This window comes from Muntiacus reevesi, chromosome 3 (assembly GCF_963930625.1).
Source record: "Muntiacus reevesi chromosome 3, mMunRee1.1, whole genome shotgun sequence".
Lineage (NCBI taxonomy): Eukaryota > Metazoa > Chordata > Mammalia > Artiodactyla > Cervidae > Muntiacus > Muntiacus reevesi.
This window is the reverse complement of record NC_089251.1, coordinates 101,545,562-101,617,650: the sequence shown is the minus strand read 5'-3', so window position 1 is coordinate 101,617,650 and position 72,089 is coordinate 101,545,562. Positions and strand designations below refer to the sequence as shown.

The following is a 72,089-nucleotide window of genomic DNA, read 5'->3' as shown; positions in this document are numbered from 1 at the left end:
TAAAAATCTTAATTTATTAAATACACATGTCCCAATGAAAAAAAAGGAAATGTTATGCCTAGAAATGGGTGGGTTTATGGGATTGATTACATACAAACAATACATACTCAGAGGGATGGAAAAAATCATGGACTAGTGTAGTAACAGACTTTCATATCATTTTACATCCAGTGCCTACCATATTCTCCTGTGCCAATATTTTATAATCAGTTCAGTTCAGTCACTCAGTCATGTCTGACTCTTTGCAGCCCCATGGACTGCAGCACACCAGGCTTTCCTGTCCATCACCAACTCCCAGAGCTTGCTCAAACTCGTCCATTGATTCGGTGATGCCATCCAACCGTCTCATCCTCTGTTGTAAACTTCTCCTCCTGCCTTCAATCTTACCCAGCATCAGGGTCTTTTCCAATGAGTCAGTTCTTCACATCAGGTGGTCAATATATTGGAGTTTCAGCTTCAGCATCAGTCCTTCCAATGAATATTCAGGATTGATTTCCTTTAGGACAGGTTGGTTTGATCTCCTTGCTGTCCAAGAGACTCTTAAGAGTCTTCTCCAACACCAAAGTTCAAAAGCACCAATTCTTAAGCACTCAGCTTTCTCTATAGTCTAACTCTCATATCCATACAAAAGTACTGGAAAAACCATAGTTTTGACTAGCTGGACCTTTGTCAGCAAAGTAACATATCTGCTTTTTAGTATGCTGTCTAGTTTGGTCACAGCTTTTATTTCATATTTTTATAATGTATTATAACACCTCCCTTTTATTCTTTTAAATGAATAAGGGAAAGGATAATCTTATTGTAATGATTAAAATTTCATGGCTTACTTTCTTTGTGTTTTAAGATCCTTGCCCATGTTCATAGAGTGCAAAGATATTTGTTCCCTTGTGTAACATTTGAAAGTGAATAACTTTATCATTTTCTAGAGTTGTTTGCAATTTGAAGGAAGACGATGTGCATTACAAGTTTGTTGAAGAGAAATTCATTTGTCAAGAGAGAAGAAGATGTAAAAAGACAAATTTTTATCTACTTTTCCTGTTATTGTCTGTTTTATACATTTAAAACAACGTGTTAGAGGTACGGGTGGGATTCAGAAAGGAAGGAATGCAATAGGAATAATAATCTTGTAGATTTCATTTCAATGAATAACATTTCAGTTCATATTTTTTTTCTTTTATTTTTTTATTTTTTTTACTCTTTTTTTTTCTTTTTTTTTTAAAAATTTTATTTTATTAGTTGGAGGCCAATTACTTCACAAAATTTCAGTGGATTTTGTCATACATTGACACGAATCAGCCATAGAGTTACACGTATTCCCCATCCCGATCCCCCCTCCCACCTCCCTCTCCACCCGACTCCTCTGGGTCCTCCCAGCCCACCAGGTCCGAGCACTCGTCTCATGCATCTCACCTGGGCTAGTGATCTGTTTCACCATAGATAATATACATGCTGTTCTTTTGAAACATCCCACCCTCACCTTCTCCCACAGAGTTCAAAAGTCTATATGCAAAACAGAAAAAGAGACACAGAAGTACAGAACAGACTTTTTTTTTTTCTTTTAAAAGGGTCCCTTTTAACATCATCTTCACACACAAAGAAAGAAATCTAAAATTTTGATCATGAATTTGCCCACGATAAAATATCTTTCTACATTTGAAAATGGAATCTTAGTTAAAAAAATGACAAAGTTTAATAATAATCAACTCTGCAGGACCAAACATAATTGAACGAAGATGTCAAACACTGATTAGCTACTATATCTCTTCTAGAAGATCTCATCTCTCCATTTTCTGTTTCTCTGTTCTGTTCTGTGAATGGAGGCTTTTCCAAGATCAGAATAATTTAGTAAACTCTACTGGGAACATAAACATGGTCTGATCCTACACCAGTTTTCTAGTGACACAGATTTCTAAAAAAAAAAACAAAAAAAAAACCTAGGTCTAGGAGGTTTAAACTAAAAACTCAAATTGTGAAAACATGAACTACTGAATAACAATTCACTATTTTTTAACTGGAAATGTAATTTCAGAGGCACTTAGCGTTCTAAGGAATTCTGTTCAGGAATGGAGAATGAAAAATAGAAATGAGGAAGTCCTGAGGATATACCAAATATGAAAAAGACATTCATTTCTGTTCATTAGTATTTGTCAACTACTAATTATGACAAAAACCTTAAAGTTTACAACACATTATTTAAATGCTATAAGTGTTTCCTATTTGTCTTTTCAAGGTGTAATCAAGGGAGCAAGTATGCCATGAAGAGACAGATCATTATACAGGTATAAATAACACAACTTTCTAATATGTGCATAAACCTATGTGGCATATAAATATAAGTATAAAATTAAGACATTACCTATGGGGTAAAAAGTGCTGTACAACCTTGTATTTATATCATAAACCCCCAAGAGATATCAAATGTTTCCTAAATGCAGAGTAACATATCAGCAAAACAAGGGACACACATTTCATTAAATATAAAAATATTAATCATATGCAACAACTTGGATAAACCTGGACATTAAGCCAAGTGAAATAAGCCAGATATAGAAGGACAAATTTCTGATGATTCCATTTGTAAGAGGTTTTCACAATAGTCAAATTGATAGAAACGGACAATAGAAAGGTGGTTGCCAAAGACAAGAGTAAAGTTTTAATTATGCAAGATGAGTAAGTTTCAGAGAGAGTGCAAATCATTGTGACTATAGTTAACAAACTGTGTGGTGTAACTTCAAGTTTGTTAAGAGAGTGTGTCTCATGTTAAGTGTTCTTATTACAATAAAAATTATATAAAATAAATAAATATCCTTAAAATTATCTTCCTCAAAAAATAAAGTACCAAAATATAAAATGATATACAGATGACAAGTCACAAAAAGCCAATCAGTGTTAAATGCCATTAAAGAATTGAAACTAAAACAACAAGAAGATGCCATTATACACCTATAAAAAGTCAAATCCAAAATACTGACAACATTAACTGCTCACAAGGATGCACAGCAACAGGAACTCTCATGCACTACCTATTGGGATACACATGAAAGACACTTTTGTGTCATTTTACACAACCAACCTAGTCTTCCTACAAAACCCAACAATCACACAACATGGAATTTACCCAAAGGAGCTGACAATTTATGTCTATGCAACAACCTGCACACAAATATTTATTGCAGCTTTAACTCATATTTACAAATGATAAACCAAGATATTCTTCAGTATATGAAAAGGTGAATAAACTGTGCAATATCCACAATATTGGAATCAATCAAGATAGTCTTCAATATGTGAAAAAGTGAATAAACTGAAATATCCACAATGGAATATTTTTGAGCACAGAATCCCACTGTCTAGCCATGAAAAGACACAAAGTTATTTTAAATGCATAATACGGAAATAAAAGAAGATAATCTGAAAAAGTTATTTACTATGTGGTTCCAACTATGTAAAATTTCTGTAAAAGACATAAAAACAAAAAGAGAAAATAAAGTAATCAGTGGTTGGCAAGGGTTGGAGAGAGGGAAGAGTTAATCTAAATAATAAAATGGCCAGTTATTTTTTACCAGTAAAAGAGATTTATTCAGGAACAAGGATGAGTAACTGTGATGAATCACATATAAATCTGGTAAAGCAAAGGAGAGGAAATTCTCTTATCACAAAGAGGAAGTTAGAAGCTGTTTATAAACAAAAAGTCCACTGGAGGAAACTGAGAGCTTGAACTACAGTGATTTTCTTTACCTGAGTTGTCACAGTCTCTTGTGGCCAAGGTATTGTCAACCAAAGAGAAAATCTTTCTTCCTTCTGATGATGACAGGAGTTTCACATCCTGCCCGAGTTGTAAGTACAAATCTTTCAGTTGGGATCCTTACTGACTGAATATGCCTGAGACCTCCCCCTTTTGATTTACTGACACCATTTTAATGAGGTTTCCCTTCATTAACTTTCACAAGCAAGATGAGTAGGCAGAACACAAAGATTAATTAAGGCACTAAAAGAACTGTACTCTTCTGTAATAATGGGCTCCCCTTATGGCTCAGCTGATAAACAATCTGCCTGCAATGTGGGAGACCAGAGTTCGATCCCTGGGTTGGGAAGATCCCCTGGAGAAGGGAACAGCTACCCACTCCAGTATTCCGGCCTGGAAAATTCCATGGACTGTATGGTCCATGGCGTTGCAAAGAGTTAAACACAACTGAGCAACTTTCACTTCACTGTAATAATAAATACCTGTCATTTTACATAGATCAAAACCCACAGAATGTACTATACCAACAGTGAGACCAAACATAACCCATGGACTTTGGATTATTATGACATGTCAAAGATGTGTAAGGTTCAATGTACCAAGAAATGTACCAGTCTAGTTCAGGGTGTTGATAGAGGGGAAGATTGTATGTGTGAGGAGTGGAAAGGTGGGTGGTATGGTGAATCTCTGTATTTTCTACTCAGACTTGCTATGAACCTAAAATGGTACATAAAAAAAGAAAGTATATTTTTAAAAGTTATGTTTACACCAAAAATTAAAAACTAAAATGTTAAGGCGAACCTCATTAAAATTAAATGAGCCTTCTCTGGAAGAGATCTAATTATGACAATGAAAGTACTAGCTACAGACTGAGAGGTATTATTTATAAAAATATATATCTGACAAAATTATTTGTATCCAACATGTACAAAGAACACTGAAGTCAAACAATAAGAAAACAAGCAATCTGATTTTTTTTATGGGCAATGATCTGAACAGATATCTCACCAAAGAAGATATACTGATGGAAAACAAGTATGCAAAAATATTCTCAACATCATATGTTATTAGGGAATTGCAAATAAAATGATGAGATACCACAAGCACACTTTATAAATTGACTACATTCAAAACATTAATAGTATCAAATGTTGGTGAAGGTGTTGAGAAAATCAGTCACTACAGTGGGAATGCAAAATGTTACAGTCACTCTGAAGATAGTTTGGCCCTTTCTTACAAAGTTAAACATAGATTCACCATGTGATCCAGCAAGGTATCACCCAAATGACTTAAAAACTTAGGTCTATATGAAAAATATGCTAGATGCTGTTCAGTAGATGACTGGATAAAGTAAATGTGAAGCACCTATGCCTTGGAATATTATTCAGTAATAAAGAGAAATGAACTATCAAACCACAAAAATCATGAAGAAACCATAAATACCTATTGCTAAATGAAAGAAATCAATCTGAAAGTCGAGGTACTATATACATCAAACTGTATTATATAGCACAGAGAAACCCATGAGTCCAGTAAAAAGATCTGTGGTTGGCAGGGGTTAGAAGAAAATAAGAGGGCCTAATTAAGAGGAGTACAGAGAATATTTAGGATAGTGAATTATTCTGTATGATATTGTAAAGTTGATTAAGTGTCATTATGTTTCTGTACAACACCAAGAGTGAATGGTGATGTAAATTATGGACTTTAGGTGATAATGATGTATCAATATAAATTCATAAATTATTTTAAAACATATTTAACTTTAATCAAGATATTAATAATAGGGGCTACTGGGGGTATTACAAAGGAACTCACTGTACTTTTCATTTTTGTTTAAAATCAACCTCTAAAAACATTACAGTATTGGTTACCTTTAGAGTTAAGCAGGAACATGTAGGAAGGTTGTCAGAAATAGATTTAATTACTGTTGACCTTTTAATTCTTAAGATGGTTGGCAAGTTTGCAAATATTTATGATATTATTTAAATAAATATAAAAACAAAAGTATAAAATGGAAAACAGTAAAATAATTTGGACATAGGTAAATTCTACAGATGAATGTTATTATACAATTGATTTCTTTCTTAGCTCTGCATTCATGTTTACTTTCTCCAACTGTTGATCAGAAGTTCCAGATCTGTACACTCAAACTCTTTTAGGGAAAAAACTGATATGGGGGGAAAAAAACCTCCAAATTGCTGATAGATACCCAACACAAACATTACAGCCTGGGGGAAATGTTTCTAAACAAGCTAGTGAGAATCATATTCTAAACTTTGTGAAACGATATCACTTAAAGCTTGTATAGTGAAAAATTGAGAAGTTGTATTGATATTTTCTCAGAGGAAATTCAGGATTCAGTTATTCAAAAAAGAAAATACTCTTGCCAGGAGGTATAAACAACTAGAGCCCACTTAATAAGCTTTTACATCATTTTTTTAAAATTAAAAAGTTAATATATTCTTTCTTTAAGCATAGTTATTGTACAATATCATATGTTCAGTTCAGTTCAGTCGCTCAGTCGTGTCCGATTCATTGTGACTCCATGAACCACAGCACTCCAGGCCTCCCTGTCCATCACCAACTCCTGGAGTTCACAAAAACTCATGTCCATTGAGTCGGTGATGCCATCCAACCATCTCATCCTCTGTCGTCCCCTTATCCTCTGTTGTCCCCTTCTCCCACCTTCAATCTTTCCCAGCATCAGGGTCTTTTCCAATGAGTCAGCTCTTTGCATCAGGTGGCCAAAGTATTGGAGTTTCAACTCCAACATCAGTCCTTCCAATGAACACCCAGGACTGATCTCCTTTAGGATGGACTGGATGGATCTCCTTGCAGTCCAAGAGACTCTCAAAAGTCTTCTCCAACACCAAAGTTCAAAAGCTTCAATTCTTTGGCGCTCAGTTTTCTTTATAGTCCAACTCTCACCTCCATTACAGGCACATAACATAGCGATTCACGGGGTTTAAAGATTATACTCCTTACAGTTATCATAAAATATTGACTATATTCTCTGTGTAGTACAATGTATTCTTGTAGCTTATTTATCTTATACATAATAGTTTGTATTTCAACCCTCTACTCTTTTCTTGCCCCTACTTCTTCCCTTCCCCATTGCTAACCAGTAGTTTGTTCTTTATATTTGTGAGTACATTTCTTTTTTGTTGTATTCATTATTAGCTTGCTTTGTTGTTTAGATTCCATATATAAGCGATATCATATAGCATTTGTCTTTCTCTGTATGTCTTATTTCACTTAGCATAATATCTTTCAGTACCATTCATTCATTGCTGTAAGTGGCACAATTTATTCTTTTATATTACTGTAGTACCTTGATAGGGAATATCTGGATCCCATATCATAGAACTTATGTTTTCAAGCACCATAGTACATTCCTTGGATTGTAGTTACTAACAACAACAACAAAAAATTATAAGGACTAGAAAATTTTGTTTCCTAATGCAGGGGTGGGTAACTTAGGGCACTGGCCCACTTTCTCTTCTACCAGTAACATAGTTTCTTCTTCCTGTTCTCCACTGCTCTGTCTTTTTCTTCTTCTTCTCTGATATCTTTTTTTTTTTTAAGACCAAGGAAAATACAATACCTACAAATCCTTGTTTGATCTGGTTCCTGAGTACAAGGTAGATTAACTTGCTGTTCTTAACAGGTTAATTGGATAAACCAAAACTGAGGTTATTACATCTGGGATGAATTTGATTGAAAAGAAACTTTAGGGAATAAACTCTCTATGATGCTAAAAACTTACATCATTAAGTCTGAAAATATTGCCCCTGGAATGCAGACAGGAACCATTGTTGCTTTGTGTGTATATTTTTTTTCCAGTATTCTTTAAGAAAGTTGGTAACAGAAATGGACAGGCAGATAATACTAATTCAGAGACTCTTCTAACAGTTAAGTGATAAATTATCTTTACATTTGTTTTCTTCCTTCCTTTTGGCTATGTAAAATTAGAGTATATTTGTCTACCTACTATACATGATAAATAGATGATCCCTATAAGTTAATAATGCCAATGTGACTTTGTAACCAACATAATGTGAAAGCAATGAGGTAAATGTTACCTTTTATGGAGTTATAGGAAATGATCAAGTTAAAAGCTCTTAATGAGCATCTACAGTTTACAAAGCATTGTGTTGGAACTGTGGAGAATGATATTCAAAGAACATGTAGTTTTCTGATATTCCAGGAAGAAAGCTAAAGTAAGCATACACATTCTTATTATAAGAAATGAGATTAATACTATAAGACAATTATAGATAAAACCTTTAAAGAGCAAAAGAGTGGATTTCCTTTCTTACTGGAAATCTCTGAAGGTCAGCTAGAGGATATTTCTCAGAAATTTTGTTTGAAGTTCCCAGAAGGTTGAAACAGCTAGAAATGGAAGGACACTCCAGGAAGAAAGAAGAGAGCAAGGTGAGCTTGGATATTCTACATCTATTTATTTTTCATCTTTGGCTGCTACATTATTTACATTATAGAGATTTCACATGATGTACCTCCTAATTTTTACATGCTCACATTGCCTCATGAATACACCCTGATCATATAAAGGCTTTGATATAATTCACTTGAGAACTATAGTCTCCATTTTGTAGGTCATGAAATATTGTAGATTACAAAATAGGTTAAAATCCCCTCTTTCAGGATGGAAGGGGAATCACTGAAATGTACTGATGCCTGAGGATACAGTATTTTTCAAATAAATTAGTGACTAAAGTAGTTTGAATTGTTTGGAACTTAAATGTACAAAAATGGACTTCAAGGCTGTAGATCTGAGTGGACAGATTTAATGTCTTTCTGAAACTACTGATTAAATACTTGATAAGGACACATGATTATTTAAGCATACATGTTTATGATTCTTAAGTTATCTTAAATACACAAGTCCAAATGTGAAAAGAGAGATAAGCTCTTTTCATAGGAAAATATGTTTGACAACATACAAATCCAAAACTATAATACTCAAAGGAGTGACCAATGTCAGAGAATATTGACATGAAATAGACTTTTACATCACCTTGTTTCCAATGCTTAGCATATTTCCAAGTGTTAAAAATGTTGTGGTACATCACTCTTTAAAATCAGTGAAGGAAAGGAGGAGCTTATTGTAATGATTAATATATCAAGGCTCAATTTACTTATAGTTTAAGATCATGTGAGTCAAGAGATTTTTTTAATACTTGAAAATTCAAATTGAATAACTTTATTAGATCTATTCTGAAGAGTTTTTTTTTAATTTTTTTTTCAAGGAATAAGGGATATTTCAGCTCTGTTGAAGAGAAGAAAGTTCACCATGAGAGAGAAAAATATATTGAAAGGAAATCTTGGCCCTAGCTAGTCTGCCTTAATCTGCACTTTGGCTGTTCACAACTTTCAAGACATGCATTGAAAGTTAGATGGATTGAGGAGAGGCAAAATAGAATAAGTAAGTCTTCCAGATTATATTTAAATGCATTACATTTCATTTTATATTTATACTTGCATATAGTGCCACTTGCTAGCATCATCTTCATAAGAAAGAACTAAAGAAAAAATGTGTTTTTGGAAATGACCCCATGATAATATTTCTTTTTAAAATGTGAAAACAGAAATGTTCATCCAAAGAAGGGACATTTTAAGTTGAATAATTATTTGCCAGGACAGAAACAAACTGAATAAACAAGTCAGTTGTTATTTATTATGACTCTTTTGGAAAATTACATTACCCTCCCTCTTCTGCTTTCTGCTCTTCCAGCAACGTGGAGTTTTCAGGTACCTGAGAATACAATCCCTACTGGGAATATAACCATGATCAGGTCCTAGACCAACTGCCAGGTGACATTCTCCAATAAAAGAAAACCACTTCAGGTTTAACAAGCTTAGGTAAAAGCTTGAATTTTTAAAACACAAGCTATTAATTAATAAATTCTCTTTCATTTAGAAATTTAACTTCAGGAAGTCATTTTGAAATGTAACTTTAGGAAATACGAATGCATAAAATGTACTTTTCCCAGGCTGGAGAATGAAAAAATAGTAATTGGCATTTTTGAAATATTATCAAATAACAGAGATCATTCACTCTGTTCATCATATAAATCAAGGACTAAATATAAATGTACTTGGAGGCTGCAACAGATTATTTAAAGTAATATGTCTTTTCTCTTTTCAAACTAGGTTATCTAGAAGACAGTTTGTGCTACTTTTAAAATAAATATGTATAATAAATGTAAAAAGTATAAGTGTATGAGTGAAAAAGGTGCTAAAGATGATACATGACATTATGTCATAAACCACCAAGGGCAATCAAACATACTCTAAATAATGAGTGATGCACAATACTTGGGATTCTGAATATATTGAATATGGCCAAAAAATGACAAAGGGAATAATAAAATGGAGCCATATATTAAATATATTCATGAAATTAATCATAATTATATCAAGTCTAACAAGGGATTGTATTTAAAGAGTCTTATTGGAAAGTTTAACATTCACAAGATTGCAGATAATCCATTTCACATTCATCCCTAATCTCATTCATGAAATCATGAAGCTGAACAATAAGGTGGCTGAGTTCCTTCCACTTGGGTTATCACAGGATCCTGTTAGGAAGAAAATAGTGTTTGTCACATTCTTGTTTTTATATCTGGGGAGATTACTAGGTAGTTTCCTGATTATTTCCACCATCAAGACCAGCAGGACACTTGGGAGTCCAATGTACTTCTTTCTTTTCCATTTATCTTTATCTGACATCTTCCTCTCAATTTCCATAGGCCCTAGAGTGATTGCCGATGCCCTTAGGGGAAAAAGCACAATCTCCTTCAATGAGTGCATGACCCAAGTCTTTGCATCACATTTTTTTGGTTGCTCAGGAGGGTCGAGAGGAGCTACTCCATGTTCAAGGTCAGCAAGGGTGCCGTGAGGAGATACCCTCGTCCAAGGTAAGGAGCAGTGGCTGCACTTTGCTGGAGCAGCCGTAAAGAGATACCCCACATCCAAGGTAAGAGAAACCCAAGTGAGAAGGTAGGTATTGCGAGGGGGCATCAGAGGGCAGAAACACTGAAACCATAATCACAGAAAACTAGCCAATCTGACCACATGGACCACAGTCTTGTCTAACTCAATGAAACTAAGCCATGCCGTGTGGGGCCACCCAAGAACAGGTCATGGTAGAGAGGTCTGAAAGCATGTGGTACACTGGAGAAGGGAATGGCAAACCACTTCAGTATTCTTGCCTTGAGAACCCCATATACAGTATGAAAAGGCAAAATGATAGGATACTGAAAGAGGAACTCCCCAGGTCGGTAGGTGCCCAATATGCTACTAGAGATCAGTGGCAAAATAACTCCAGAAAGAATGAAGGGATGGAGCCAAAGCAAAAATAACACCTGGTTGTGGATGGGACTGGTGATAGAAGCAAGGTCCGATGCTGTAAAGAGCAGTATTGCATAGGAACCTGGAATGTTAGCTCCATGAATCAACGTAAATTGGAAGTGGTCAAACAGGAGATGGCAAGAGTGAATGTCAACATTCTAGGAATCGGTGAACTAAAATGGACTGGAATGGGTGAATTTAACTCAGATGACCATTATATATACTACTGTGGGCAGGAATCCCTTAGAAGAAATGGAGTAACCATCATGGTCAACAAAAGAGTCCGAAATGCAGTAACTGGATGCAATCTCAAAAATGACAGAATGATCTCTGTTTGTTTCCAAGGCAAACCATTCAATATCATGGTAATTCAAGTCTATGCCCCAACCAGTAATGTTGAAGAAGCTGAAGTTGCATAGTTCTATGAAGAACTATAAGACCTTTTAGAACTAACACCCAAAAAAGATGTCCTTTTCATTATAGGGGACTGGAATGAAAAAGTAAGAAATCAAGAAACACCTGGAGTAACAGACAAATCTAGCCTTGGAGTACGGAATGCAGCAGGGCAAAGGCTAATAGTCATAGCAAACAAACTCTTCCAACAACACAAGAGAAGACTCTACACATGGACATCACCAGATTGTCAACACCAAAATCAGATTGATTATATTCTTTGCAGCCAAAGATGGAGAAGCTCTATACAGTCAACAAAAACAAGACCAGGAGCTGACTGTGGCTCAGATCATGAACTACTTATTGCCAAATTCAGACAAACTGAAGAAAGAAGAGAAAACCACTAGACCATTCAGGTATGACCTAAATCAAATCCCTTATGACTATATGGTGGAAGTGAGAAATAGGTTAAAAGGACTAGATCTGAGAGAGAGAGTCCCTGATGAATTATAGACTGAGGTTCATGACATTGTATAGGAGACAGGGATCAAGACCATCCCCATGGAAAAGAAATGCAAAAAGGCAAAATGGTTGTCTGAGGAGGCCTTACAAATAGCTGTGAAAAGAAGAGAAGTGAAAAGCAAAGGAGGAAAGGAAAGATATTCCCATTTGAATGCAGAGTTCCAAAGAATATCAAGGAGAGATAAGAAAACCTTCCTCAGTGACCGATGCAAAGAAATAGAGGAAAACAACAGAATCCTGAAGATTCTGAAGAATCCTGAAGAATCTCAAGAAAATTAGAGATACCAAGGGAATATTTCATGCAAACATGGGTTTGATAAAGGACGGAAATGTTATTGACATAACAGAAGAAAAAGATATTAAGAAGAGGTGGCAAGAATACACAGAACTCCTCTACAAAAAAGATCTTCATGACCCAGATAATTACGATGGTGTGATCACTCACCTAGAGCCAGACATCCTGGAATATGAAGACAAGTGGGCCTTAGAAAACATTACTATGAACGAAGCTAGTGGAGGTGATGGAATTCCAGTTGACCTATATCAAATCTTAAAAGATAATGCTGTGAAAGTGCTGCACTCAATATGCCAGCAAATTTGGAAAACTCAGCAGTGGCCACAGGACTGGAAAATGTCCGTTTTCATTCCAACCCCAAAGAAAGATAATCCCTAAGAATGCTCAAACTACCGCACAATTGCACTCATCTCACACACTAGTAAAGTAATGCTCAAAATTCTCCAAGCCAGGCTTCAGCAATACATGAACCATGAACTTCCAGATGTTCAAGCTGGTTTTAGAAAAGGCAGAGGAACCAGAGATCAAATTGCTAACATCCGCTGGATCATCAAAAAAGCAAGAGAGTTCCAGAAAAACATCTGTTTCTGCTTTATTGACTATGCCAAAGCCTTTGACTGTGTGGTTCACACTAAACTGTGGAAAATTCTGAAAAAGATGGGGATGCCAGACCACCAGACCTGCTTCTTGAGAAACCTGTATGCAGGTCAGGAAGCAACAGTTGGAACTGGACATGGAACAGCAGACTGGTTCCAAATAGGAAAAGGAGGATATCAAGGCTGTATATTGTTTAACTTATATACAGAGTACATTATGAGAAATGCTGGGCTGGAGGAAGCACAAGCTGGAATCAAGATTGCCGGGAGAAACATCAATGACCTCAGATATGCAGATGACACCACCCTTATGGCAGAAAGTGAAGAACTAAAAAACCTCTTGATGAAAGTGAAAGAGGAGAGTGAAAAAATTGGCTTAAAGCTCAACATTCAGAAAACTAAGATCATGGCATTTGGTCCCATTACTTCATGGGAAATAGACAGGGAAACAGCGGAAACAGTGTCAGCCCTTATTTTGGGTGGCTCCAAAATCACTGTAGATGGTGATTGTGCCATGAAATCAAAAGACGCTTACTCCTTGGAAGGAAAGTTATGACCAAACTAGATAGCATATTAAAAAGCAGAGACAGTACTTTGCCAACAAAGGTCCATCTAGTCAAGGTTATGGTTTTTCCAGTGGTAATGTATGGATGTGAGAGTTGGACTATAAAGAAAGCTGAGTGCCGAAAAACTGATGCTTTTGATCTGTGGTGTTGGAGAAGACTCTTGAGAGTCCCTTGGCCTGCAAGGAGATCCAACCAGTCCATCTCAAAGGAGATCAGTCCTGGGTGTTCATTGGAAGGACTGATGCTGAAGCTGAAACTCCAGCACTTTGGCTACCTCATGTGAAGAGCTGACTCATTGGAAAGACCCTGATGCTGGGAGGGATTGGGGGCAGGAGGAGAAGGGGATGACAGGGGATGAGATGGCTGGATGGCATCACCAACTCGATGGACATGAGTTTGAGTAAACCCGGGAGTTTGTGATGGACAGGGAGGCCTGGCATGCTGTGATTCACGGGGTCACAAAGAGTCAGACACGACTGAATGACTGAACTGAACTGAACTGAGAGATTTTCATTCTTATTCTCATGGCTGTTGACCGCTATGTGGCCATCTGCAAGCCCCTTCGATATATGACCCTCATGAGCCATCAAGTCTGTGGTGTGTTGGTGACTGTGACCTGGATGGGGTCTTGTCTTCATTCTTCAGCTCAGATTCTTCTAACCTTGAGTCTGCCTTTTTGAGGTTCCGGTGTGATAGATCACTATTTTTGTGACTTGCAGCCTTTGTTGAAACTTGCCTGTACAGACACTTATGCAACCAACCTACCCTTGGTGTCCAACAGTGGGGCCATCTGTAACAGTGAGTTTTGTCATGCTGATGTTCTCCTATGCTATCATGTAGCATTCTCTGAAAAACCACAGTGCTGAAGGGAGGAAGAAAGCCCTCTCCACCTGCATCTCCCACATCATCATGGTCATCTTGTTCTTTGGCCCTTGCATACTTATATACACATGCCCTGCAACTACCTTTCCCATGGATAAGATGATAGCTGTGTTTTATACAGTTGGAACACTTTTGATAAACCCTCTGATTTATACACTGAGGAATACAGAAGTGAAAAATGTCATGAGAATGTTACGGGGCAGGAAACTGATTACAGGTGACAAAAGATAAATGGAAGTTTCATATCTTTGCTTCAAGTTTAGATTGAACTAGAAGTTCCCAGAAAATATCATCTTCTGTTGTAGTGTTGATATAATCCTATCATACAAAAGTAGTATTCATTTCCTTCAGGAAAGTAAGCACTGTAAAAGCAAGCAGTTATTAGTGTTAAGTCACTTTTATGTAGAGAATGACACAGCACTCATATACCAGAATGTAAGTTTCATTGCCTTAGGTGTTTTGCACTGCTGTGTCCCTGCATCTCTTGACTGACTTATATCACAGTGGTTTTAATCCAATGTTTTCCACTCCCTTTTAATTTTGACTTATGGTCTTTTCTGTGTACAGTTGCACTTAAATACTTATATTCACAGTCTGGAAGGTTTTCCGTCTTTCAAATTGTTCTGTTTATTAGACATTTTGGTCACATCTATAGACCTTCAACTGGGTTGTTCTTCCTCACTCAGCAGAAAGTAACAGATTCGAAAAATACAGAATCATAATATTGTAATGGACAGTGTATAATCTAGACAATCTCCCTTCAATTTATTGGTGTTATATTTTGAATTCATACCATGTGTTTATATTGATCCTTGTAACAATGACAGAATATGGAGACAAAATTCCACTTCTGAAGTATTTATAAGAACTTAGGAAGGAATTCAAGAACTTGACTATTGGATTTATACTTATAATGATATTCTTTTGGTAAAATATATGTTCCTAATTCATTTCCTTCTGAATTTAGGAGTGGTGTAGTTTTTCTCATGAAATATATATATATATATACATATATATATATATATATATATATACACGTTTAGTATTTTGTTCTGTATTGACATCTTGTAACTGTAATATTGATGACCCAAATTAAGGGTGATATATTTACACATTCTAGAAGGAGAGAGATAAGCAGTTGATGTAAGTGAATATTAACACATCAGTAGATTAAACAAATAATGAAATAATTCAGAGAGTTTTATGCTTTAAAATAGCAATATGTGCATTATGGACATGAATTATGAACTCCAGTTAAAAGTAACACCTTTTAACATTTACCCAAAGGACTTGAAAGCTTACATCCACATAAAAATATTCACTGATATTTATAGCAGTTTTAGTCTTGACTGTTAAGGCTTAGAAGCAATCAATATGTGCATCAATGGGTGAATAGATAAACCGGTCAGTTCAGTTGAGTTCAGTTGCTAAGTCATGTCTGACTTTGTGATTCCATGGACTGCAGTATGCCAGGCCTCCCTGTCCAGCACTAACTCCCAGAGTTTACTCAAACTCATGCCCATTGAGTCAGTGATGCCATCCAACCATCTCATCCTCTGTCGTCCCCTTCTCCTCCTGCCTTCAGTCCTTCCCAGCATCAGGGTCTTTCCAAATGAGTCAGTTCTTCACATCAGGTGGCCCAAGTATTGGAATTTCGGCATGAACATCAGTCCTTCCAATGAATATTCAGGACTGATCTCCTTTAAGATGGACTAGTTGGATCTCTTTGCAGTCCAAGGGACTCTCTAGAGTCTTCTCCAACACCACAGTTCAAAAGCATCAATTCTTCAGCACTCAGCTTTCTTTATAGTCCAACTCTCACATCGATACATGACTACTGGAAAAACCATAGCCTTGATTAGATGGACTTTGTTGGCAAAGTAACGTTTCTGCTTTTTAATATGCTGTCTAAGTTGGTCAAAATTTTTCAAGCATCTTTAAATTTCATGGTTATGGGCACCAACTACAGAGATTTTGGAGACCCCCAAAAAAATAAAGTCTACCACTATTAACACTGTTTCTCCATCTATTTGCCATGAAGTGATGGGACCAGATGCCATGATCTTAGTTTTTTGAACATTGAGTTTTAAGCCAGTTTTTTTTTTTTTTTTCACTCTCCTCTTTCACCTTCCTCAATAGGTTCTTTAGTTCCCCTTTGCTTTCTGACATAAAGGTGGTGTCATCTGCATATCTGAGGTTATTGCTATTTCACCCAGAAATCTTGATTTCGGCTTTTGCTTCATTCAACCTGGAAGTTCATATGAAGAACTCTCATATAAGTTAAGTAAATGGGCTAACAATATGCAGGCTTGATGTACTCCTTTCCCAATTTGGAACCAGTCCATTGTTCCATGTCCATTTCTAACCGTTGTTTCTTGACCTGCATACAGATTTCTCAAGAGACAAGTCAGGTGGCCTGGTATCCCTATCTCTTTTAAGAATTTTTCAATTTGTTGTGATCTACACAATCAAAGGCTTTGGCATAGTCAACAAAGCAGAAGTTTTTTTGGAACCCTCTTGCTTTCTCAATGATCCAACAGATGTTGGCAATTTGATCTCTGGTTCCTCTGCCTTTTCTAACTCCAGGTTGAACACCTGGAAGTTCTCGGTTCATGTACTGTTGAAGCCTCGCTTGGAGAATTTTGAACATTACTTTGCTAGTGTGTGGGATGAGAATCTGATTAGGTGAGTCCTTCAGACCCATGACCCCACCTGGACTGACATCCAGAGCTTTCTTAATATTTTCCTAATGGAACAAATGGTGTTTTTATTTTTGTTGCTGTTGGTTTGTTTTCAGCCCAAGAAGAAGCAGGTACAGAGAACAGAATGCAAGTCACACTATTTTCAGACCTTGGAATCAAGTGATCCAGATAACAAACCCAACTGGGACTACCGAGACAATGCAGAGGAAGCTGATCCATTATGAAAGTATGATCTTAAAGGGAATGCAGGCAGCAGGAAATAAACCTGTCATTTAGAATAAGATGAAGAAAATCAGGAGCCAACAGAAAATCCTTCAGCATTCTTAGAGCACCACAGGGAAGGCATCTGAATTTATACTGCCACTAACCCTGAGACGTTGGTAGGGAATGCAGTGACTACCTGGAGTTTAATAACCAATATATAGAGGAAGAAATGTCAGAGAAAGAAAAAGGCCCACACTCAAGTCTGCCCACTTACCGCTGCTTATAGTGTCAACTGGTCAGCACAGGAATCTACACTAATGCCCATAGAGGTTCTCAGCTCTAGTAAAGGTACCTGACCCCTGCTCCTCCTGGGGGAGAGCAAACCAGAACCCAACAGTGCACCATGCCAACAAGAGGGATACTAGGACAGAGAAAGTTCTCAAAGGGTCAGAAATGGCAGGTCCTGGCCACTACCCTCAAAAGCTGAGGTTCAAATAGATGAAAAATGATGGGCCCAGCAAGGCTTTCCCTAGTCCAATGACTAATACTTCACACTCTCAATGCAGGAGGTGTGGACTTGACCCTTGGTCAGGGGACTAGATGTCACATGCTGAATCTAAGACCTGGCAGAGCCAAAAATTAGATAAATGGGCTTCCCAGGTGGTGCTAGTAGTGAAGAACCCACCTGCTAATGTAGGAGATGTAAGAGATGTGTGTTCAGTCCCTGGTTCAGGAAGATCCCCTGGAGGAGGGCATGACAACCCACTCCAGTACTCTTGCCTGGAGAACCCCATGGACAGAGTAGCCTGGCAGGTTACAGTCTATAGGGTTCCTTAGTGGGGTGGCCTCCTTGCTTAAGAGTAGCTGCTCCCACAACTGAATATATATGTATAACTGAATCACTTTGCTATACAGCAGAAATTAACCCAACATTGTACATCATCTATACCTCAATAAATCTAAAACAAAAAAGAAAGGATGAAAACTGGATTAATTTGCTTCTGACTGCCCTTCTTTACATGTGCTTGTCCCCAAGGGATAAGTTAAAAATAAATGCATTTGAACTCCTATATTGTAGACACATTCCTCTAGCCTGAGTGAATGGACTCCCTAAATACCTTGAAATTGAACAGTTCAAGTGTGTCCTCCAGGTAAAAGAATCTGTGAAAGCTCTCACAAGACATGGTAACTAGGTGCTGCCCTGACCTGGCCCACCATCTATTCTGGCCAGAAGGCTGGAGGAGTCTAAGAACCAGGAAAAGCAGCAACCTGCAAGACCAGCTCACTCCTAGGTAGAACAACCCCACTTGGTGATCCCAACCACGCATTCCATGCTGAAGTTGCTGTGATCACTTCATGGGGTCATCGTACTCAAGTGAAGGGGGATCCTAAGCCTCAAGCTCCAGAGAAACGACCTATGACAATGGCCTCCTTGACTACCCCTGTGAACCTCTCTGACCTGAAGCTTCTTTTCCAAAAAACAACCAAAGCCTGACCAGAGACATTCAGACCCGGCCAGTGAAGCTGGACATCAGGGCATATATGCCCACAGGCAAACCTAGATACTTTTAGTCTTTCATGTGTCTGAAAAGTGTCCAATGTCCTTTTCCTCCAAAAGTTTAGAAAACTGGGGTTCATCTCATGAAGATGAATGTTTAGGACTGAAGATTGGTAACAACCAAACATACCTTATGGTGGCTGAGAGGAAATTCTGCTCCTTTGCACAGGGCTATGATGATGCCTGAAATCAGCAGGAAACAACTACAGAGACAGACTATCACCCCTCCGCATCCCTCGAGAGTAAGAAGCCAGACAGAGGAGGGATTTTTCACCAGCAAAGTCCATTAGGAAGTCCCTAGCAATAATATTAGAAGCAGGGTTTAAAAAAAAAAACAAAAAAAAACTAACCTTTCTCTTTTCCTTTGTGTTTCATCTGGTTTCACTTGCTCACGGTATACCACGTGCAGAAGCCTCCTGCTGGTGCTCCAGACCAGAATTGCTCTGCTGAAGGGCTGTGCCGGCTCTGCTCAAAGAGGTAGGCAGAAGGACCAAGCACAACTCAGAGATTCAAGATGGCGGCGGCCAGTTGCGTGCAAGCGGAGCAACACATCTGGATGTTCCCGCGAGAACTCCGCCTTCTCTACGCTGGCAGCTCAGCAGCCCTGCCCACAGCCTGTCTGTCAGGGAGATAACGTGCTCTAGCAGTGGCTCCCGACGTTTCTGGGACCAGGGAGCACCTTCATGGAAGACAGCTTTTCCATAAACAAGGGAATTGGAGACTAGCGGATGGTTTCCAAATAATTCAAGAACACTGCGCTTATTTGCACTTTATTTCTATTATTATCACATTAACTCCCTCTCAGATCTTTAGGCATTAGACCCAAGAGGCGGGGGACCACTGCTCTGAAGCCAGTTCATTCCTTACATTCTTTGCTCAAAGAACACACTTTCCATTCCTTTGCTTCTGAACTGAGTTCCTCTCATTCTATTGGCTTGAACAACAAGGACAGGGAGACCCCTGTTGGAGTCTGACTCAAGGGGTCAGTAAAAATTTATGCAAGCTTAGTCATGTCCAACTCTTAGTGACTCCTAGCCTAGCCCACCAGGCTCCTCTGTCCGTGGGATTTAACAGGCAGGAATACTGGAGTGGGTTGCCATTTCCTCCTCCAGAGGATCTTTCAGACCCAGGATCAGACCTACATCTATGTCTCCAACTTTGGCAGGTGAATTCTTTTACTACTGAGCCATCTGGGAATCCCTCAGTAACAGTATTACATGTAAAATTTTAAATAGATGAGCAGAATGTGGGAAAAGTGATATTGTATGATTCCTGAAGCTTAGGTTGAGAGACCTTGAAGATTTAGCTTTTGTGAAACAACTACTGCCCTGAAACAGCCATGGTGTGTAGATGCTGCTGGAGAATGAGAGAGAACTGACTGAAAGGCACATGAGCAAGGCCTTCTTGGAGCATCTACAACATTCAGGTCAGGAAGCATCAGTGGAAGAACCACCCAGGTGAATCCAAGGAAAACTGCAGAATTATAATCAAATAAAGTGTTTTTATTTTAAGCCTTTAAGTTGTGGTGTTACAATTTTTAAACTACTAATTTGGGGATTAAATTTTGTGGTGGTAACCCACTGATTTTTTTACTTAGCTCTGTTTGCCAACATATAGCAATAGAAAGCTTACACACACACAAGGCAGAAAGTGAAAGAAAAACACTGAAAATTTCATGGAATTCTTCCCCAGAGATTCCCTGTTGCTGATGAGGTGGCATAGTATATACCACCTCATAGTATATACTGGGTTACATGAGTGGATCTTAAATATGCTCAGAAGTTTCCCATCAAGCTCCCTCCTGCTACTATGAATGCCCCTGGTGCTCTCAGGACTCTGTTTTCTCCTACAACTACAGGAAGAGTACATGGCCAGAAATTGCAGAGAAAATGGCCCAACTGTGTGGTGAACTTTGGCTCATGCGAAAGAAAACTTGATGGCTATGTGCATCTTTCCCTGTCCTGTTTACAAATTCCTTGGGAAATGAATCCATAGTGTCTATTAAAAGCTTCAGTGAGATAAAGAAATCAGCTGCAATGGGCAGCTCATAAGTTCTCCCTAGAAGTATGAACTAGTTGCTTTTTGACATTTTATTATAAATGAAGAAGGAGGTGAGGTGAAAATAGGAAGAAGAAAGAAAGTAAAGAAAGAATGAGGGGAAAGGAAAAAGTACAAGAGAAATAAGAAAGAATATCAGTGATCAAGAGTCAAACATAACAGTTTGCAATCAAAAGGTAAGAGAATGAAAGCCTGCATAATGATTGTCCAAAAATAGGTTGGAAGTGAATTTGTTCCCACCAGTTTCTCCAGAAATCACCAGAAACTATATTAAAAAAGAAAAAGTGGTGCTAATACTATTGAATATACTATTTTCCAATCAAGTGGAACTTTTAAAAACAGGGCAATTAAAATTCAACAGAGAAATACCTCCAAAAGATGTTTTTTTTAATAAATATATTTATTTAAATATCAAGTATATCATATTATGTATATGTATATATGCGTACATACACATCATTCCACTGAACAAGATAAACTTCCATAAAATAATCTTATATCTATGTTTACTGAAATGCTTTGGAATAGTGTTATTGTTCTAAATGCACAAATTAATTGTTTTTAAATTATTTTCTATTGGAGTATAGTTGATTTACAATAGTATGTTGGTTTTTAACTTTAAGAAGTTAAAAGCTTTCAACATTTTTTTTTTTTAGAAAACTAAAAAGACATCTGGAAATTAAGGCTCACTCTTCTCTGAAGTGGTTCTGATTATAGAGGGTACTTTGGGAGAAAGGTTTTCCCCAGGGTCATTAACATTTTGTATCATTCTCTTTAAAATGACCATATAAGATGTAGAGAAAACAGCATTTGTTGCCAACAGTACTGCAAAATGGCAGATTTCAGTTGGTGAGAGACAGACCAGGAACAACAAAATTCTACCAATTTTTGAGTTTCTGGACTCAGGGATTCTCTGAAACCAATTATTCACAAAGTAATTCTTAAGGCATCACTCTTAACTTTGTTTTGAATAGTTGCACCCAAATTATCTCAGGAGTGATAGAAAAACAAAGCAAAATCCAAGCTCTGGACAATACTGGTGAGATTTTTCCATTCTAAAACTAACATTGAAGGTTTTTGAAAAAGAGAATTTTATCAAATTTCTATATTTTGAATGCTTGCAATATAATTGCAAGACAATGTTCTTAGAAATAGCAGGAGAATAAAAATTTTAAGATGATAATAAAATGATGAAGTGCATGCAAACCAGACTATGAGATGGATACTAATGACATATGAGTAGGAAAAATGCCTGACTTTCAAAATTAATGAGGTGTTAGTATGTTTGGAATGTTCAGAATGTGGAGGAATAAATTCTTTGAGGTGGATCTTGATTCTGGGAGAAAGAAGCTTTCTTCCTTGACCTTACAGGATGGACAATGGAGACAGAATCCCCAGGCTTGATTTTAAATGACCGGTTTCTTTTAGATGATAAGCAAGTCACAATGTTCACAGTTGTTAAAAACTGCTATGATTTGAGATCTCTTAAACTGAAGGACTCTCTGAGTGTAGAATAAAATGTTTTGTTTAATTCAGGACAACAAAAGGAGAGTGAGAGTGTACATGAGTTTTTGGACCCCCTATTTGATATCAAACTCTTATATCGAGAGATGCAGTATAGGAGAAAGAAAAATTATGCAAATCTGATTTTAAGATAATGATGCTGTATCTCTAGATAAATTGTTAAGCTTCATGGGGCTTCTGCTATCCCTCGTGCAAAATGAGAAAGTTTTAAGGGATGTGTTCGAGTCTGAATTGGATTGTCATTATATCTATTATGGTTTTTATCATTATTTCTACTGTAAAAGAGAAGACACACCTGGAATGACTATGCTATCAAGTCTAATTTACAGATCAGGAACAACATTGCCACAAAACATACCTTAGAGCACAGAGTTCAGTTGGAATTAACAGATCTTAGGGGGATGTGTCCTCAGGTCAACAGAATTCCTGATGATTACCTAAGACACTGTGTAATCCTATCCCAAACCAGAACTAAAGGAATCATTTATTAATACATCTGTAGCTTGGCTTGAAGAACAGCTTGAGAAAGGCTTTAATCAAAGGTATTCCCCATGCCCCTTATCTGTACATATGCTGCAGTGACCTCACAAGAGTGTCTGGCATTACACCACTAGAGAGTCATCCATTAAAAATAAATATGAAGGACTAGTGAGATTAAGGAATGAGCCATATCTATTTATTTATTGATGTTAACAGATAAATATGTAAAATACCAAAGCAATACAATTCCTGGGGAATCCTCAAACACTGAGTTTGAAGGTAAGATTTCCCTCCCCTCCATTTAAATCAAATATATCTTGATGTGCCTCCAACAGTTTCTTTTAATTTGATCCCTTTTAAGTTTGGTATAATAGAGTCATACAAAGCAACTTTTTGAGTAGGTGGCTTCTTCCACTCTACAATGTATTTTTGTGAAAATTTGTTATGTTGAGTAGCAGCTTTAGCTCACTCATTATGATTGGAAAATAGTATTCCATTGTGTGGCTTTATCACAATGTATCTACCCATCCTACTCTTTTAATGGTATAGATGAACTTATTTGCAAAGAAGAAATAGAGTGACGGATGTAGAGAATAAAGTATGAATACCAATGGGGGGGATGTAGACTGGGTTGAATTGGGAGATTGGGCTTGGCATATGTATATTGCTATGAATAAAATTGATAACTAATGATAATCCTCATGTATAGCACGAGGATCTCTAGTCAGTGCTCTGTGGTGGCCTAAATGGGAAGGGAATCCACAAAAGGGGGTTGTGTATATGTGTGTCTGGTTCACTTTACTGTACAGCAGAAATGAACACAACACTGTAAAGCAACTACTCCAGCAGTTTCTTTCATTGTTTTCTTCAGTTTCTGCCTCCTTTTCAGGTTTTTATGGCTATTCCAAGCTGAAAGAATTGTTTTTTAATTTCATAGTAGAAATAGCTCTTTATGTTATAGATGATAGTGAAATTAAAACTTTCTCATTTTGCAAGTGGGATAACAGAAGCCCCATGAAGCTTAACAATTTATCTAGAGGTACAGCTCCAATATCTCAGAATCAAATTTGCATAATTTTGCTTTCCTTTCTACTATATCGCATCACTCTTTATTATGAGAGTTTGATATCAAATATGGGAACAAAAACTCATGTATACAAATATCACAGTTCCTTAAGAAGAAGAACCTGCAACATCATCCAGTCTCAACTATTTGAACACTCATAGCAATATTCAGACAGGAAAATATGGGTGTGTATGTTTGTGTGTGTGTGTGTGTCAAAAGTAATATGAACATTTTCAGGATATAGATGTTGTCATATTTCCAAACTCAAAAATTGTTTCAAATTTCAGTTGAGTGCCTTAGACAGATTAGAAAGAAGCAGATTGTTAGAAACAGATGAAAGAATCTTTATGAAACATGAGGGAAGTGAGAGGGTTGGTTTGATGTGTGACTTAGAGGATTTATTTGATCTCTTTCAGCTTTGTGTCTAAATCTGAAAGGACTATCATTTGACATAAGATGATCAAAATATGTAGAATATGTCCTCTTCCATTTCTTTAGGTATACATGCTAAGCAGTGGTAAGTACCCATTTTTCCATTTTTATCGATTCTGGTTATTCATTTGTTTTGAGTTAAAAATAAATGTTGCTGGTCTTTGTTTTTTTTTTTTTTTTTAACTTTCAGGTAATGTAATTGTCTCTTGAGAACTTGGCCTGCTAAACTAATTCCATGGAAAAAATAAGCAATGTAACTGAATTTGTTTTCTTGGGTCTTTCTCAGAACATAGAGGTTGAAGAAGTGTGTTTTGTGGTATTTTCTTTCTTCTACATGGTGATTCTTCTGGGAAACCTTCTCATCATACTGACAGTTTGTGTGGGCAACCTTTTCAAGTCTCCTATGTATTTCTTTCTCAACTACCTGTCTTTTGTGGATATTTGTTACTCTTCGGTCACAGCTCCTAAGATGATTGTGGACCTATTAGCCAAAAGGAAAACGATCTCCTATGTGGGGTGCATGTTGCAACTCTTTGGGGTACATTTCTTTGGTTGTACTGAGATCTTCATCCTTACTGTAATGGCCTATGATCGTTACGTGGCTATTTGTAAACCCCTATGGTATATGACCATCATGGATAGAGACAGATGCAATAAAATGCTGCTGGGGACTTGGATAGGTGGGTTCTTACACTCCATCATCCAAGTGGCTCTGGTAATCCAACTACCCTTTTGTGGACCCAATGAGATTGATCATTACTTTTGCGATGTTCACCCCGTGCTAAAACTCGCCTGCACAGACACATACGTTGTTGGTGGTGTTGTGACAGCCAACAGCGGTACCATCGCTCTGGGGAGCTTTGTCATTTTGCTGATCTCCTATACCATCATCCTGGTGTCCCTGAGAAAGCAGTCAGCAGAAGGCAGGCGCAAAGCTCTCTCCACCTGTGGCTCCCACATCGCCGTGGTCATCATCTTTTTTGGGCCCTGTACTTTCATGTACATGCGTCCTGATACTACCCTTTCAGAGGATAAGATGGTGGCTGTGTTTTATACCATCATCACCCCCATGTTAAATCCCCTGATTTATACACTGAGAAATGCAGAAGTAAAAAATGCAATAAAGAAACTGTGGCGCAGGAGGGTTTTCTGGGAGGCTAATGGTAAATAGCAAAAAGTAACAATCCAAGGTGGATGATCTCAAAGTGTCTCATCTGCACAGTGAAGACAATAATAGTGATCTCACAGGGTGTCTTGAGGGAACAAATAAGAGAATAACACATTTACAGAAGCAAGTTATTATGTATCATTATGATTATATTTGTTCTAATATTTCATAATCATAATTTTCTGAAATATCTAGAACAAAGAAATCCTATCAAATTCAGCATGGTCAGACTTTCCCCTCTTTATTTTTTTCCTTTTTTCAATTTTCTTTAAAGAATGAGGTTCACCGTGATTGTATTACTACTTAAGGCTATTTTCTAGTGTTTAGATTTATGGTTCTTACATAATGAACATTTGATATGTGTATGTTGTTTGAATGAAAGGATTCAGGAAAAATGACCAAAATCTGAGCTAAGGAATTCTGGTACAAGTCCTCCAAAACAGCAAAACTAAACCTTGTAAGGTTTGGATGTGAGGGGTTGTGGCAGAATGTCAAAGAGATAAAACACAGGCTTAGAAAGCAAAAGACCTGTTATCCTCTGGTTTGGGGGAAAAGCTTTCTTTCTCTAGGACTCATTTTCCTTACTCAAACGATGTCTATTGGGAAAAAAAAATTTACCCCTAATACCCGCCTTTTAACTTTAGCATTCTCTTTATATGCTTCTGATAACTGACTCTTGTAGTCTGTAGTCAGCCATCACTATTAATGTAAAGTGATTAACAGGAAACACTTAAACTGAACAATACCAAAGACATCTGTGATGAATACAGGACTGTGTGTTAATCAAGAGGGTAAATGTAATTTACTGAAATGCATGGTTGGGAAACCATATTTCCTACAATGTTTGAACCAAACACCTTTACTGAAAACAGTGTCATTTATCACTGCTTCCTTGACTGGCAGAACCTGATTTCTAGCTGTGGATTCTAGAGAGAGTCATTCTGGACAAATAAACGTACCTTTCTTAGGTAAATGATACTTGCCCTAGTAATGCATTCCTCTTCTCTTTGCCCGACCTAAGCTTTATTTTTCCACAGCAATAAACCCATCACTGATTATCTCTCTGCCATTTATTTTCATTGTTTTTTCACAAGTCTGATTATTTAAATTACCATCAATATGTGTCTTTGTGATTGCGATTTTGGAGTGTGTGTGTGTGGTGTGCACATATTATTGATACATATGTGTATCATACAGGTACATACGTGTATCATACATACAGGTACACTGTACACTGTCAGTACCTTCCACAATGATCTCAGCTATTGGAGCACTCAGAGTTAAAGATAATAAATATCAAAAGGCAGCAAGACATTCAAAGTTATAATTGTTAAAAGTTATTAAAAGTTATAAGACCCTTTGCCTCTGACTACATGAATCCATATCTATTTCCCCAGTTTGGACATAGGCTTATTGGACCTCTATGAACCTGAGTGTTTGCTCAGCTTTAAGATGATAACTAGGTCGGTGCTCTCCAGACTTGTCTGATCATTTTAATCCTCTTGAGATGTTTTTGAAAAGATGACAGTATCTATTCTAAGAATTTGTGGTTCAGTAGACCAATGTTCAGTTCAGTTCAGTTCAGTCACTCAGTCTCTTTGCTACCCCAAAGACTGCCACACACCAGACTTCCCTGTCCATCACCAACTCCCAGAACTTGCTCAAACTCATTCCATTGAGTCGGTGATGCCAGCCAACCATCTCCACCAATGTTAGAGGGTATATATATAAAAAAAAAAAATCTGTATTTTCAACAAGCTTGTCTGGTAATTTTTATACAGGTAGTGGCACATCAAAAATTTGGAAACACTGGAACTAGATGATACTTGATCTTAGAGCACAAAAGGGTCTTTGAATCAATCAATTCCAAAGGGTCCTACCTTGGATATATATTCCCATCTGTTCTACTATTTAAAACGAAACTAAACTTGAACTGAATTTAGAAAATTGTGGAATAAATTATTGTAATTCATGTATAAATTTTTCCACGATGCTCTTTCCTTTATGTTTCTGCATCAAAGACTTGACTACTGAGAGTTATTTATATTGATGAGCTGAAGTCCTGAAGAAGATACAAGCTGACAGATTCAATACTCTCAAAGACCGAGAAGCAAACCATATTGATGTAGGAGACAGGTGGGCTCCAATTTAGATGTTTACAGCTGGTCTCCTGTTTACATTTATTGGGGTGCAAAGTGGGCTTCAGGCTGAATACTTAAAACTGTTGGCATTTTCTGTGACGCTGGATAGGTGGGCTCCAGTTAAGGCATTTACAGCTTCCTGTTTGCTCTGGAAAATGAATGTAACAACATAAACAGGGTAAATATCCAGTGTTTGTCTCTTGTAAGCATCTTAAGATAATAGTCACGGCAATAGTCAAAGAAATAGTCAAGGCAAGGACAAAGAGGGGCAAAACCTTATTTGAGTAAAAGATTAAGGGACCTCCCTCCTCCTCTTTTTGAGACAAGGGAGACATTACACATGTGCAGAAGGGCTTCATCTGAGTCAAAAGCCAAGTGGTAATGGCAGGCTATAATGAATCTTATTCTTCCCAGAAGCCTTCACTCCGAGATCCTTCTTGGCAGAGGGGTGCTTGCTCATCCAGGGGAGTGCCTGAGGGTAGGTGAAGTGTGGAAAAAGAAACCAGATAATTGGCTAAAGATAGATAAAACTTGAAAGAACTGACCTATATAAATGACTTAACGGCCTCTTTACTGCACTCCCCCTCACTCGGAGGGACACCCACACTTTTTCTCTTTGAGTGTCTGTCTCGGCCTTGCTTCCGTCTTAACAAGCAGTTTCTCTATGTACTCTTCCACTTCTTGCTGTGCTACATCTCTAGTAATAAACTTTGTTTCTTCATTTACAGTTTCTGCCTCCATGATAAATGAATTTTTCACTGGGGACAGAGATACAGGGAAAAACAGCTTCTAGACTCTAACCCAGGCTGGTTTGGTGGCTAAGATTCCTGGTTTCCCTTCAGGCTCTGTGTGTGTTTTAGTCACTTAGTCATGTCCAACTCTTTGTGACCCCATGGACTGTAGCCCACCTGGCTCCTCTGTCCATGGAATGCTGCAGGTAAGAATACTGTAGTGGGTTGTCATGTCCTTCTCCAGGGGATCTTCCCAACCCAGGGATCAAACACCGATTTCCTGCATTGCAAGCAGATTCTTTACCATCTGAGCCATCCAGGCTCCCCAGGTTCAAATCTTGGGCAGGGAATTAAGATCACTCATCATCCCACTGCTCACAGCTGCCTTGATGAGATCAATATGAAAGGGTATTCAGGTTTCCACCACTGATTTTATAAACTTCACAGAAGTTTGTCAGAGTCAGTCTCAATCAGAGGAGCTCAGGGAGACTGCCCATGGAAGTGCCTCATTTTGACAGTGTTCTGATGTGTCCAGTTCTTACATGGTAACCTGGCTTGTTTTGTGTTTTGAAGTACAATGCAACTTCATCACTTTATTAAAATCTTACAAATATTGCTTTTTCTACAAGTTTAGTGAATATATATATAAAGATCCACAAGGTAAGTGCACCACAGTATAGAGAGTGATATTCATTGCTGTACTTTCATAACAGTCAGTGGTACACTCAGATATCACACATATAGAATGCAAAATTCAGTCTCAGAAGATTTAGAGCTTCTATTTTCTTCATGAGAAAAATAAAACAACATAAGGTATATGTGAACCTACCCTGAGGTTTGGAATGAAGCTTGGTCAAGCTTGACCTAGATCAACTGAACCCCAGTTGACCCAAAGACACATGAGCAAGAATTCTTAATGCTTATTATATAATCCTTGAGTCTGGAATGGCTTTCTTATCTAACTTATCCAAGAATAGTGTGATCAAACTGGGAGTAGGGGTTTTGAGGCATATTACTGAATTAATAAATAAAAGCAATGATTACATTTAGAGTTAGCTAATTGAAAGGAGTAGTATAAAAGGCTAGCTAGAGAGAGTGGGGAGGAGATTGGTTATATAAATACAGGACAAATTCTAAAGACCTAAGTCTGCAGCAAGTCTCCTCCCTCTATTTTTCCATGAATAATATGTGGGAAGAGAAGGATATAGTGATAATCACACTTGAGTAGATTCATTTTCACCCCTCCGTTGTTGATAAATTGGAGAAGAGAGTTAACAACAGGTAATCCAAGCTATATTCAAAAAGATTCTTAAAATTTGTTGTCTTCTGGGCAAAAAAAAATCAATAGTGAATTTGTCACAATAATAAAGTGTACTTCATTACTGGAGAAAGTGGCCTAAACAACAAAGGCAATCTTATGAAAAATTAACACTTGAGTTAGCTGCCCATGCAGCTATAGATATTTCTGTTTTCCTTTACCTTCCTGAATCAGACAATACACCAGAAAGTAGTCATCACCAGGCCTACATCAAAAAGAAACCCTGACTTGCTCTGCTAGTCTTTTTTTCTCCTTTTCTAGATATTCCATTATTTGTCTGCCTCCCCTTATATTCTAAGATTCCTAAATTTTCAGGCAGAACACATGTCAGGGACTTCTTAGAAGAGAAAATACTGTTGCTGAAATCTTCAAGATATACCTAATTTCTGCATATGTATACTTCATTTTAGAGTGCAGATTCCTGTTGAACAAGGGACAATAATTCTTTAACAGTATACAGTACAATTTCTTAGTGAGGTGAAGAAGATGGAGCACCAGAAGATAAGAGGTCTGTGTCTCTCATAGTTGAGAACTTGGTGAACACACCCTCCAAGTCTTTTTTTTTCTTTCCAACATTTATGTTTGTTTTATTTTTAATTTTTTTTATTAGATGGAGGCTAAATACTTCACAACATTTCAGTGGGTTTTGTCATACACTGATATGAATCAGCCATGGAGTTACACGTATTCCCCATCCCGATCCCCCCTCCCACCTCCCTCTCCACCCGATTCCTCTGGGTCTTCCCAGTGCACCAGGCCCGAGCACGTGTCTCATGCATCCCACCTGGGCTGGTGGTCTGTTTCACCATAGATAACATACATGCTGTTCTTTTGAAACATCCCACCCTCACCTTCTCCCACAGAGTTCAAAAGTCTGTTCTGTACTTCTTTTTTGCATATAGGGTTATCGTTACCATCTTTCTAAATCTCATATATATGTGTTAGTATGCTGTAATGTTCTTTATCTTTCTGGCTTACTTCACTCTGTATAATGGGCTCCAGTTTCATCCATCTCATTAGAACTGATTCAAATGAATTCTTTTTAACGGCTGAGTAATATTCCATGGTGTATATGCACCACAGCTTCCTTATCCATTCATCTGCTGATGGGCATCTAGGTTGCTTCCATGTCCTGGCTATTATAAACAGTGCTGCTATGAACATTGGGGTGCACGTGTCTCTTTCAGATCTGGTTTCCTCGGTGTGTATGCCCAGAAGTGGTATTGCTGGGTCATTTGGCAGTTCTATTTCCAGTTTTTTCAGAAATCTCCACACTGTTTTCCATAGTGGCTGTACTAGTTTGCATTCCCACCAACAATGTAAGAGGGTTCCCTTTTCTCCACACCCTCTCCAACACTTATTGCTTGTAGACTTTTGGATAGCAGCCATCCTGACTGGTGTAACACACCCTCCATGTCTTAGATGACCCTAGACACCTAAGAGATGTCTGAGATCAGACTCCTGACCTCAGAATTCTCTTCAAAATTCATGAAGATTGAAGATTCTCATCTAAATTAAGGAAACACCTGAATGGTCCCAAAAAAGATTTTAGTTTATGCCCAGTTGTCAGCTGGCTATACCTGTTTCTTAGTCTAATCACCTTTATTTCTCCATAGAATGATAACCTCTCTGAGGGAAAATGAGACAGATTTATCTAGTTTGACTAATGGAAGACACCATCAAAATACATTATTAGCATGATGAGACTGAGGATTAACAAAATGCATCCCAGGAGCATCCATTTCTTCAGCTATATGTCTTCTTAAGCTCATGACATTTCACAGAATGGGAGATATTCCATGTTGCACATTTACAAAGAACATCAGTTTTATATACTCATGAATATTGTTTAAATAAAGTGATAAATATGGTCATAGAATTGTATTTATAAAAATGAAAAGAATTGCTCATTTTTCAAGACTTTTAATTACCTACAATAAGGTACTAAGTTTTAATTACAATTTATGTAAGTGTAGTGTAAGTAGAATAATTATATAAATTACATTGTTTTAGATGCAGGATTTGTTACTATAAAAAAAATCAAAGTATACAACACTTGCAAAACTTTTGGCACTGATTTTTTGAAATTATTGCAGTGGAAACCTAAAAAAAAAAAAAAAAAAAAAGGAAGTGTTTTAAGAAAGTTCCGTGAGAGATGTCTCAGTCAAGATTATCTGTTTCCTGAAAGAGGCCAGAAAAGCCAACCATGCAGTCTTCACAACTTTCCCTGAAAAAAAAGTGCTGAAATGCACTCGTCAAGTCAGGGAATACACAGGACAGAATGTTCCTGAGTGTCAGAGCTGGAAAGGACCCGAAGGACATCTGATCCACTCCCCTTGTTTGCAGTCTCAGTCAAGTGACAGAGGCAGAGTGGCTGAGGGGGCTTCACTCTTCAGGGTTGCAACTTTGAATGGTAGCACACGATCCTTCTGTATCTGTTGTACTTGCCAACATTAACCATTGTGTGCATAAAATAGATCCAGCAAAGAGCAGGATAGCCAGATGTTAATTTTCCCGCAGAGTGTTTATCTCGGACCCACACTTTCCTCATGGCATTCTTCATGTCTGCGTTTCTCAGCGTGTAGATGAGAGGGTTGAGCACGGGGACAATCATGGTGTAAAACAGGGCAAAGACCTTCCCATTCCTCACCGAATCAGCCGTGGGGACATAGGTGAAGATGAGCGGCAAGAAGAACATGAAGACCACAGTGATGTGTGAACCACAGGTGGAGAGGGCTTTGTGGCAGCCCTGGGTTGAGCGAGTCCTCAGGGTGGGAAGGATAATGATGTAAGAAATCACCAAAGCAACAAAGGTCAAAATGGACAACAACCCTGTGGTGGTAATGATTGCAATCACCCACAGTCTAGTGTCTATGCAGGCCAGCTTCAGCAAAGGGAATACATCACAGAAATAGTGGTCTATTTGATTGGGGCCACAGAAAGAAAGTTCAATAATAATTAATACTTGCCTGAATGAATGGCTAAAAGCTCCCATAGCAGAAGCCATTACAAAGACATAGCACAGTGTCTGTTCATGATGACCATATAGTGAAGAGGTCTGCAGATGGCGGCATAGCGGTCATAGGCCATGGCCACCAAGAAGAAGAGCTCAGTGGCTTCAAAGAAGTGGACGTAAAACATCTGGGCCATGCAGCTGTTGTAGGAGATGGTCTTCTGCTGGGCCAGCAAGTCAGTGATCAATTTGGGTGCCACCGTGGAGGTGAAGCAGACATCCATCAAGGACAAATAGCTGAGGAAAAAGTACATGGGCTGTTCACCGAGGCGCCTACCCCTGATGGTGAGAAGAATGAACAGATTCCCTTAGAGAATCGCAATATAGCAAAGTAAAAATAGCACAAAGCAGGCAACTTTCACATTCTCAGCAGTAAAAAGCCCCAGGAGGATAAATTCTGTGACATTTTCATGTCCCATTGCCTCTGTGGGTTTGATCGTTTAGAGGGGCAATTTAGTATACCTGAAACATGCAACTTTTTAAAATTATTTATGTATTTCAAAAGTCATTCATCTAGTCAATAAATATATATATTGATGTTTCCAAATGATACAAACATCTCACCCACACATAAAGTTTATTAGAGAAGACATACAGTGACAATACTAGCAAAAAATAATCGACATATTGAGGTGGAGCCAAGGACAATGCAGTCTTCATCTCCCCACCTTACAGTGGTGGGGATGTCAACGCCCAAGCAAATGGGAGGAACCTCTGAGTGACTGGAGAATGTTAACTTGAGTGAGGTCTCCTGGAGGTACACATTTCAACACCAAAACCTGCCTCTACACAACTCTCTTCAAACCCCAGTGCTGGAAACCTTGGGCCAAATAATCAGTAACACAGGAACACAGTCCCATCCAAAAAAACAAAAAACAAACAAGAAAAAGAGAGGCAAGAAAAAAATATGTTACAGACAAAGGAGCAAGGTAAAAACCTACAAAACCAAATATATGAAGAGAAAATATATTCTTATATTTTTTAAACTACATGAGAAAAGAATTTAGAGTAATGACAGTAAAGATGATCCAAAATCACACAAAATAGAGTGTAAACAAAGAATGAGAAAATACAAGAAATGTTCAATAAAAACATTGAAGGGCTAAGGAAAACATGCAGAGATGAATGGCACAATAACTGAGATGAAAAGTACATTAGAAGGAATCAATAGCAGAATAACTGAGACTTAAAAAATGAGTAATTGAGCTGGAAGATAGAATGGTGGAAATGACTACTGAGGAGCAGAACAAACACAAAATGAAAAAATTTGAAGACAATCTCAGAGAACTCTGAGACAACACCAAACACACTGACATTCAAATTTTAGGGGTCTTAGGAAGAAGAAGGAAAAAAGAAAGAGCCTGAGAAGATATTTGAAAAGATTATACTTGAAAACTTCTTTAATGTGGGAAAGGGAATGGCCACTCAAGTCTAGGAAGCTCTGACAGGTCCTCCCACACAGGATAGACTATAGGAGAAACACACCAAAACAATATTAATCAAAATAATAAAAAGCAAATGCAAAGAAAAAATATTAAAACTGAAAGGGAAAAGGAAAAAAAGCAGTGTATAAGAACCCCCAATAAGGGTATCAGCTGATTTTTCAGCAGAAACTCTGCAGGCCAGAAGGGAGTGATAGGATCTATTTAAAGTGATGAAAGAGAAAATTATACAACCAACATTACTTTGCCCATCAAGGATCTTAGTTTTACAGAGAAATCAAAAGCTTTACTGACAAGCAAAAGCTAAGAGAATTCTGCAACACCAAACTAGCTTTACAACAAATGCTAAAGGAACTTCTCTATCCAGGTGATATCCCATACTTATAACAAATTAAAGAATACAAACTTAGCATATTTCAAAGCAGAGACATTACCCTGCTAACAAAGGTCCATCTAGTGAAAGCTATGGTTTTTCCAGGAGTCATGCATGGATGTGAGAGTTGGACCATAAAGAAAGCTGAGCAATGAAGAATTGATGCTTTTGAATTGTGGTGTTAGAGAAGACTCTTGAGACTCCCTTGGACTGCAAGGAGACCCAACCAGTCAATACTAAAGGAAATCAGTCCTGAATATTCATTAGAAGAACTGATGCTGAAGTTGAAGCTCCAATACATTGGTCACCTGTTGCGAAGGACTGACTCATTAGAAAAGACCCTTATCCTTGGAAAAATTGAAGGCAAGAGGAAAAGGGGATGACAAAGAATGAGATGGTTGAATGGCATCACTGACCCAGTGGACATGAGTTTGAGTAAGCTCCAGGAGTTGGTGATGAACAGGGAAGCCTGGTGTGCTGCAGTCCATGGGATCACAAAGAGTCAGACACAACTGAGTGACTGAACTGACTGAATCATCTCAACAGAAGTAGAAAAAAAATTTTTTTTAAATTCAACACTACTAATGATAAAAACTCTTCAGAAAGTGGGCATACAAGGAAGCTACCTCAAGATAATAAAGGCCATCTATGACAAATATAGAGCAAATACCATTCTCAGTGGTGAAAGCATTCTCCTAAAATCATGAACAAGACAAGGATGTCCACTCTCACTACTATTATTCAACATAGCTTGTGAAGTCCTGGCCTTGGCAATCTGGGAAGATAAAGAAAAGAATATAAATTAGAAAAGAAAAAGTAAAACTATCTGTTTGCAGATGACATAATATTACACATAGAAAATCCTAAAGATGTCAGCAGAAAACTACAGGAGCTAATCAACAAATTTGGTAAAGTTGAAAGATATAAAAATAATTCATAGAAATCCCCTACATTCCTATACACTAACAATGAGAGAGCAGAAAGAAAAATTAAGGAGACATCCCCATTTACCACTGCAACATAAAGAATAAAATGCCTAGGAATAAACCTACCTAATGAAGCAAAAGACCTATACTCAGAAAACTATAAAACACTGAAATGAAAGAAGCTGAAGATAATACAAACAAATGGAAACATATACTATGTTCTTGGATTGGAAGAAGAAATATTGTGAAAATAAATATACTATTCAAAGCAGTCTATAAATTCAATGCAGTCCCTATCAAATTACCAATAGCGTTCTTCATAGAATTAGAACAAAAATTTTTACAATTTGTATGGAAACACAGTCCATGTGGTCTCAAAGAGTCAGACACGACTGAGTGACTAAACTGAACTGAAGTGACTGATGGAAACAAAAAAGACCCCGAATAACCAAAGTAATCTTGTGGAAGAAATACAGAGCTGAGGTATCAGACTCCGTGGCTTCAAACTATACTGCAAAGCTAGAGTAATCAAGACGGAATTTTACTGGCACAAAAATAAAAATATAGACAAATGATTCAGGCTAGAAGCTCTGAAATAAGCCCACATAAATATGAGCACCTAATGTATGACAAACAAGGCATGAGTATACAATGAGAAAAGACAGACTCTTCAGTAATGGTATTGGAAAGGCTGGCCTACTATATAATAGACAAAAATAAAATAAAAATGGACTAAACACCTATATGTGAGACTGGACACTATGCAATTGTTAGAAGAAAAACACATAAGAGAAATACTCTTTGACATAAGCAAGATTTTTTACCCACTTCTTAGCTCAATGAGAATTAAAAAAAAAAAAAAGCAAATAGGTCCTAATTAAACTCAAAAGCATTTGTACAGCAAAGGAAACCATAAGCAAGATGGGAAGATAACATTCAGAATGGGAGAAAGCATTTGCAAATGGAGCAACAGACAAAGAATTAATCTCCAAAATATACAAACAGCTCATGGAACTCAATATCAAAATGCAAAAATGGGCAGAAAACCTAAAGCGATATCTCTCTAAAGAAAGCATACAGATGGTCAAGAGACATATGAAAAGATATTAAGTATCACTAATTATTAGAAAAATGAAAATCAAAACTACAATGAGGTTTCACTTCACGACAGTCAGAATGGCCATTATCAAAAAATTTACAAACAATAAATGCTGGAGGGAGTATGGAGAAAAGGATACCTTCTTTCACAGTTAGAGGGAATATAAGTTGATACAGCTACTGTAGAGAACAGTATGAATATTCCTTAAAGAAACTAACTATAAAACTACAATATGAAACAATGATCCCACTCTTGGGCATATGCTCTGAGAAAACAAGAATTCAAAAAGACACATGTACCCTTATTTATTGCAGCATTATTTACAATAGCCAAGGCATGGAAACAGCCGAAATGCTCTATGACAGGTGAGTGGATAAAGAAGATGTGGTACATACACACAATGGAATATTACTCAGTCATAAACATGAACAAAATAGGGTCATTTGTAGAGATGTGGCTAGACCTAGGGTCTATCAGACAGAATAAAATAAGCCAGAAAAGAGAAAAGCAAATATCATATATTAATAATTATATATGAGAAGTCTAGAAAAAAGAAAAAGATACATATGTACTTATTTCCAAGGCAGAAATAGAGACATAGAGAATGGACATGTGGACACAGTGAAGGAAGGTGAAGGTGAAACAAATTGGGGGATTAGGATTGACATATATGCACCACCATGTGTAAAATAGCTAGCTAGCTAGTGGGAACACACTGTAAAAGACAGGAAGCTCAGCTTGATGCTCTGTGATGACCTAAATGAGTGGGATGGGTAGGGGGAAGGGAAACTCATAAGAGAGGAAATATATGTGTACATATAGCTGATTCACTTCATTGTGCAGCAGAAAGTAACACAATATTGTAAAGCAATTATATTCCAAGAAAAATTAATTTGTGCAATTATGGTAAATTCCTCAGTCTCACATCTACTATAAGGTGCAGAATAAATAAAAGATGAAACTTGGCAGGGGAGTTCAAGTTTTAGATGAAATTTCAGTATTCTACCTTAAGAGTGATTTTTCAGTCTCTGGTACATATGAAATAGAATGAGGGCTATTTGTTCTTCAAGGGCAGGAGGATCACTGTAATTTTTAGTCCTCCTCAATAACTAAATGTATGCTAAATTCTGACAGTTCAATAATGTCATCAGATTTCAATGAGGTCATAATTTTAAATATGGAATATCTGGGTGACAATTTCAGAAAGTGTCTTAATTAACTTCCTCATGAGCATTTTCAAAATGGAGGGCAAGAAAGAGCAAAGAACACATCTTTGGGGAAAGTTTGCTCCTTTGTATGGGCTTCTGGTACATTTGGCTTCCTCACTGGCACAGTGATAAAGAATCCTGCTGATGCGAGAGATGCAAGTTTGATCTCTGGGTCAAGAAGATTCCCTGGAGTAGAAAATGGCAACCTGCTCCAGTTTTCTTGCTAGAAAATTCCACATTCAGAGGAGCTTGGGGCACTACACTCAATGGGGTAGCAAAGAGTCAAACACGACTGAGCAGCTGAGCAGTACATTTTGCCTTCCAGTAATCAGCCTATTTCCCAGTTCACTTTCCAGCCTAACATTGGAAATTTCATCATTTTTGTCTTTTAGTCCCACTTTCTAGCACTTCCTTTTATGACAGCATCATGAAGGGAGGGCAGACTGCATTCAAAGATTCTTTTTCTCTCAATGTCTCCCATCATCTTGTGCCTCTTTGACTTGAAACTCCTTTCTTTTTTTTTTAAAACCAGGCTCATTGCGTACTCACAGGACCAAGTCGTAGAATATTTTAATTAAAATGAAATTTCTCTTTGGTGCAAAATATAACACTACATCTCTTCCTACATGCAACCTGCTATAAAATGTATCACAAAACTGTTACATTCAAAGTTCCATTTCATTAAAAAATAAAGTTTATGCATTGATACATGTGTTTCTGAAATGTTATAAGAGCAATTGAATACTGCACTTTACTCCATCTGACATTAAACAATGTTATATTTTTTTCTAAATTAATCCATGCATTCAACAATTAAAACAAAAATTCTGACTATTTTTCCTGAATTTGAGAATTTGATTTCAAACCTCAGAAAGAGTTAATAACCAATATAGTTAACCTAACTTTTTAAAAGAAAGTACCCAAAGGAAAGTCATACCTTTCAGAATTGAAGCATATTATAAAACTATGGCAATTAAAGAGTATAACTGCTAAAGACAAACTGCTTCACTTGAGCATAGTAAATAAGTAAACATATAAATATGTTGAAATTTAGTCTACGCTTTATTGAAATTTCAAGTCGATGTAAAATAATGAACTTTTCAGTAACTGTATGTGAGGACTTTGAGTTACTCTCTGGAGGAAAAAAAGCACCTCATAGGGCACATGAAAAGATTATATTCCAGATAATTGAAAGGTATAAATGTATCAAGCAAAATTAGAAAAAGTGTTTGAAAAATAATTAGAAAGAATTTCTATCATAGTATAGGAAATTTATAAAGCAAAGTACTAAAGCAAATTCATAAAGAATCATATAGTACATTTAAATTTTCTGCATGATAAAATCCCACATGGACAAAATATTTTTAAAAATGGCAAAATGACCCATCTCTATCACTGATTCATGATGACATATGGAAAAAACCAACACAATATTGTAAAGAAAATATCCTCCAATTAAAAACAAATAAATTAGAAGCAGAAAAGTGACAAAATTAGATAAATATAAATCCTATAAGTCAATAATTTCAAGGTATATAGCCCAGTTTTCTAAAAGAACAATGCATTTCAATAGGCAATGCATAGAAAGGAAGCTACTAGTAGCCAATCAGATGTGTGTGAAAATACGCAATCTCCTTAAAATCAGAGTAATACACAATAAACAATGAGATGCTATCTCCATTCATCAGTTTCATAAAAATAAAAAGTTTGAGCATGTAAAGTTTCGATGTGCAACCCAGAGCAACGTCCCCTGAAACTACACAATGACATTCATTGCAGAATTGTCTCCATTCAAAACAAAATAAAAATGACCTAAATATTTGAAAATGGAATAGAAATAAGTTTTGTTATGTTTTTATTAGGAAAACTAGGAAGAAATTTTAATGTTGGATCCATGTGGCACATCTACCATGATATAAATCACTAAGATATATTTTGAATAAAAACATAATAGAGCACACAGGGATAATCTAAGTATAACACCTGTATGTTAAAAAAAAAAAAAAAATCATGTCCACTGAATATTGTGGACATGATCAGAACCTCTGTACTTATAAATTAACATGAAAAAGTGTGGAGGAAAGATTTACTTGTCAGAAACAAGGAAGGAGATGGCCAAAGGGGATTTCGGTGGTAAATAGCATTTTGATTTCTTTACTAAAGAAGGTGTAATGTCCGTATTGCTTCCATAATTAAAATTCATTTAAAATCTCTTATTTTGTGATATGGTTTAAGAAGTATACAATACATAATGAATGAGATTAAAATATAAACCCAGTGCTTTACTAGAATTCAGTAAACACATATAACTTATTTCTCATCAGTTACATCATTTTCTTAACGAATTCAACAAATGTAGGCATTGATGCCATCAGCTGTAATTAAATATGTAAACATAACAAACTGATGCATTTCACCACCCTCCCCCCACTCTTCTCCACAAAGAGGTATCTGAGATATGGAAATGGGAAACACATCTATATATGCATCTACATTTATACTAATATCTGCTTCTCCTTTTACATGGCATGGGTTTTGTAGCAACATTAAAAAGTCTAGTTATACATTTGTAGTTCTGATAGTGTTAGGGGAAGCACACTGACTGAAACCGCCCACCCTGGCCAGGCACCATAGTAACCATTTGCATGAGTTGTTTTATGACAGGAGATCCTGATAAGGAATACGGAACTAATAAGCCACCACCAGCCGGAAGAGTTCAGGAAAGATTGAAAGAAGACACTACCTGTCCGTCCACTTCCCAGAATCCCTCTTGCTAGCATCCACCTTGGCTGAGCGATGCGTGCGCCACCAGGAAAGACTCTGAACTAAAATGATTGGCCAAAGACTACCCGGAAACGAATCCCATCACCATAAAACCCAAGACTGCGAGCCACGCGGCAGAGCAGTTCTCCTGGGTTCCCTTACCCTCCTGCTCTCCACCCGGGTGCCCTTTCCCAATAAAATCTCTTGCTTTGTCAACATGTGTCTCCTCGGACAATTCATTTCCGAGTGTTAGACAAGAGCCCAGTTTCGGGCCCTGGAAGGGGTCCCCCTTCCTGCAACAAATGGCGACCACGAAGGGACATCTTCTTCGCTGAGACTGACATCCTGACCACTCGGGGTACTCAGGCGCCAGCTTGCCTGCCAATGGACCAGACCCAGCGGCCGCGACTGGGACCCTTTTGTCCCTGGTCTCCTCCTGACGCGGACAACTGGCCAGAGTGCCCCGACCGGTAAGGAACAAGAGATTTTATTGACCTCCCTCCCCTTCCCTCTCTCTTTCCTCTCCTTAGCCCTTCCTATCCTTCCCGTTTTTCTAGTCCCCCGGTCCTGGACGCAGGAATCTGGTCGAAGGGCCTCAGCCTGAGCTGTGGATTGGAGACTGATCACCTCCTCTTGGCAGAGAACTCGAATTCTGGTCTTGTTTCTGGTAGGGCCGAGTTCAGTCCTCCCTTCTCTGGAAGCCCAGGGAAAAGTCCCGTAACGCCTGGGTGTCTGCAGGTGGCAGGAGACGTCTGTAAGGCCACCCCTTTTGCCCCCCTTTCCCGCCTCCTCCTCCTCCTTCTTTCAACCTGGCTTCCTTTCCTCCTTTTGAAATCTTTAAAGACATCTCAAGTTCTGTGTCTCTATAGAAGGTTTTCTGAGAGACTGCATTCTTGTATTTAAGGGAGTGTCTGATGAGGACTGCCAGGTTTATATGTGTGCGTTTTAACTCTGTTCTGTGTCGTGATTTGTGACGGCCGTTTTGCTTTGTCTAGCCACCATTTAGACCTGCCGCCATTTTGTTAAAACTTGATTTTCTTTCCCTGTGCCTTGAGACCAGGGCTCTCAGGAACACTTATCTAGACCATCTCTAACTCCTGAGACTGAGAGAAAAAAGAAAAAGCCTTTTAAAATGTTATTTAAATTTTATATCGTAATATCTAATTCATGACCAAACTTAGAAAATGAAGCTAGATCTTGCAGTGTGTCTGTCTAAATATGTCTTGGTATGTTTTTGTCTCTGGGTAATATTTTTTAGGTTAATTTGTAAATGAGCTCTATTTAATTGGCTTAAAAAAAAAAAAGGTAAGCGCTTACAAATCAAATAATTCTAAATTAAACAATAAATTCCAGGTTCAGGTGAACTGGGAAATATTCAGTATTAAATATCTGATATTAATGTTTGTTTGTTGACCTATCTAATATAGACATGTCTTAGAGTAATTAACATCAAGAAAAAGATTAAACCTAGGTTTAATATAAGTTAAATATTATATCTGTTACAAGTTTGTCAACAAGGAAATTACCTCGAGTGAAGAAACTTCTAAAAAATGTAAATGAGATATGAGTTTGTATTCTTTAAGAATATCTGTCTACAATAGTCTCCCCAGATTGGCGTAACTGAAATTTCTAAGGGTTGTGCTAAACTAAGTATTAGAAGTCTATTAAATAATTAGGTCATTTCCAAATGAAATAAGATTTTAAAACATTTACTACTAAACACTGACTTCCTTTTACAGAAAAACTAAAGAGATTTGGAACCATAAATGAATAATGTTTGATGCCATCCTAAAATGTTTTAAGAAAGCAAGGGTTTTAGAATTTATCACTGGTATTTATGTTCATCAATCTATAAAATGCTAATATAAAAGTTAGCTCTTGGTTGCTAAAGGAAAGCAGGAAGAGTGATTTCAGTAAAAAAGTATGAAAAAAATACTAAAAAGAGTTATGCATAATCAGGATTTTCTAAAATTGGATTACAATTAGTTAGATAAGTAGATTTTGTTAGGAATGACATGGGTGTAAGAAAACTGCTTAGAGCCAATTAGGTCCAAGATGGCGGAGCTGACTTTCACTAGACCTTGAGCCTTGGTATTTACGCCCATTGTGACATATCAACAAGTTAAATGATACAGCCATCAACATTGACTAAATCTGACCAAATGTTCTAAACGCTTTTAATTGATCTTTTCGATAAAAATTCCTAAATCGAATTCTTTTAAAGTTCCTTTGACCTCTAGCTAACTTTGGGGTGCTTCAGAGGGCCCCTGAAACATCCCAAAGAGAGATATTAAACTGTGTTTATTTGGTTGGTTAAATTACATGAAAAAGATTATCAAATGAGCAAAAAAATCTGCTCATGTTATAATGTATGGTAAAATTACTAATACAGATATCCTAAAAATTATATGGAGTTCTTAACATTTTGATATGTCTTGGTGTTCTAATGAGAAACCTGATGACTTCACAAAAGTTAACAAAGGACTGAATGAACCAGCGAATATGCTTATAATTTTTATGGTTTCTATCTGAAAAATTACAGGTTTAAATCTTGTGTTTTCCGGGAGTAAGGAAAACATTCCTCTCAAACTAATTATAAAAATAATTTGGTAAAATTACGTTATAAACAAAACAATTATATTTTCTCTCTATCTGACTCCTCCAGAAATTTGAAACTCTTAAGTTTCCAGTAAGTTTATCAAATGAGCTAAAAAGGTTATCTCACTAACAGGTACAAAAATCTCAAGGAATTTTTGAGACCTTAAAAAGAGAAGAGTTCACCTAGATTTGTTATTCAAAATCTGTGATAAGCCTTTGGTGTGAGTTTCCCAGTCCTGTTTTATATTAAAAGTTCAGTCTGAGATTCTATAGGTGTTTCAGCAAAATAAAAAGTCTATAATCAATTATGGTTATATAAATCATCAGACCAAAATTAGTGAGAACAGACCTATTTTGCAAACAAAATAGCCTTAATTTGGTTATATTTGATAAAAATGAGGGTAACTTTGGGAAAAAAAAAATATTTCAAAAAATGTTAAATCCCAGTTTGTTCATGGAGGTCTGCATGTAGTAAGACTCATTTCTTAGATAGTTCTTTGCTGTTATGTGATATTAATGCAAAATTTAATTAAATTCTTAAAGAACACCCTAAGTTTGTTTCTGAAGCTTACCTCAATAATCTATCTTTGGATGAAAATTGGATGCCTCATGACCTGCAACCAGGACTGGAAAAAGACATAATTTAAGGGACTGTCTCCAACGTGGATGGAAGGACTTTTTATCAGGTACTCTTAACTAACTCTTGCACAATGAAACTGAAGAAAATTAACTCTTAGATTAATTCCCACTTCCAAAGGCCCCTACACTGGATTAATCTATAGAGAAGACAGCTGACCTGATCTCACCTTAAAATGATGTTCAAACAAGAGAAACTACAGTACACCAGGATGAGAAGACAACAACATCAGAGGTAGACAGCTTGTCCAAGATGCTGGACCTGATTCATATGATCATTTATAATGTTTTCTTGACTTCTTAGACTTTTGCATATAAATCAAATGCTTTTCTATCACAGGCCTGATACTATGCTAGTTTTAAAAATCAATCCGATTGTTGGGTTTGTGACCAATTATCTGTGTCTAGCTCCGGGTTACCTTGATAAATTTCTCTACTACAAGACTCTAACTGATTGGCCCTGAGGAAATTTACTTAAAAAAATTATAGTCATATTCAGGTTACTATGATACTACCAGACGGGATCCCTTCACTGGGCCAATTAATAATGCCTACTCTGACTCTGGCCATAAATTTGAGCCTTTTTCTATTCCTCAAGCTCAATCAGAGCAACACAAGAAGTTTCAGCAAAAGAAAAAAGTCTCCCACAATTATGAGATAGATTTATGTAGATAACACTAAGCTATGGTAATTTAGGTTTAAAGTCTCTGTGTTAAAAACAATTAAATCATACTAAAGATAACCAGTCTAGTAACACTAGAAAACTGGGCTGTGTGCCTTATAGATGGCACACAGGATGGCCCCTGTCTATTGGCACCAATGTATAATTTCCCTGAAAGATAAAGATTCGTACAGAGTAGACTAAGTCAGACGACCTGGGATATACTGGGCTACATCTAATAGAAGCTCTTAAGTCTTACTCGTGACTTTACTAATACTGCTGGCTATGTTCTTTGTATTTCACCTGTTTTACAAAATTGCTGTTTCTTGCACTGCCAAATGTGTGACTGAGGCCTCTGATAAAATAATATATAGTTCCTTATGAAATCGATGATGATGACAGTGTAACTCTAGATATGAGAAAAAGCAACAAGAGGGAATGTTTTCCTGGACCAGAGGCTAGTAAGACAGGTGGTCCAGAGAATTTTAGATACTGTTTTATGGCCTAATCCAGTAACAGCACATTGAGAGGCTGGTCGACAAAATCTTTGCCAAACCTGAGAATGGACATTCTGAGCACCATGGGATAAAATGGTCATGAAATGCCCCCCTCAAAGTCATTGTCAAGTTTGTGAGCAAAAAGGGGCTTTGCCAACTGAAGATTGACACTTGCCATCTACATCTACAGTGATTATATCATGGCCACTGCAACTGCTGACTTTCAACGGCCCTGAAAGGAGTTCAGGGTGAAGATCAGGAATGAGGCGCTCCGTGCTCTGGGAAAAACTGGCAGAACAGGCCTTCAGATAGTTAGATCTTTTCAAGAGATTTTATGAGTCCCAATTCTTGCATCTTCTCATACCTAGAGAAACACTGACATCATTAATGGTGCCATCTGCTTTGGCTATTAAAGAAAAAATTTTTAAATTAAAAGTCAAAATAGAGTACTCAGCTATGGTTCAGACATCCTGAAAAATAACCAGGTGTTACTATGGGTGTAATTTCAGATTAGACATTGTATTGCTAAACACTGGAGTTTTCTGAGTCGTGTCAGGCTTAGATGCTACCATTCTCAAAAGTGTCTGCTGGAAGCTAGTAACTTCTACCTTACTTTTTATAAAACTAGGCAACTGGCCACCTGGCTACAAGTCTCCCTGAAGTGCCAGGTCCAGACTGGATTTCAGGCCTCTTCTCCTAAAAGAAAGAAATTTACTTTGTCTATTAAAACTCCAGTTATCCCTTCTCCAGCTACTACTAACTGGGTATGTTACAACAAAATGGCAGACCAAGGGATTGAGATTTTAATCATACAAGGCTCAAATCTAGGACTTGGAACTCAGGAATACTTCCAATTCAGTGTCTCTTCTCCAAGCTGAGGCGGTCCTGTGCCCCATTTTGACAAAAAGTTATCACAGTCATAGTTGCCCTGTTCCCTAAATAAAACTAAACAGGACTCCGCGGGGTGGCGACTCTGGAGTACAGATCTACTGAACTGTAAAATATAGGCTTTATTCAGCCTCCTTGACCTTCCCTGAGTTCCAAAGGGTAGATTCAAACAATTACCAATCAGAGAAGAAAAAAAAATACAGAAACAGAGGGGAAACAATCAAACGGTGGTACAGCCTTGAGACGGGTCCTGGTTCCGACTCAAAAAAAATATATGCATAACAATGTCTTTTGAGTTCTTCTACAGAACTAGAGCCCCCACCCAGGTGAAAGATGGTAACTTCAGACTAAACATAAGATTCTTAGAACACAGCTCTGTTGCTTGACCACCCGCCAATCATCCCAGCGGTGCCTCCTGTTTCTGGGGACCAGTGATGACCATCCTGTTAGGTCTCCTGTTTGGCCCCTGTCTATTTTACCTCTGAGAGGCGCTGACAGTTTCAAACTCAGTCACTGTTATTACAAGAGTGAAAGCTGGTTTCAGATATAAAACACCCCAACTTAGATCAGGTAGAGAGAGACTTCTACTCTACTAGGCAGGCCTACGCCCAGGCACAGCAGGAAGAAGTTACAGAAGAAAGAGACCTTCGCCCCAATTCCCAAGAAGCATCTTGAGTGTGAAGTCTCTCAGGGGGGAGTTGTTAGGGGAAGCACACTGACTGAAACCGCCCACCCTGGCCAGGCACCATAGTAACCATTTGCATGAGTTGTTTTATGACAGGAGATCCTGATAAGGAATACGGAACTAATAAGCCACCACCAGCCGGAAGAGTTCAGGAAAGATTGAAAGAAGACACTACCTGTCCGTCCACTTCCCAGAATCCCTCTTGCTAGCATCCACCTTGGCTGAGCGATGCGTGCGCCACCAGGAAAGACTCTGAACTAAAATGATTGGCCAAAGACTACCCGGAAACGAATCCCATCACCATAAAACCCAAGACTGCGAGCCACGCGGCAGAGCAGTTCTCCTGGGTTCCCTTACCCTCCTGCTCTCCACCCGGGTGCCCTTTCCCAATAAAATCTCTTGCTTTGTCAACATGTGTCTCCTCGGACAATTCATTTCCGAGTGTTAGACAAGAGCCCAGTTTCGGGCCCTGGAAGGGGTCCCCCTTCCTGCAACAATAGGACTTAATTAAATTCCAGGATCATTTGTTAAATCTAATAGCTGTTATTATTGAAGGATCAAGTTTTTAATTTGCTCTTTTTTCACTCCTCCTTGTTTTGCTGAACCAACACTGACTCTTGTTACTTCTTTAATAGCAGGAAATAGTGAATTTGCAACAGAGGATGCTAAATAATTAAGGTGTGATACATGAAAGGTATTTGATATGCAAGGGACTCACTAGAAAAGTCATCATATAAACTCCTTCTAATTACCTGAAAACACCAGCTCTGTTATATATTCATTTTAAAAATCTACACGGAGTACATCCTGACAGAGATAGTTAAGAAACCAAGGCTCATTCTGCCTTACCACAATCTTCAAAAAAGGAATAATAATAATAAAAACTAAACCCCTGATATTCAGGGTCATCTTGGTTTCTTCAGTCTCAAAGAAAGTGTTTCTTAGAAAAGAGAACTGAGTAATCTTCAACTCCTAAAATAAAATTGGCAATAATATCCCCCAAAAGACAGCTTATCAATGGTTAAGGTGAGTGCTTGAGTTAAACTAAATGGGTTCTAGTATGTGGCCCACTACTTAAATGTTAGATAATCTTAGGCAAGTTACACATTCTCTGAGCCTTGTATTTTTTTTCATCTGAAAACAGTGATGATAATAGTACCTATTACATAGGACTCTTGTGAGAATCCAGTTAAAAGATCCATATAAAGCATTTAGGTACAGATATGGGCATCTAACGCATTGCAATAATTAGCTAAATAGTAACTCTTTCGTATTAATTCAAAAAGGACTAATATTCTATAAATGCTTCACCATTTATAAGACAAGGGGAGCTCAAGGAATACTTTTTCTTCAATGAGTTTAACATGCCACTTAGTACAGATTTCTATAAAAGTCATAAAGCATTTTGACAACTAATCACTAATGAAAATTACAAATTAACTACCAGGATATAAAGTAGGTAATAGGATTACCCACTTTAAAAGTGGAAGAACAGAAATAAAGTTTAAAACTTCATTTATGGAGACCTCCAGTACCTTATAAAAAATAATCTTTTACAATTGGAAATAATTGAAATGAACCTGAGAGGGTAACAGGCAGGAAGGCCAGGGGTCTCCAAACGGAGGAAACAGGCTGCAAGTGCCAAACATTTTTATCTCTCTTAAGCGGCAGGAGGGAACAAACTAGAGATATTTTTTTTCCTTCTGTATACAAATTTAAAAGAAGGTTTCTCTTAAAATGCTGTGTTGCCTTGACACCTGGTTTCACCTGAAGCTAACTATTCTCAAACCTTGAGTTAACCAATACTTTTTTTCCTTATGGAAATGTTTGTCTTAAGCTATGTTAATGTACCCCAGACTCTGGCTTCAATCGCCAAATGGCTCAGAACCTACTTGACAAACCAGTATGTTATACTCAGATATTGTTCCCCTAATCTATGTAAATGAAACTATTTGTGTGGTAATCTGCCTTTCTACAAGAATCAAGTCAATCGTTTTGTGGCCTGGGATGAATTATCTGGTGCCATTCTGAATTTTAAGACATTCCTTTCTTTTCATTAATAGACTGCTAGTGACTATATAACATCCAGCTGAGGACTAGCAGGGGGGCACTCTTTCTGCCCCCTTCTGATGCCTATGTCAGAAGCTTTCTCTATCTCCTTTATACTTTAATAAAACTTTATTACACAAAAGCTCTGAGCGATCCAGACTCATCTCTGGCCCCGGATTTAATTCATCTCCTCCGGAGGCTGAGATTCCAGGTGTCTTATCATTCAGCAATAACCTTTCAAACCCTTTAAGAGAATAACTATCTCATCCACATATTTTACTTGTTGTTTTCTAGTTTTCAGCAGTTGTTTTTTCAATTTGAAAGTATACACAAAATTTTATATATATATATATATATATATATATATATTTTTTTTTTTTTTAAGACATAGCTATTGGTTACATAATGTGAATTTCTCTGACTGTGGTCACTGAAATTTCTATACTATCACTATTCATTCTAAATACCAGGCATTATTGCAAAGTATTACAGACATATGACACAGGAAGGCAGAAAATATAGGTTCTGCTCCTGATCTGCCACTCCCTGATAACATGATTTAGGGAAAAAAAAAAATCATAACTGATGAGTGTCTCTTTCCTCTTAAGAAAATGAAGGACTGTAGTTTTCAAGCTGTTTTTTCCAGCTGCAAAAATTATTCTTTTCAAAAATCAAGTGAACTACTAAATCATTTATAAATTAATTTTCATCATTTTTATCATCTTTATTTTGCTTATTTTTTGTCTTGTTTAATGTTTTAACATTCTTTCAACTTTTTTTTTCTCACTGCTTTTCTATCAAAAGTATGTTGTAAAACATTTCAGAATTCTCTTAGTCTCCCGTCAATTTCAAGATAGCATTTCTATTGTCCATTTCTGTTAAAACAGAATTCAGGTTCTTATGTGACCTGTTAAAATCACAGATTGTCACATGACACAATTTATAAGCTTAAAAGGCTGTTAAAGCTATAAAAGACATAGTTACCAAGCAGATATATTTTAAAAAACACACATTTCTGAAAAAATAATTTCCTTGGACTAAAAAGTAGATCAGGATAGGTGATGCTATAGCAATTTAAAGAGATGACTACATAAAGTTATGCATGCAAGTATAAAGAAACAAGGAAGAAAGAAAAGATATAAAAATGAAACAAAAGAGAACTCACATACTTAGTATCACCAATTCCAATAAATATGAGGGAATATCCTTGGCTTCTTGAACTCATGACAACCTATAAACACACAGACACACACACACACACACACACACACACACACACACACTCACACACATGCGTATCTCCTAAATCTAAATAATAAGTCTCTTAAGGGATAAAAGCATTGAAAAATCTCATGCTTTGTACAAATTATATTCAAAATAAATATTTTAACATCTATTTTCTGTTTACTCAGAATAGGAATGAGAATTATGTCACAAAATTGCAGAAAAAATGTCAAACACATATAGACCTTTCTCTCGTGTCTTTTTCCCTTCGATCAGCAAGTGCAGCTCCCTACATGCACGGGCTTTGGGAGTTCCTGGTAAATCTGCAGTGAAGTCAGGAGGGCTAGTTAGAGGCACTGGAGGAACCCAGGTGCAGTCCCAATGGCATTCCCTATAGTAATTCTTCAACAAGTTTGATAAAAATAAACCCTGGTGATTTTAATCTGCTTCTGCTCTGGCTCGTCAAGTGTACTTTATAAAATATGTTCTTTTAGATTGCTTCAAATATATGACATTAAGTATCAAATGTAGGTTTTATGATCAGTGACCAAAAAGTTTTAAAATTAGTTTTTGACTTTCTACACAGGGAATAAAACCTAAAGCATTCATAATAATTTTGTGTTGGCCAAAAAGTTTGTTTGGGTTTTTCAATAGGATGTTAAAGAGCTATATTCAAATTTTTTAAATGTAATTAGACCAAACTTAAACATCTACATTTCCACGAAGTTTATCCTGATTATATTATTTTTTTTCTGCAATAAATCCATACCCCAAACCAACACATTCCAATCCCAGTATGTAATTTCACCAGATCATTTGATTTACCTTTCATAGACAGTCTGAGGTTTTTGCTTGTTTGTTTTGATTTGGGCTTTGCATGTGTGTGTTAAATATTGGTAGTCTCTTATCTTTGCAATAGATTATGAACTCAGTGACATCAGGGTAAACTCTTTCTCATTTTGTGCTTAATAATTCAAACTTTAATGAGAGCAAGCATGATAGTGGTAATTGAAAACCACCATAACAAAGAGCTAACTGTGGTAACAGTCCTAGTACTATTTCCACAGAGGCATGAAAAAGGTAATTTGACAATAGACAACTAGTAACTAGCATGTTAGAATCTGACTCTGACCAAAATGCTTCTCTAATGCTACAATAATTGTAAAAAGTACTACCACACTTGACACAAAGGAAGTACTTAATCAACATCCCCAGATATTTAATTTAGGGTAACATAATAAAATAATGTGCTGAATATTTCAAAACCATGTTTAAAGTTTTAACTGTATAGTTAAGACTCCAGCTATGCACTGGTATCCAAGTTATACAGTCTGTCCTAATAGAATTTCAATAGCAGGGATAAAGTAAATGAATAAGATAATCTTCATAATTCTGATTGGGCTTCACTGGTGGCTCAGTCAGTAAAGAATCTACCCATATGGCAGGAAATGCGGGTTCAGTCACTCTGTTGGAAATATCCCCTGGAGAAGGAAATGGTAACCCACTCCAGTATTCTTGCCTGGGAAATTCCATGGACAGAGGAGCTAGCAAGCTACGGTCCATGGTATTGCAAGAGTCAGACACAGCTTAACAACTAAATCACCACCACCATAGTTTTGATTATTTAATGATATCAAAGTAACATACAATTCAAATAATTTATTCTTGCATTTTACTTGAACTAAACTTATAATTGTGTTCCACTGCCTAAACAATTTATTTTTGTGCTTTTGATGTCAAAAACATGGCAAGGATGAATGATTATTTTCATGTGTGTAAGTGCATGGTGTATGTGAATGTGATAATAACAGGAAGATGGCCAAATGAGGGGACAGGGCAACAGTGTCAAAACTAATTAGATATGCATCTAAGTACTCAAGAGAAGAAGTAGCAGCTTTATGTAGGAGACCAAATGTCCAGGATAACTTATCTTAGGTGTATACCACCTAAGATGCTAAAGCTAGAAAGTCTGTATGACTACCAAATGTACTTTTAACCAGCTATGTGACTTTGGGAAAGACTTTTAATTAATTTGGATTCAGATTGTTCATTACAAATACAGTGATAATACATATTTCATTATACATAATTAATATGCATACTCTATTATTAGTGGTAGTATTATTGCTATTGTGGCTGACTCTTTGTGACCCTGTGGACTGTAGTCTGCCAGGCTCCTCTGTGCATGGAATTCTCCAGGCAAGAAAACTGGGGTGAGTTGCCATGTCCTCCCCCAGGGGATGCTCCTAATCCAGGGATCAAACTTGCATCTTTTAAGTCTCTTTAATTGGCAGACATGTTCTTTACCACTGAAGTGTAAGAGTAAAAGTGAAGTGAAAGTATCAGTCACTCAGTCATGTCCAACTCTTTGCTACCCCATGGGCTGTAGCCCACCAGGTTCCTCTGTCCACAGAATTCTCCAGGCAAGAATCCTAGAATGGGTAATCATTGCCTTCTCCAGGGGATCTTCCCGACCCAGGGATTGAACCCAGGTCTCCTGCATTGAAGGGAAATTCTTTACCATCTAAGACACCAAGGGAAGCACCATCTAAATGTTCATTTAAATTGATATTAAAATGTCACATATATCTTCCAAGACTCTTTCCCATGTCGAAGGGAATGTTATCTTTTCTCATGGATAAAATTTTGATAGAGCATAGCAAGATGACATGCTTAATAGAAATAATAGAGCTATCCTTTTGAAATATGGAATGATACATTCTCTGATTCCCTTGCTAAAGCTATGATTTTTTAAAAGACTCCTTTATCTCTGTGGTAAGCATAATGCCAAAATGCCCCTCAAGATTTCCTGCTGGAACCCTTGGGACTTTAGGTATGGTAATATATCACATCTATGTTAAATTACATGTCATAAAGGATTTCAAAAATTTAAGTATGGTTACTAATCAGTTAACTTTGAGTCATATTTGAGTTCTGTTTAATCCCATAAGTTCTTTAAAAGCAGAGAATTTTCCCTGGCTGATAACAGAAGAGGAATTACAGAAATTGAGAGTGCAATCATGAAGAATTATATGCACGATTGCTGTATTTGAAGACAGAGGGTTACATTCAGGGACTTCAACCTGCTGAGAATGACCCCTAGCTGAAAACCAGTGAGGAAATCAGGGCTTCAGTCTTATAATTACAAGAACTGAATTTTGACAGCAATCTGAATGAGCCTGAAAGCAATTCTTCCCTAGAACCTTCAGATTAAAGCCCAGCCCAGTAGATCTTTGATTTTGACTTCACTGATGACAGAAACTTACTCAAACTCCTGACATGAAACACTGGAGATAGTAAATGGGTGCTATTTTAGGATATTACTTTGTGATAATCTGTTACACAGTAACCAACACATAAAATAGTAAAAATAATTACTCTGTTACTAGATTCATTATCTAGAAGTTGAGCTTAATTTATTAGCTAAATTTAGATTAGTTTAAGTTTAGCATCTAGATTTGTTATCAATATACCTGAACTGTAGCAAAGAATACTAAGTTAAAGGTGATAGAATTCTCATTGTAATTTTCTTTAAAACAGTTGAAGTCTTTTAGGAAAAAATTTAAAAATTACTATATAGTCTACACACACACACACACACACACACACACACACACACATATAACCCAATTGCATCTGTGTAATGTGCTGATTGGACAGCAAGGAGATCAAACTAGTCAGTCCTAAAGGAAATCAACCCTCAATATTCATTGGAAGGACTGATGCTGAAGCTTAAATACTCTGGCCAACTAATGCGAAAAGGCAACTCATCCGAAAAGACCCTGAGGCTGGGAAAGATTGAGGGCAGGACAGAAAGGGGGTGACAGAGGATAAGACGGTTGGATGGCATCACTGACTCAATGGACATGGGTTTGGGCAAACTCCAGGAGATAGTGAAGGACAGGGAAGCCTGGCGTGCTGCAGTCCATACGGTCACAAAGAGTTGGAGAATTGGACATGACTTAGTGACTGAACAACAGCAAAAATATGATAAGGCCAGCATGGACATTGAATAAGCAATGTATACTTGTAAAAGACACAGTTAGATGGTAATAAAATATAAATACAAAACAGTGAGTAAATTATTTAACAATATGAAAAAATCAGTCATATTTGTCAATAAGTTAAAACATTATTTGATAAGACATTGTCAGAATGGCAAATTAATGGTAGATTTGATGGTATATAAAGAGTGAATCTGAGACTACTAGAACTCGAATGCCAGAATGGTTCTGTTTATAACCTGAGGTGGGAAGGTATTTTGCATTTACATAGCAAAATTTGTTGTTTTATGTGTATTTCCTTTCCTCTCTTTTTTTATCGTTGTTGACTTGAATGTTTTCACACCTTCTTCCAGCTCATGCAAAATAAAAAATGAATAAAGAAACTAACCTACACACCAGGGTATGATTCCCTGACACTGGTGATTACCTGATGCCATATTTCCCTTCTTCCAGCCTAAATGAGACTGGATCTATAGGAAAGGGAGACAGAGGGCTTTATGGAAGAGGAATAAGAAACATGATTGCCACAATGGGATAGAGAAGATCACTTAATGTGTGAGCTTGTAAGGAGATTCTGAGGCCCTACGATTAAAGAATGGTGCAGAAGAAACCTGAAGTGCTGGGGCTCCCTTTTTGTGCAGACTAGTCAGTCTCCATTAACCCATCACACTTACTCAGATTTAAAAGTCCTAAAACTGTGCAAGTCTTCCTAGAGGAAGGGTTATAAGAAACAAGGATTTGTTTGAAGATGTGGAGAAAAGGGAACACTTGTGCATTGTTGGGAACGTAAATCAATGTAGCCGCTATGGAAAACAGTAGGAAATTTCCTCAAATAACTAAAAAGAGAACTACCATATAATTTACCAATTCTGCATCTGGATATACATCCAAGGGGGGGGGGGGGAAGTCTTAGAAAGATATTTTACCCTCATGTTTAATGTGTTGTTATCCACAATAGCCAAATATAGACATAACCTAAGTGTACATCAAAAGATTCATGAAAAAATAAAATGTGGTGTGCATATGCAATGGAATATTCTTAAGCAATATAAAAGAAGGAAACCCTACCTTCTGCAACAATGTGGCTGGAACCTGAGGGCATTATGCTAAGAAAAATAAATCAGAGAGAAAAAGACAAATTGTATGTTCTCACATGCAGAATCTGTAATGGCTAAACTTATAGAAATACTAGAAGGGTGGTTTCCAGGGGCCAGGAAGTAGGAGAAATAGGGAGATATTAATCAAATAAAAGAGATTCTCAAAAAAAAAATTAAAAAAAGAAAGAAAGAAAGAAAAGAGATTCTCACTTAAAAATAAGTGTTTGGGTGATCTAATGTGTAGAATGGTGACTGTAATTAAAAATAATGTATTATATGTTGGATGGCATCACTGACTTGGTGGACATGAATTTGGTGATGGACAGAGAAGCCTGGTGTGCTGCAGTCCCTGTGGTCACAAAGACTTGGACATGGCTAAGCGGCTGAACTGAACTGATTATATGTTGGAATGTCATCAAGAGAGTAGATCTTATATATTATCACCAAATACCAGCACATACACATACACACCCATAATAGTATTTGGAGTGAATGCATTAAGTAAATTTATTGTGATACTCATTTTCCAATGTATACTTGTATCAAACCATCACAAAACTTATGTATATCATATGTCAGTAGTCTCTCAATAAAACTAAGGAAAACAGAAACAAAAACAAGTCACATTTACTTAAAATGTTCAGGTAAATTTTTGATGTTTTCCTCATTTTTCCCAGCATGATGGGTAATGGTCCATGCTAAATGAACTTGATAAATTGCCTTAGATATATTTTTTTTTTACCCCATTATCCTCCCCACCAACTCTTCTGTATCATAGCGGATTGAACCAGAGATAACAGCTTCTTGGGGAGTTACTACATGGTTTGACCAATGACTTGAGTTTAGTCTATTCAAATGCAAGTTTACCCAGATTTCCTGTCTGGAATTCTGAATAGGGAATTGGATACAGCTGAGAAAAGGGGGAGAATATTGTAAGATACATGGAGAAAGAATTGCTACCTTGAAAACCCAGAGCCATGTGAAAGCAGACATTTTGAGTAAACAAACAACATGAAGGCAATAGAGAATTAAAAAAAAAAAGTGAATTAAGAGATTAAAGAAAAAAAAAAAAAAGAAGAATCAGACAAGCTCAGAGAATGGCAGTTATGGCAGGAGTCTGAACTCCCAGAACCCTGAATTGTTAATGACTTTCTAGTTTATCCTAAGACACAAGGATCCTTATTATTAACTTTATTTTACAAAAACAACAAAAAGATACATTATTTTCTACAGATAAAGTGAGCTTGATTGAACCCCAGTGCCAAATTCATTTTCTCTAAAGTGATAAATGCAATTTTAATATGCAAGAAATAAAACAACTAAACTCTGCTTAGCATTCTTTCATGTTAAACAGCACATGGAAAATGAACATTCACTAGAAAATCTGTTTTGAATAGCATAAATGATAGGCAAAAATACAATGTTTGTTTCCTTGGCAGGAAAAATAAGATGAGGACCTTTATATAGTTTTAGGTCAATAATTAGATATTAGTAGATGACCACTAATTTTTTAAGAAAATGGTCTGGTCAGCTACAGAGCATGAGTATTATAGGTATAGGATCAGAGCTAAATTATTGAGGAAAATGGAGAAGTTGCTAAGCTCAGTGTGTGACCAGCAACCGAATCCCCCTCTTTCTTTCATCTGGTCTCTATCGCTCTACTTTCCCATTCACCAGTCTTACCATTTTACCTGAATGCAGAAACTATTTGTATTTAAGGCAGAGGAAATTAACAACAACAACAACAAAAAAATCATTTGGAATCTACACATGTTATAGGCAATGAGTACATATTTGGACATATAATTATTTTAAGGTAATTGGACTATATACTACAGATCTTATATTTTCTTCACCCTCCAGAAAACTCCAAATGAAACAAACAGTTCCACTCTTTTACTTGGGCTTTAGGCCTAGTCCCGGAAACTGTGAGCCCGTGATGTATACTGACTGCTGACATCCTGGGAGCCCTGAGAAGAAAGGGTCTCACATTTCACTATGGATATTTTCACTTAATCTCTGTGTACATGTTGTTGTGCATTTTATCACTGCCCTCCACAGTGATATCATGAACACTTTTGCTCATTTTTAAAAAATAGTAGACCTCCAGTCTTTGGTGGGATGGAACAGAGGAAGTGTCACCTGACTATCAGAAAGTAACCTGGGGAAATAATCTTTATGTAATTCAATGTATGTTTCATGCCTACTTTTTTTCTGTGAAACTTGATGGTCTTATCTCTTTTCCAGGTTGTAGCTTCTACTCTGCTAAGGTACTTAGTTACCTACCACTCATATCTATGTTTCAAAAAACACTTGAAAATCTTTTACCAACTGGTATTTCCTGCCTGGTTTTTTCTGTCATGTGCTTTGACACATAATTTTATGATTTTTTTCCTTATTTTAATGGGAATTTATAAGGAAAGGGAATATATTTTTAAGGGTAGCTCAGCATGTTTAACAGAAATGTCTATTTTTTAAATATAGATTTATTAGTTTTGTTTCATATAATGACATATCAAGAAATCCAAAGGGAATAGAATGTCATAGCACAGATGATTTATTTACTATAGCAGATGTCATTAATAAAAACTGTGAAGGATGGGCCTTAAAATTCTCAGAATCTAAAAAAAAAAATTTTTAATGTGTATAGAAAAGTGCTAGAGTTCATTGCAGAATTCACAATTTTCCATTTCCACTCTGACCTTTTTCTCAAGATAAAGAAAGAATATAAACTTCTGGGTACAATGAAAGTAAAACAAATTTAGTACTCATAATAAAATTATTAGCTTGTAACTAGAAATAGAAATTCCAAATAAACAAAAATACTCATATTGAATTTTCTATATGGATAAAAATACAAATAAGAAATCAAGCAAATCAGAAAATTTCTTAATGACCATGTAATTAGAGACTTCAGTGATAATGAATGGTGAAAGATGATATCCATCTCCACTGGATACATTTAATTTTCATCCAAATATCTCAGTCTTTCTTAAGTTACTCTACTTTCTATATTGTCTTAAAACTCATTAAAACAATCCATATATATGGTATAACTATTTTTCAAAGCCTAAATACCCTCCTCTGGGTTATAATGTTCTTTATTTAATTAACTCTTATTTATAAATCCCCTACCATTGACTACATGTACACATTTCTTTAAAGCTCACATAAATATATCTTCCTTAATTTATACCTTCTATGCTATAATCATGATAAAGTAATATTTAAACATACTATTATAATTGGTATAATTCAAGAGGAAACTTAGTAGATCCCTCAAAATAGAAGGAACCATTTTAATAGCAAAAAGTTTTTCTTTTTTAACAGAAAGATTGTTAATATGAGGTCAATCCCAACAGTCAGAAACTCCCTAAGGAAAAAATAGTATAAAAGGGTGAATTTTCTCATAATGTTCTGTCACTTTTCTAGAACAATTAGGCAAATATACCAAAAAAAAAAAAAATAATAATAGATTGAAATATAACCTAAGAAAAAGAAGAGAGGTTTCCTAGATTAAACATTTTGTCTTTATAATATGTATATACTATTATTATTTGAACCTGGTGATTTATGCTGAAGTCAGTAAGAACAACCAAGTTGAAGGTCCATGATCAGACATTTGATCACAGTATCTAAGAAATAAACTCTTTGAGACAAAAATATGTCAGGCTGTAGATAAAAGCATATAGTGTAATGTTAAACAGAGAAATCCAGAAGTCAATGCAAGGGAGGAAAACAGTAGATCAAAACCACAGCAATATTAGACAGACAAGAGAGGCAGAGACGGCAGTGAATAACTAAGACCATGATCTTACCTGACTGTGTTTACCTGATGCCGTCGGTTCTACAAATATTTGACTCAATACTAACTAGCATGTGTGGTCACATTGCCTGTTTTACTAAAGGAAATAATCTTCACACTCTGAGTTAAGATTATATTAACTCCAAAATAAGAGGATATTATTGTCTATGAGCTTCTTTTAGATCAATCCAAACTATGAAGAAAACTTTGAAATTTCCGTTCATCTTTTGTCATCTGAGACCAGCTTCTTTCTCCATAACATCCCCATAGCATTTTTCACTTCTGCATTCCTCAGGGTATAAATCAGGGGGTTGATCAAAGGTGTTCCAAGTGTGTAAAACACAGCTATCATCTTGTCCATGGAGAAGGTGGTTGCAGGGCAAGTATATATAAATATGCAAGGACCAAAGAACAAGGTGACCACAATGATGTGGGAGATGCAGGTGGAGAGGGCTTTTTTCCTCCTTTCAGCACTGTGGTTTCTCAGAGAATGCTAGATGATAGCATAGGAGAGCATCAGCTGACAAAACTCACTGTGCAGATGGCCCCGCTGTTGGACACCAAGAGGAGGTTGGTCACATAAGTGTCTGTACAGGCAAGTTGTAACAAAGGCTGCAGGTCACATAAATAATGGTCAGTCACATTGAGACCACAGAAAGGTAAACTCAGGGCCAGAAAAATCTGAGCTAAAGAATGCACAATGGACCCCACCTAGGCCACAGCCACCAATACACCACAGACCTGATGACTCATGATGGTCGTGTAGCGCAGGGTCTTACAGATGGTCACATAGTGGTCAACAGCCATGAGGACGAGGATGAAGATCTCCAGGCAGCCGAAAAAAATGGAATGAAAAAACCTGGACTATGCACTCACTGAAAGAGATAGTGACCTTCTTCAAAAGGGAGTCAGCAATCATCCTAGGGGCTATGCATGTAGAGAAGCAGGCATCAGATAAAGATAAATGGAAAAGGAAGAAATACATTGGACTCCCAAGTGCCCTGCTGGTCTTGATGGTAGCAATAATCAGAAAGTTCCCCAACAAGGTCCCCAAATAGAAAATCAAGAAAGTGGCAAAAAAACATTTCAATCCAAGTAGAATAAACTCAGTCACATTATTTTTCAACTGCATGATTTTATCAATGCAGAGAAGGGATGAGTGTTAAATGCTTTATCTGCAAAATATAGAAAATAATTCATGGTGTGATGTGTGATTTTTAGGAATATTTTAAGTGAGATAAATATTCTTCATCATGGACATTTTAGTTGTGGTTTCTTAACAAGACACCTCAACACTTAATTTGTAATGACAACTTCTTGGGGTCATTATGAGTCCCTTGTAAGATTGTGAAAAGTAAACTTTTCTATAGCACTCTTCAAATACAACCATTTGTGTATTTTACATGATTCTCATTAATTTTGCCTAATGAATACTAAGAAATACAACTCCTTATATTAATTACTTTTCAAGTCCACTTAATCAGGGGGGAGGGATCATGTTTAGATAGTGTATCAGTTGGCATTTTGGATATATTTTACTGCCTTTGTGAGTTCATAATATAAATGTAAAACTAACAGCCCAGTCTTACCCCCTAAAAATGTCTCCATATATCACTTTCATATATATCTCACTGTTGTTATATTTGCTTATATAAATGTTTATTTTTACTAGTCTATAATGTGATCCACTCCATTGTGCATTCCATTCCATATGTGACAGCTTAAAAAAAGGAAGATAAAGCACTTATAATCTTTAAATATAATGTCCTTACTTTGAGACAACTTTATGATATTTACTATTTGACATACACTAATGGAGAAAAGTGAACGTTCTTCGGTGGAGAGAAGTGAATGTTCTTCAATGGTTGATAATATCACAAATATTTCCAGTTTACTCTTTTCCCATTTCTGAAAACATCCTTTAAAAAAATGCAAAGTTCCAGAGTTTACATGTAAATTACTAAGGGTATTCACTTAATAGTTTATATGTTTAAACTTCAAATGCTTTGCTTAAGCATTTCAGAACTGAGGTCCTTTGAAGAGATGTCAGCAGATAGTTCTTTTCAGGCCTAATCATGGTTGCAATCCCCAGTAGAATTTGTTTTATCTGGGTACCTTGAATCTCCAAATTACTGTAATAGAACAAATATTCAGAAGAGAGGGGAACATATAATTTTAGTCAAGAGGAACAGTGGATAGTCAGTAACTGCCTATATTCAAATTGTTTTCTGTCTTTACAAAATCAATCACTGTTAAACTTTGAAACATCATTTCCTTCAATGAAGAGTTAGTATTTTTTCATGTGTGGAAAGAAATGTTATCACTGACTTCACTTCATAGAACAAAATCTCTCCTCTAGGTTTTTATTGTCAATATGATGTTGAAAAGAACACCTTTTGCAATTAAAAATATAAACTGAACTTGACAAATTTAAATATAATTTGGAACTTATCCACTGTATCCATCCTCACATATATCTTCAGTGCATCATCTTGAAAGCTGTGAGCCACCAAAGTACAAACTGATAAACCAAATAGACAATGATCCTTATTTGTTATTTTTCTCCCACTCAATAAATTTTCTTCCCCTCAAAGTAGTTGAATCATGTATTATCTTCCTGAAAATCAAAAACTCCTGCTGGGAAAGTGTCAAGTTTATTTAATATTTCTGATTTTTAGAAAATAATCTCTTTAGGCCATGTAATCACTGGCAAAGATCTTAAATGGTTAGGGAACTAAGTCTTGGTATTTCAGTCAGTGCAATAAACTCATCCTTTCCATATGCATTTGAATGTACTTGAAAATATGGTCTGTGATTGTGGCACTCTTTTGAGTATATGGCTTTTGTCTTGTATGTTATTAATCTCTTTAAATTGTCCATTTCTAAAACAACCTTATTTATACATTAGGGCATACACTTGTAAGATAAATTAAGAATCATAAATACATGTGCTTTTTAACATTATAAATACATGTGTGTGTGTTAGTCACTCAGTCATGTCTGACTTTTTGCAAATCCACAGACTGACACCTCTGTCCATGGAATTTTCCAGTCAAGGATACTGGAGTGGGTTGCCATACCCTTCTCTGGAGGATCTTTCCAACCTAACGATCAAACCCAGGTCCCCTGCCTTGCAGGCAGATTCTTTACAATCTGAGCTATAAGGAAAGCCCATAAATACACATGATTAATCATTAGCTTGCAAATAATTGTGATTTTTTTATCAAATAGTCAATCAATAGTGTATTCAGTAGTCTCCTTCCCTCCTTAACTGTAATTTTGTTTCCAGTAACTCTGTCTTAAAACTCAGGACCCAACTGCTAAGAGTACCTATGGCTGATTCGTGTTGAGGTTTGACAGACAACAACACAATTCTGTAAAGCAATTATCCTTCAATTTAAAAAAAGAAACCAAAAACTAATTTTAAAAAAAGTAATCTCTTATGAAAGCCATCAGTGATTGCTTTGGGATGAAGGAAATTCTCCAGTTCTTTAAGAGCTTCTTTTATATCTTTTCTTATGCTATCGCATATTATGCTTAAAATCAAAACTGTGCGAGCTTCCTTTAGCTTCTTTCATAGAAGGAGAATTTTTTAAGTCTTCAGGATTTTGCTATCCGCATATTCAAACCCAATGCCTTGTACAATATACATGCTTAATAAGTATTTTTAAGCTGAACCTTCTTAGTTACTTCTTGTAATAATCATTTGATTGTTTTAGTACTATTTTGATTAAAAACACATTCACATTATTAATTTACTGTGGCCATCTGTATAGTATGTATGGTATGGTGAACAGGTAAATGTGCTCCCAATTTATATGTTTGAAAAAACAAAATTAGATAAATTTCAAATAATTTAATCAGTTCCACAACCTGGAGTAGAACATGTTGTACACAGAACAGCACCACTTGGCCATGCAAGATTTTAGGACTTTGGCATGCCTAAGATGATCCTTGTGATTTTTCTACAATTTTTACATGAATCCTTGGCCCTCCAAGAATGCAAGGACAGCTTTGATATTCTTCCTATCCTTCTAACATTGATGGATATTTTTCTATATGTCTCTCTGTATGACCATAGTTTGACTTTTCCCAGAAGTCAGATTCTCAAACGTATCTGACACAAAAATGTATTGTAATAATCTAGAGACAAAACTGCACTGATAAAACAGCATTCAGTTCAGTTCAGTTCAGTCGCTCAGTCGTGTCGGACACTTTGCAACCCCATGAATTGCAGCACGCCAGGCCTCCCTGTCCATCACCAACTCCCAGAGTTTACTCAAACTAATGTCCATTGAGTCGGTGATGCCATCCAGCCATCCATACATCTCATCCCTTCTCCTTCTGCCCCCAATCCCTCCCAGCATGAGGGTCTTTTCCAAAGAGTCAACTCTTCGCATGAGGTGGCCAAAGTATTGGAGTATCAGCGTCAGTGTCAGTCCTTCCAATGAACACCCAGGACTGGCTTCCTTTAGGATGGACTGGTTGGATCTCATTGCAGTCCAAGGGACTCTCAAGAGTCTTCTCCAACACTATAGTTCAAAAGCATCAATTTTTCATTGCTCAGCTTTCTTCACAGTCCAACTCTCACATCCATACATGACCACTGGAAAAACCATAGCCTTGACCAGATGGACCTTTGTTGGCAAATTTACCTTCTACTAACTACTGCACATACTTTAAATTTTCAAACAAGTTTAGCCAATTTTAGAGTGGTTAAAATGCTCAGAATGGTAATAAAGAGAGAGTATGCTGAGCTGGGAGCTAAAAGAGATAAGCTGAAAGAAAATCACACAGAAAAGGTGATGAACAAAAGAGAGTGAAACACAAAGTGTCATGCTGATCCTTCTACCTGACAGGGTTGTGTGTGTGCTTAATCGTTCAGTCATGTCTGACTCTTTGTGACCCTGTGGACTGTAGCCTGCCTGCCTCCTTTATCCATAAGGATTCTTCAGACAAGAATGTTGGCATAAGTTGCCATGCCTTCCTCCAGGGAATCTACCCAAACCAGAATTCGAACCCAGGTCTCCCACATTGCAGGCAGCGTCTTCACAGTCTGAGACACCAGGGAAGCCCTTCTATTTGACAAATCTGTTTTATTGCAGACGCCACAGTGAAAACGTTGGTTTCCTTAGGACTCTCTTAAATTATTCCACCCTCCCTGATTGTTTATCTTTCACTTTTATCTTTAGGAAAATCTCTACATTCATTTAATTTCTAGGGAAAATGTACCTTTCTCTGTGGGAAGGAGAACAGATATACCCAAGGTTCTTTATCCCTCAAAAGCCTAAATTAGAGAAAGATAGCAATTTCCCTCCCACATATATGGCATATTACCCTTCGATTCATTATGCAGTTTTTAAGCTCCATTTTGATATGTTTCCTCTGAACTTTCCATCAGGAGTAGTTATCCGCTGTTTCAAAATAAATCCAGATGCATGTCAACTACAAGTTATATTCTTAAAATATCATTTTAGAAACATGCAAAGACTAATACTTTTCATCTGTGATATATAGCTTTCCTTTTTTTATTTTTATTTTTTTTTTTATTAGTTGAAGGCTAATGACTTCACAACACTGCATTGGCTTTAGTCATACATTGACATGAATCAGCCATAGAGTTACACGTATTCTCCATCCCGATCCACCCTCCCACCTCCCTCTCCACCCGATTCCTCTGGGTCTTCCCAGTGCACCAGGCCCGAGCAGGTGTCTCATGCATCCCACCTGGGCTGCTGATCTGTTTCACCATAGATAATATACATGCTGTTCTTTCGAAACATCCCACCCTCACCTTCTCCCACAGAGTTCAAAAGTCTCTTCTGTACTTCTGTGTCTCTTTTTCTGTTTTACATATAGGGTTATCGTTACCATCTGTCTAAATTCCATATATATGTGTTAGTATGCTGTAATGTTCTTTATCTTTCTGGCTTACTTCACTCTGTATAATGGGCTCCAGTTTCATCCATCTCATTAGAACTGTTTCAAATGAATTCTTTTTAACGGCTGAGTAATATTCCATGGTGTATATGTACCAGAGCTTCCTTATCCATTTGTCTGCTGATGGACATCTAGGTTGCTTCCATGTCCTGGCTATTATAAACAGTGCTGTGATAAACATTGGGGTGCACGTGTCTCTTTCAGATCTGGTTTCCTTGGTGTGTATGCTCAGAAGTGGTATTGCTGGTTCATATGGCAGTTCTATTTCCAGTTTTTTAAGAAATCTCCACACTGTTTTCCATAGTGGCTGTACTAGTTTGCATTCCCACCAACAGTGTAAGAGGGTTCCCTTTTCTCCACACCCTCTCCAGCATTTATTGCTTGTAGATTTTTGGATAGCAGCCATCCTGACTGGCGTGTAATGGTGCCTCATTATGGTTTTGATTTGCATTTCTCTAATAATGAGTGATGTGGAGCATCTTTTCATGTGTTTGTTAGCCATCTATATGTCTTCTTTGGGGAAATGTCTGTTTAGTTCTTTGGCCCATTTTTGATTGGGTCATTTATTTTTCTGGAATTGAGCTTCAGGAGTTGCTTGTATATTTTTGAGATTAATCCTTTGTCTGTTGCTTCATTTGCTTTTATTTTCTCCCAATCTGAGGGCTGTTTTTTCACCTTGCTCATAGTTTCCTTTGTAGTGCAAAACCTTTTAAGTTTCATTAGGTCCCATTTGTTTAGTTTTGCTTTAACTTCCAATATTCTGGGAGGTGGGTCATAGAGGACCCCACTGAGATTTATGTCGTAGAGTGTTTTGCCTATGTTCTCCTCTAGGAGTTTTATAGTTTCTGGTCTTACATTTAGATCTTTAATCCATTTTGAGTTTATTTTTGTGAATGGTGTTAGAAAGTGTTTTAGTTTCATTCTTTTACAAGTGGTTGACCAGTTTTCCCAGCACCACTTGTTAAAGAGGTTGTCTTTTTTCCACTGTATATACTTGCCTCCCTTGTCAAATCTAAGGTGTCCATAGGTTCATGGATTTATCTCTAGGCTTTCTATTCTGTTCCATTGATCTATATTCCTGTGTTTGTGCCAGTACCATACTGTCTTGATGACTGTGGCTTTGTAGTAGAGTCTGAAGTAAGACAGGTTGATTCCTCCAGTTCCATTCTTCTTTTTCAAGATTACTTTGGCTATTCGAGGTATTTTGTATTTCCATACAAATTGTGAAATTATTTGTTCTAGTTCTGTGAAAAATACCGTTGGTAGCTTAATAGGGATTGCGTTGAATCTATAGATTGCTTTGGGTAGAATAGCCATTTTGACAATATTGATTCTTCCAATCCATGAACACGGTATGTTTCTCCATCTGTTTGTGTCCTCTTTGATTTCTTTCATCAGTGTTTTATAGTTTTCTATGCATAGGTCTTTTGTTTCCTTAGGTAGATATACTCCTAAGTATTTTATTCTTTTTGTTGCAATGGTGAATGGTATTGTTTCCTTAATTTCTCTTTCTGTTTTCTCATTGTTAGTATATAGGAATGCAAGAAATTTCTGTGTGTTAATTTTATATCCTGCAACTTTACTATATTCGTTGATTAGCTCTACTAGTTTTCTGGAGGAGTCTTTAGGGCTTTCTCTGTAGAGGATCATGTCATCTGCAAACAGCGAGAGTTTCACTTCTTCTTTTCCTATCTGGATTCCTTTTACTTCTTTTTCTTCTCTGATTGCTGTGGCCAAAACTTCCAAGACTATGTTGAATAGTTGTAGTGAGAGTGGGCACCCTTGGCTTGTTCCTGATTTCAGGGGAAATGCTTTCAATTTTTCACCATTGAGGGTGATGCTTGCTGTGGGTTTGTCATATATAGCTTTTATTATGTTGAGGTATGTTCCTTCTCTTCCTGCCTTGTGGAGAGTTTTAATCATAAATGAGTGTTGAATTTTGTCAAAGGCTTTCTCTGCATCTATTGACATAATCATAGGGTTTTTATCTTTCAATTTGTTAATGTGGTATATTACGTTGATTGATTTGTGGATATTAAAGAATCCTTGCATTCCTGGGATAAAGCCCACTTGGTCATGGTGTTGATTTTTTTTAATATGTTCTTGATTATGTTTGCTAGGATTTTGTTAAGGATTTTTGCATCTATGTTCATCAGTGATATTGGCCTGTAGTTTTCTTTTTTGTGGCATCTTTGTCTGGTTTTGGAATTAGGGTGATGGTGGTCTCAGAGAATCAGTTTGGAAGTTTACCTTCATCTGCAATTTTCTGGAAGAGTTTGAGTAAGATGGGTGTTAGCTCTTTTGTAAGTTTTTGGTAGAATTCAGCTGTGAAGCCACCTGGTCCTGGGCTTTTGCTTGCTGGAAGATTTTTGATTACAGTTTCGATTTCCTTGCTTGTGATGGTTCTGTTAAGATCTTCTATTTCTTCCTGGTTCAGTTTTGGAAAGTTATACTTTTCTAAGAATTTGTCCATTTCATCCAAGTTGTCCATTTTATTGGCATAGAGCTGCTGGTAGTAGTCTCTTATGATCCTTTGTATTTCAGTGTTGTCTGTTGTGATCTCTCCATTTTCATTTCTAATTTTGTTAATTTGGTTCTTCTCTCTTTGTTTCTTAATGAGTCTTGCTAATGGTTTGTCAATTTTGTTTATTTTTTCAAAAAACCAGCTTTTAGCTTTGTTCAGTTTTACGATGGTCTCTTCATTTTCTTTTGCATTTATTTCTGCCCTAATTTTTAAGATTTCTTTCCTTCTTTGACCCCTTGGGTTCTTCATTTCTTCCTTCTGTAATTGCTTTAGGTGTAGAGTTGGGTTATTTATTTGGCATTTCTCTTGTTTCTTGAAGTAAGCCTGTAATGCTATGAACCTTCCCCTTAGCACTACTTTTACACTGTCCCATAGGTTTGGGGTTGTTGTGTTTTCATTTTCATTGATTTCTATGCATATTTTGATTTCTTTTTTGATTTCTTCTATGATTTGTTGCTTATTCAGAAGCACATTATTTAGCCTCCATATGTTTGAATTTTTAACATTTTTTTTTTCCTGTAATTGAGATCTAATGTTACTACACTGTGGTCAGAAAAGATTACTGGAATGATTTCAATTTTTTTGAATATTCCAGGACCAGATTTATGGCCCAGGTTGTGATCTATTCTGGAGAAGGTTCCGTGTGCACTTGAGAAAAAGGTGAAGTTGATTGTTTTGGGGTGAAATGTCCTATAGATATCAATTAGGTCTAGCTGGTCCATTGTGTCATTTAAGGTTTGTGTTTCCTTGTTAATTTTCTGTTTAGTTGATCTATCCATAGTTGTGAGTGTAGTATTAAATTCTCCCACTATTATTGTGTTACTATTAATGTCCTCTTTCGTACTTGTTTGCGTTTGCCGAGCATATTGCGGTGCTCCTATGTTGGGTGCATATATATTTATAATTGTTATATCTTCTTCTTGGATTGATCCTTTGATCATTATGTAGTGTCCTTCTTTGTCTCTTTTCACATCCTTTATTTGAAAGCCTATTTTATCTGATATGAGTATTGTGACTCCTGCATTCTTTTGGTCTCCGTTTGTGTGAGATATTCTTTTCCAGCCCTTCACTTTTAGTCTGTATGTGTCTTTTGTTTTGAGGTGGGTCTCTTGTAGGCAGCATATATAGGGGTCTTGTTTTTGTATCCATTCAGCCAGTCTTTGTCTTTTGGTTGGGGTATTCAACCCATTTACATTTAAGGTAATTATTGATAGGTGTGGTCCCGTTGTCATTTACTTTGTTGCTTTGGGTTCACGTTTATACAACCTTTCTGCATTTCCTGTCTAGAGAAAACCCTTTAGCATTTGTTGAAGAACTGGTTTGGTAGTGCTGAATTCTCGCAGGTTTTGCTTGTCTGTAAAGCTTTTTATTCTCCTTCATATCTGAATGAGATCCTTGCTGGGTACAGTAATCTAGCTTGTAGGTTATTCTCTTTCATTACTTTCAGTATGTCCTGCCATTCCCTTCTGGCCTGGAGGGTTTCTATTGATAGATCAGCTGTTATCCTTATGGGAATCCCTTTGTGTGTTATTTGTTGTTTCTCCCTTGCAGCTTTTACTGTTTGTTCTTTGTGTTTGATCTTTGTTAATTTGATTAATATGTGTCTTGGGGTGTTTCGCCTTGGGTTTATCCTGTTTGGGACTCTCTGGGTTTCTTGGACTTGGGTGGTTATTTCCTTCCCCATTTTAGGGAAATTTTCAGCTATTATCTCCTCAAGTATTTTTTCATGGCCTTTCTTTTTGTCTTCTTCTTCTGGGACTCCTATGATTCGAATGTTGGGGCATTTCACTTTGTCCCAGAGGTCCCTGAGGTTGTCCTCATTTCTTTTGATTCTTTCTTCTTTTTTCCTCTCTGCTTCATTTATTTCCACCATTTTATCTTCTACCTCACTTATCCTATCTTCCGTCTCTGTTATTCTACCCTCAGTTCCCTCCAGAGTGCTTTTGATCTCATTCATTGCATTACTCATTTTTAATTGACTCTTTTTTTATTTCTTCTAGGTCCTTATTAAACATTTCTTGCATCTTCTCAATCTTTGTCTCCAGGCTATTTGCCTGTAACTCCATTTTGTTTTCAAGATTTTGGATCATTTTTATTATCATTATTCTAAATTCTTTTTCAGGTAGATTCCCTATCTCCTCCTCTTTTGTTTGACTTGGTGGGTATTTTTCATGTTCCTTTACCTGTTGGGTATTTCTCTGCCTTTTCATCTTGTTTAGATTGCTGTGTCTGGAGTGGGCTTTCTGTATTCTGGAGATCTGTGGTTCCTTTTAATTGTGGAGGTTTTACCCAGTGGGTGGGGTTAGACGATTGGCTTGTCAAGGTTTCCTGGTTAGGAAGCTTGCGTCGGTGTTCTGGAGCATGGAACTTGATTTCTTCTCTTTGGAGAGCAATGGAGTGCCCAGTAATGAGTTTTGAGATGGGTCTATGTGTTAGGTGTGACCTTGGGCAGCCTGTATGTTGACGTTCAGGGCTATGTTCCTACGTTGCTGGAGAATTTGTGTGATATGTCTTGCTCTAAATCTTATTGGCTCTTGGGTGGTGGTTGGTTTCAGTGTAGGTATGGAGGCTTTTGGACGGTCACTTATTACTCAACGTTCCATGTAGTCAGGAGTTTTCTGGTGTTCTCAGGTTTTGGGCTTAAGTCTCCTGCCTCTGGAGTTCAGTTTTATTCTTCCTGTAGTCTCAGGACTTCTCCAACTATACAGCCCTGATAATAAAACTTCTAGGTTAATGACGAAAAGATTCTCCCCCGTGAGGGACACCCAGAGAGGTTCACAGAGTTACATGAAGAAGAGGAGAGGGAGGAGGGAGATAGAGAGGAGCAGGAGGAGAAAAAGGGAGACTCAAGAGGAGAGAGACAGATCTACGCAGTTGTCTGTTCCCAGATTGTTCTCCGTAGCCCATACACCCACAAAGATTCACAGAATTGGATTGGGAAGAGAAGGGGAAAGGAGGAAATAGAGGTGTTCTGAGGTAGAAAACAGAGAGTCAAGAGTGGGAGAGATTAATCAACACACTCCTGAATAAAAATGGGAACTGAATATTGGATTCTTAAATGTTCACAATTTATATCATATACTGAAAAACAAAAATTAAAAATCTAGAGTAGAGGTTAGACTCTTAAAAATACTATATTAAAAACAAAAACAAAAACACACCAAAAAATTTTAGAAATATATATGAATTTTGGTTTAAAAATAGGGCTTCTCTTTTTTTTTTTTCCTGTAAGGTTATAGTGTATTGAAAATGAAAATTAACGAGTAGTAGAGGAGTACTAGAGGACTTTAAAAGAAGTAAGAGAAAAATACAAATAGAAAATAAAAGAGAAAATGGGAAAAAAGAAGAGAAAAAAAAAGAACGAAAGAAAAAAATTTTTCCCTAATTAAAAAATCGTAAAAATCTATGAAAATGAAAGTTAAGGAGTAATGGGGGAGTAATAGAGAATTTTAAAGGAAAATAAAAGAGAAATGATAAAAAAGAAAAAATTTAAAAAAAATTTTTTTTTCTTCCTTAAAAAAAAAAGTAAAAATATATCTAGGAATTTCTCTGGAGTTGTTGCAGTCAGTTGGGTTCGGTTCAGTTTCAGATAGCTCCACGTTCCAGCTTACACTTCTCGATATCTACAGGCCCTTCCGGTGTAGTCAGTGTTTTCTACAAGAATTTTAATCTGTTGCACCGGTCCCTTCTGAAGTGGTTCCCTTTGTTTATTTGGCTTCTGTTTGCCGATCTCTTCAGGGCCCAATTTCCGCCCTGACACAGGCGGGCAGAGGTGGACTCTTATTCAGGTAGCTAGTTCCGTCGCGCTTTGGTGACGGGCTGGCGCTGCTTTCTCCATCTGCGCTGCTCAGGCTCCCAGCTGCTCTATATGGAGCGCGGTTCCAGCTCTCGGGTGTTCCACAAAAGCGCGGAACAAAAAGCTGTGCCTGCTCTTTGTGCCTTCCCCGTCAGAGCGGTCCAGGCAGCCAGGAGCTTGACGGGCGCACTTTCCCCGGGTGCAGCGCGCCCACTCCCTTCTGCGGTCCCAGTCTCAGTTTCCGCCAGCGCCAGTCGGGTGTGTGCGCCTTCTGTCCTCCACGTTCCCCAGCCCCAGTCCCCGCCGGCACCGGTAGGGTGCCTGCACCCTGTGTCTCGCTGCAACCCTCCAGGCAAATGTTGACCATTCAGAATCTCGGGAGGTCTTTGATTAGAAGGTGGAGGCCTGTTTGCAATGCAGTAGGGGATGCGGTCCTTGGGGCAGAGCCTGCCCCCTTCCCGGCGGGGCTGGGTCAGTCCGCAGCCTGCGAGCTCTTCTCTGGACTTTCCCGGTCCCTTTGCTCTGTGAACAGTGGCAGTGTGCTCGGGCCGGTTAATTTTCTCTCTCTCTTTTGCTCTCCCACAGTTCAAGTTGGCAACTCACAAAAGCTCCCTCCGATTTTCCTCAGGGCACTCAGGCCTGGACCCTGCCCCAAGCAATGCCGCCCACTTCTCTCCATTCCACCCCACTTGCTGGTGGCGGATGCAGGCATCTGGGGTACTTTTCTGCTGGGAGTTGCTTTTAGGCTCGTAATCTGTGGGTTTTATTTATTGTTTCCCTCCCAGTCAGGTTGCCCTCTGAGATTCAAACACTTCCCCCAGGCCCGCCAGTGCGAGGGTTTCCTGGTGTCTGGAAATGTCCTCTATAAAGACTCCCTTCCCAGGACGGATCTCCGTCCTTAGCTCTCCTGTCTCACTTTCTATCTTTTATATTTTGTCCTACCTCCTTTCGAAGACAATGGGCTGCTTTTCTGGGCGCCTGATGACCTCAGCAAGTGATCAGAAGTTGTTTTGTGAAGTTTGCTCTGCGTTCAGTTATTCTTTTGATGAATTTGTAGGCGAGAAAGTGGTCTCCCCATCCTACTGCTCTGCCATCTTCGATATATA

At 37.2% G+C, this 72,089-nt stretch overlaps 1 protein-coding gene and 1 pseudogene across 1 annotated transcript; one reads left to right on the top strand and one right to left on the bottom strand.

The window, feature by feature from the left end:
* Positions 1-24,617: 24,617 nt before the first annotated feature.
* Positions 24,618-25,568, top strand: LOC136163045 (olfactory receptor 4S2). The gene has a single exon (XM_065927469.1). It carries the CDS (start codon positions 24,633-24,635, stop codon positions 25,566-25,568), a length of 936 nt encoding a protein of 311 aa, XP_065783541.1. The 5' UTR covers positions 24,618-24,632.
* Positions 25,569-32,147: 6,579 nt separating this feature from the next.
* On the bottom strand, positions 32,148-33,187 carry LOC136164061 (olfactory receptor 4P4-like; annotated as a pseudogene).
* Positions 33,188-72,089: the final 38,902 nt, after the last annotated feature.

Coding starts and splice junctions, on each gene's coding strand:
- LOC136163045 (XM_065927469.1), top strand. CDS start 24,633: ATGGAAAAAATAAGCAATGTAACTGAATTTGTTTTCTTGGGTCTTTCT.